The 60,956-nt window shown below is 32.5% G+C and overlaps 6 protein-coding genes across 11 annotated transcripts; 2 read left to right on the top strand and 4 right to left on the bottom strand.

Annotated features, from left to right (window-relative positions):
• Window positions 1–3,323: 3,323 nt before the first annotated feature.
• On the bottom strand, window positions 3,324–8,537 carry LOC133824864 (probable protein S-acyltransferase 1). The gene is made up of 5 exons (XM_062257874.1): window positions 7,969–8,537; window positions 6,070–6,258; window positions 4,928–5,233; window positions 3,662–4,437; window positions 3,324–3,567 (listed from the first exon to the last, which is right to left on the bottom strand). Exons 1-4 carry the CDS (start codon window positions 8,029–8,031, stop codon window positions 3,664–3,666), a joined length of 1,332 nt encoding a protein of 443 aa, XP_062113858.1. The 5' UTR covers window positions 8,032–8,537; the 3' UTR covers window positions 3,324–3,567; window positions 3,662–3,663.
• Window positions 8,538–17,258: 8,721 nt separating this feature from the next.
• On the bottom strand, window positions 17,259–24,315 carry LOC133821719 (probable protein S-acyltransferase 1). Of its 2 annotated transcripts, none has more exons than XM_062253870.1 (5): window positions 24,142–24,315; window positions 23,637–23,942; window positions 22,288–22,509; window positions 20,873–21,348; window positions 17,259–17,613 (listed from the first exon to the last, which is right to left on the bottom strand). In XM_062253870.1, the coding sequence occupies exons 1-4, from the start codon at window positions 24,313–24,315 to the stop codon at window positions 20,902–20,904; spliced, it is 1,149 nt and encodes a 382-aa protein (XP_062109854.1). In that variant the 3' UTR covers window positions 17,259–17,613; window positions 20,873–20,901. The 2 variants fall into 2 exon arrangements, with proteins under 2 accessions (XP_062109854.1, XP_062109853.1); XM_062253869.1 differs by having other exon boundaries at window positions 17,259–17,597.
• A 2,814-nt stretch (window positions 24,316–27,129) lies between these two features.
• Window positions 27,130–32,150, bottom strand: LOC133824863 (histone-lysine N-methyltransferase, H3 lysine-9 specific SUVH1-like). 4 transcript variants are annotated; one of them, XM_062257871.1, is made up of 4 exons: window positions 31,965–32,150; window positions 31,442–31,517; window positions 28,894–31,336; window positions 27,130–27,842 (listed from the first exon to the last, which is right to left on the bottom strand). In XM_062257871.1, the coding sequence occupies exon 3, from the start codon at window positions 31,179–31,181 to the stop codon at window positions 28,950–28,952; it is 2,232 nt and encodes a 743-aa protein (XP_062113855.1). In that variant the 5' UTR covers window positions 31,182–31,336; window positions 31,442–31,517; window positions 31,965–32,150; the 3' UTR covers window positions 27,130–27,842; window positions 28,894–28,949. The 4 variants fall into 4 exon arrangements, with proteins under 4 accessions (XP_062113855.1, XP_062113854.1, XP_062113857.1 ...); XM_062257870.1 differs by having other exon boundaries at window positions 31,442–31,465; XM_062257873.1 differs by having other exon boundaries at window positions 27,130–27,838; window positions 31,442–31,465.
• Window positions 32,151–33,818: 1,668 nt separating this feature from the next.
• LOC133825869 (uncharacterized) lies at window positions 33,819–35,491 on the bottom strand. The gene has a single exon (XM_062258761.1). It carries the CDS (start codon window positions 35,142–35,144, stop codon window positions 33,819–33,821), a length of 1,326 nt encoding a protein of 441 aa, XP_062114745.1. The 5' UTR covers window positions 35,145–35,491.
• Window positions 35,492–35,736: 245 nt separating this feature from the next.
• LOC133821718 (uncharacterized) lies at window positions 35,737–37,023 on the top strand. The gene is made up of 2 exons (XM_062253868.1): window positions 35,737–36,230; window positions 36,313–37,023. The coding sequence occupies exons 1-2, from the start codon at window positions 35,871–35,873 to the stop codon at window positions 37,021–37,023; spliced, it is 1,071 nt and encodes a 356-aa protein (XP_062109852.1). The 5' UTR covers window positions 35,737–35,870.
• A 10,665-nt stretch (window positions 37,024–47,688) lies between these two features.
• LOC133824862 (heavy metal-associated isoprenylated plant protein 45) lies at window positions 47,689–51,928 on the top strand. 2 transcript variants are annotated; one of them, XM_062257869.1, is made up of 3 exons: window positions 47,689–47,992; window positions 48,126–48,201; window positions 51,439–51,928. In XM_062257869.1, exons 2-3 carry the CDS (start codon window positions 48,147–48,149, stop codon window positions 51,759–51,761), a joined length of 378 nt encoding a protein of 125 aa, XP_062113853.1. In that variant the 5' UTR covers window positions 47,689–47,992; window positions 48,126–48,146; the 3' UTR covers window positions 51,762–51,928. The 2 variants fall into 2 exon arrangements, with proteins under 2 accessions (XP_062113853.1, XP_062113852.1); XM_062257868.1 differs by having other exon boundaries at window positions 47,689–47,996; window positions 51,439–51,927.
• Window positions 51,929–60,956: the final 9,028 nt, after the last annotated feature.

Raw genomic sequence — 60,956 nt, 5'->3', positions numbered from 1 at the left:
CGGCGAGTGGAGGAGTAACAGGCTATGGTATTCGCGGTGGTCGGAGAGAAGCGGCGAGGGTCCGATGGAGAGGAGCGGCTACGGTTTCGAGAGGAGAGGAGAGAGGCAAGAGTGAGGCAAATAATATTAGAGTATTTTGCAAGTACGGTTAGAATGGAGATGATGAGGATAAGATATTTCTTGTAGTGTGGTGAGCTTAATGATCTACACAAGAAAAAGATAAGTGGACTACACAAGAAAAAGATAAGACGAATAGTGATGTAGTACCTTCACAAGAAAAGATAAGTGGAATAGTGACGAAGATAAGTGGACTCCACAAGAATAAGATAAGTGGAATAGTGATGTAGCACTTTTGAAAAAGATAAGCGGATTAGTAATTTAGATGTGACAAATGATGGAAGTTGCATAACTTTAACTAATTTATTATTCTCTAACTTTAAAAAAGTTTAATAAATATTAATTATTAATTAGTTGGTATCAATTAGTAATTAATTATTAATTAAATTTTTAACAATTATATCTTTATAATTTATGTGCCAATATTTGTAATGATTGTGGACTAAGATAAAAAAAAAATGTAACTAATGTTGTCCCCGTATCAGAGAGCTTGTGGACTAAAGTAAATTTGGTCATGAAAATTCATATTTAAATCAATCCGAATTTTTGGGTTTCTGGTTCATCGGGTTCGGGTTTTGCGTGTTTCGAGTGGAGAAAAATGGTACCGAAACCAATCCGAATTTTTTCGAATTTCGGGTTTTTTCGGGTTGGGTTCGAGTTGAGCTGGGCCTGCTGGGTTTTGGGCCGAAAATACCATTTTGTCAAAAATACCATTTTTCATATTTTTTTTAAATTTTGGTCAGGTTCGGGTGTCACCCGAACCCGAAATTACTGCATTTTAAACCTGAACCCGACCCGACATATTTCGGGTTTGGGTCGGATTAAGCCCGAAAATGAACGGGTTTTCAAAAAATTCGGGTTCTAGGGATTCGGGTCGGGCGGGTTTTGCGGGTCAAATATTCACCCCCGACATATTATAATGGTGAAGATTTGGCTGGCTGTGCATTAATTCTTCGCCAATGCAGGCATTTTCCTCAAAGAAGCATCCAACAACCATGGTGGCTGCCAAGAAGACATGTAGAGATTATTGGATCCTGACTCATAACCTTGCACAAGCAGTTATGTTAGTTGGAAGGTTTTATTGGTCTTAATAAGGCTCAATATATAGTCTTAGGCTAATGTTTCTTGTATTCCAAGTGTAAAAGCTTTGTACTACAGAGAGGAAGGTGTACTATCTGAGATATTTCAATGACATATATAGTGGAGTGACTAGGGACCTAGCTTGTGGTCTCTGCCTTGGACGTAGGACCTGATTTGGTCTGAACCAAGTAAAACTTCTCTTCTTCTCTTACTCTGTTCTTAAGTTGTTCTTTGCTGACATGTTGGTTTTGGTTTGTGTTTGAGCAGGTTGGTGGTGATTTTTGGCAAAGTAATACTCTCAAGAAGACATTTTGAAGTCTCAAATTGAATATTATATATGCCATGTTTGGCTAATGTTGGAGAGAGTTCATCAGTATATTCATTAATGGGAGCAACTGCCTTAGCATGTACTATTGATCCCCTAGGGTGATTATTCGGATATCAAATCAATGGTTTGTTTTGCATGAGTAAACCTTATAAGGATCTTGATTACCTTATTTATGGAATATTTACAGCATTGGAATGATTACCTTATTTATGAAGAGGACACAACAGTAGTAGTGTCTAAATGAGAAGTTTGTATAAGTGTTCATGATGCTCCCTTATTGGAACAACACTCAAATGGTTTTGTTAAGTAAATCCCCTTATAAGCTCAGTTCATATTACAACAGAAATTACAAGTTTGCCCTTAGGCCAAATATCAGTACAGACTCTTTACAAAGACTCGAACAACTTCAAACAACTTTCAGTTACAAACAAGAATCTACCAAATCAAGAAAGCCTAACCAATTTACAACTCAGCAACTTAAACTTACCCTCCAGTATTTACATCTATATATACTAATGAGATCAAGTCAGAGAAGGACTACCAGATACGAAGCTTCCTTTTTTGTCCATTCCTTGCTGAGCTAGTGAGAGAGTCTAGAGAGAGAAGCTCCAAGAAGCTCAGTTGTTTTGTACATGCAAAAGAAAGAAAAGAAACAGAGTTAGCAAGAGTGAGGAAAAGAAAGAAAAGTCAGAGAGATACAAAGATCAGATTATCAATCAAATACTGTGATTCGAAATCTGAAGCATATACTGTGTAATACCTGTTGTGATTAGTGAAATCTCAAGCACTCTGAGGTAGCTTGATGGAGACGTAGCCCATCGTTCAGGGGTGAACTCCGAGATCAATTTTCTGGTGTATTGGCTCACACTCTCTGTTTGTTTTCTCTGAACTCTAGCCCTAATTTTGCACTACTGTTTGTGTGTGTGTGCCCGTGTTCTTGTGATAAAGGTCTTTTATTGTTTTATGAATGTCTGAGTTGATAACTCAGTATATGTTTTAGCTTGTGAAATCGTTATTGGGCTGGACTGGGCCTTAAACTTTTTCTGTTTTTCAAATTTGCCATTTTTCATGGACGCATGATTTAATTGCAAAAATACCATAAACATAATTTGTGTATTAATTTGTTTCTTGGAGTTGGAAGCTGGAGATTCCCAACAGGTTTAATAGTTTGGTTTATATCCCTGATATTTGGACACCAAAGCCAGAGTTTTCCAAGGGAACCAATGATAGCTTCTCTACCATCATTACCTTATTTCTATGAATCTCCCTCACCAATAGGCTTATATCCAAATCATTATGTTCAATCTATCCAAGCACCTTTTTATCAGCACAACTCAAATCATTGTCATAGAAAATATCAAATTCTTGACAATGGTGGGTTTTGTTATTGGTGAATCTATCATCAAAAACTTGGATTGAATTAGTTCAAGTCCAAGTAGATCTCTTTTACTGTCCACCCTCTTTTTACAGCCTTCTAGCTAGTTAACCTGTTGAATTTTCTAAAAAATCCCCAGTTAAGAAACTAGGCAAACCTAATTAAAAACGCTAACAAATACCAATCACCGTCTACATAACTCGGTTCTTCTGTGTTGTAGATAATGTGATACACTAATGTGCTGCAATAAAAGTGATATTAAGGTCTCTAAAATTTGAACCAAAAGAATGTAGAGCTATCATTTCTGCCTCTTGACCAATTTATACCATCAAATGAAGGCTTCATTTCCTTAAAAATGTCTTGTGAAAGAACAAGACATTTACAACAATCATGAGTCTAATAAACTTTTGTAATGGAAAAATATTATAACAAACAACAAATCTTCTCTTCTTTAATTACCAAAGAAAACATATATATAAAAAAAGTAGTAGTTGTAGTTAACCTGTATTTCATTTTCATGTGAAGTTAATAGCGGACTCAAGCCACCGATCACTGTATATATAAATATATATGGCTACAAAAACATGACAAACTCACAAATCTGCTTCAACACTACCCTCATCATCATCATCATCGTCGAAAGAAACACTGCTATATATAGCAGAACCTGTTTGTGGAAAAAGGAAAATAAAATTGATCATTCATACATATGAGTTATGAAATGTAGAATCACCTTTAAAAGAAAAGGCAAAAATAAATACCTCTAAGCTTGATTATGAGTAACCACTGCTCGACGAGAGTGACTTCTGTTATCGTTTCTCTCCAACGCTCCATCAATAACCATGGCACTATCAAGAGACTCTCGTACTCTTTCTCTTGCAGGAGAATGTTGCACTTGCACATCATCTCCATCTTCTTCACCATCTATTCTCAAATTCCCACCAGAGGATTCTTTCTCTTCGGTTTCAACAGGCAAATACGAGTCCAAACCATGTCTTCGCTCTTCTTCTGGGTTCTTTTCTAGATCGTCATAATTCAAATCTCTCAAAATAACCGGAAGTGGAAAAGCACCGTCCTCAGACTGCCTAGTTCCCATTTCAATATCAATTTTCTCCTTGGAGCTCATAGCACTTTCGCCAAAATCTGGAGTCAGGGATCTCACCATCACGTGCTCATCTTCCTCAAAAAATGATCGAAATTTGTTCAAAGAAGGGGGGATTGTAGACAAGAAAGTCTCTCCACAGTTGCCTGCAACTCCCTTGTTATATGGGTTCTCCTTCTTGTCATATCGGTATCGGAAGTTCTCATAAGTAGTTTGGTTCGTACATATGAGGTAGAGATGGAAAGCTGTAAGACCACCGACGAACCAGACAGCTATAAAGCAGTATGCTATTAGAAAATCTGATAGATAATCAACCTTCATAGCTTCCAAGACTTTGCCGTGTCTCCTAATTATGTGAATCCAAGAAAACGTGAACACATAAATGCATAGGATCGTTGAAGTTGAAATGAATGCGAAGAAGAACCGATAGTTACGCTGCACCATAATCAATTCATGACAAAAGAATCAATGCACCATAATAATTGAACAAAAAAACGAACATTGATTATAATATTCTAATAATTTGTAACAACTCTACAAGTTCTTCTAATGTACATGAACACTGGCAGGTGACATGAAAATGAAGACGAGAAGTGTGCTCACTGATATTACAAAAGACACAAAGCCACTATTTCACAAAATACTTTGGCTGATTAAAACACCAGTAAGTGTCAACCAGAAAGAATAACAAGAATAACAGTACTGCCCTTTCTGTCTATTTCATAATCTGCCCAACTTTGATTTGAAAATATTCTTATTCCATTGACATTTTCCAAGGATGATTTTTTGAGGGAAGTTGATAATTCATAATATTTAAGGTTAATCTTTGGACTAGATATTAGGAGAAGAAATATGGAGCAGAACATAACCAAAATTCAAATTGGTGCGTGTGTGGAAGGAGGGGAAAACAGGTACAATAACTTACTATTCCAATGCATTGACCGACCCAGGGACAATGATGATCAAATCTCAGGACACAGTTGTTGCAAATGGAACAATGAGAAGCACGGGGAGGGCGATACAGCAAACAAGTGTCGCAGTACTTCACTTTTATTGTGTGACCATTCACAAGAACATCTTTCGTTCGAGGTAGTTTCAAATGTGGAGTCCTACCATTAACCCACTCCATGGACGGTGTAGGAACATCAGCTTCATCTGGTTCAAGAGGCCTTGTATTTCTAGGAACAATACCCGGATCTCTACTAGATGTTAGGAAGAGAAATGTCAAATCCTGCAGATTTGTCCATTTGAAAAATTATGTTAAAGTACAATATAAACAAACACAAAGAGCTCCGTGTACTCTCTCACAATTAGGCTCATTCTAAGAAAAAGACAGATACATAAAGCAACTTATTACATTCAGAAGAAAATGAATCATAATTAAGAGGAAATTACACTGGCCACTCTTATCATTGAGTCAATTTTCAAAAGCTAAACTTGCCTTACCTATGTCATAACGCTTTTAAAAATTCTTAGTACTCCAATCCAATATACACCTACAACTCCGAAAAAGGTAAACTTAAGATCCTAGCAATTAAGTCCTATTATAGACTATTATTTGTCCATGTAAACTTAAGATGCTACTGGCTATTTAAAAAAAAATTACCAAATAGACTTCGGCCTATTAAGTAGGGTACGTTAGTTCAAGATCGAAACTGGACCTATTGTGCCAAAAGAAATATGCTTGAAGTGAAAATATTTTTTAAAAGAAAACATTTAATTTATATTACAAATTACATTACTATACTATTAATTATATAAAGTAATTTTTCTATACTACAGCTAATGGATTTCAAATTTATAGTGATAATTTCTATGAAGTTGATCAAAGGATGTTTTAACTCAGTTATACATGAGAAGAATTGTGGAACAAATAACTGAAAGAATTTTTCAAATGGTAAAAGAAATTGGAAAACAGCCTAGGAAGAAGATTGCCATAGTGGCAAAGTATAATGACAAGATGTAGAGTATGATTGAAAGGAAATATATTAAAAAAACATTATAATTACCCAGAAATCTTTCCTCTTAGAAGATATCGATGCTAGAAAGAAGAAATAAAATACTTACCAAAAGAGTAAGAATTGCGCCAACGACCAATACGAGATTCCAGTTACTTTTATAGTAGTACCTCATGTGATCTATTTCATAATACACCTTTACACAAAAGGCAATTGCAGGCCCAGCTATAAGAAATACAGATAGAAGCACAGACGCTGCATCGGGGCCAAAAATGAATCGCCCACCACAGAAAAATTTCTGGCAAGAACAAAGAAAGCTTTATTAATGAAAGTAGGAAAATAACTATCATATCAATGTTAGCTCCATACCCATTCTCAATTAACTCTATGCTTGATAAAATTCAACAAAGATAGCAACTCAAACCAATGGCCAACTATATGTAACAAAGAAAAACGAACTCTGAAAATGACTAAGAACTTAATTAATTGTGATGATTTTTGTAAGACTAAAAATTTGAGTCATAAAAAATTCCTTTCTAAGCATTTTGTGTTTAATAGAAGGAACAAAACGCATCGTTTCATCAATACTAAGAAACAACAAAAACTCTGAACTACTAAGGTTCCATATTTGCACTGTGGCAGAAGTAGAAACTGGTTCTCATCAAAGGTAAAACGTCCAACTAAGAAGAGAAATAACTAGCTTATCATATTGATGACGTGGACCAACAGTTTAACTGTTTAAGTTTTTCTCTTCATAGTTAGTTAGTTAGATTTTTCCTATTAATAGTAGAAGTATAACCTGTGAACCTTTGATTCATTTTTACAGTAATACTTTGTTGAATTGTAGAGAGAATCGTCACGAACTTGATCATCAGAGTCCCTGATCCCTTTTGCAGATACCCCGGGTGTTTCAATCTTAGTTTTAACCCATGAACAATCACGATGAGTGATTACGTCAATAAGGGACATTTACTATGCATTAATTACTTTCATAATTGGATCTTACCACTGATAGGCCACCATTAACTTACGTGTACAATAGGAGGGGGAGGGGCAAATAGAATGACAGGTCAGCAGGTTGTTAGAGGGGACTGAGATACTGTGTAAGGGGGTGTAGAGTAGAAGGGTGAACCCGAGTATTAAGGAGAGAGTAGTGCAATGTTTTCTGTTTGTGCTGTAAGAAGTTATTTGTATTGGAGAGAACCCAGCTCTCGCATTCTGGGTATTTCAATGAAAAGGCAGCCAAGGAATTCACACTTATGAATTCCAGATTTCATTAATTTTGAGTTAATTACATTCAGTTTTCCTACTGTTCTGTACCACCTATGAAAATAATTAATTTTGTCAAATTTTGGATTCAATAACTTTAAAAATGTAAAATTTGTTCTATCCTTAATCACTATTATTTGACTAGATTAGCCATCATGCCAAGAACAGGACTGAGTACAAGGTAATCCACTCAACAAGCAATGTAAAACTATCTAAGATTTCTCTATATTCAGGTCGAAATCATGAAAATTAAAATTGTAATTTGTTTCTCTCCTCCATTGATGTATACATATAAAAACAACTCAATCTCACAGAAGATCAGATCATTAAGAACTGTAGTATAGCAAAATGATGACCAAAATGTCTGTTCCTTCCCTGAACTCCAGAATAAACCAAGTATGAGAAACCACAAACTATGCAATAATAATAATAATCCACCTATGTTTTCTGCTTTAATCAAATTAGTAAGGCTAACTAAACAGCTGCATTATTCAGAGTACTTTTCAGCAGTTTTTCCACTGAAGCTGATCATATAAACATAATCAAAGGCTACAAAAAAACAACCAGAACAACAACCACCTTCCAAACCAATAAACAAAAATCCAAACAAATTGGAGCTCATAACCAATCAAATCATTAGTAAAGACAAGTTATAGGAAACCAAACAAATAAATAAATAAAAGAAAGAAAGAAAACCCAACTGAGAGGGATAAGAAAAGAGAAAGGAAAAAAAACTTACATTGCTTCCCTTCCAAACTTGATAGACCCTATTGGGTGTCTCCTTCTCCTGAGGGGTGGCCATAAAGAAGAACCCTGATTCTGATTTTTTTTTTACAGTTCTCACCCCTGACTTTTTTGTTTTAAATCAAAATCCCATGTCTTCTTCCTCCTCCACGAAATCCATAACCCCAAAAAGAAGAAAAACCCTTTAACAAAACTCAAAAACCCACCTCCAAAAAGTTATCAGAACTCCAAAACTCCAGCTGAGTAGCTACAATTTCGCCAAAAAAAACCTGCTTTTTAATGAGCTGTGTACAGAAGAAGAAGAAGATCTTTCTTCTCTTTCTTCTCCTGACAATGCAAACCAATAAAGGGAAAAAGACCACTAAAGCCCTCCTCCTCAGCTCAGACCAAAATATTTGTTGGGAGTCTTTTCACAGAACAGAGAGATTATAACAAAGACAACTAGATTCTCCTCTTGTCTCTCTCACTCTCTCTCTCTCACACTCTTTCTCTCTCTTAAAAATTCTTTCTTTTGTGATATTATTAATGAAAGTTTCGATCTTTCTCTCTCCAAAACGCTGGCAAATATGAGTTTGGGCGGATGTTTCAATTTGTCGCGGCTTTTACGCACTCAACCAACCTCTATTACTTTATTCTCGTTTCGTTTCGGTTTGTTTAATATTAAAATTCACAATACATATATTATTATTATTATTATTATTATTATTATTAGTGTTTATACATTTTTAGATATATTTTTAGACTGTGTTTTGTCCCATTAATTGTTTAGATTTTAAATTTTAACAAATTATTTTTTGGACTCTTTGTTTTGTAAAATAGCTTAAATAGGCTCCTAAACTTGATTTTGATGAACAAAAAATTGAATATAACAACACAGTTCTTAGGCAGAATAATTGTATTTTTATTCTGAGTTGCTAGTTTGATCAATTATTTATAATTTTAGTTAAAAAAACTTTAATCAAAATCGAGTTTAGAAGTCTATTTGAATTATTTTAGAAAATACAAAGTCCAAAACATAATTTATCAAAATATAGGATCCAAACAAATAATGAAACAAAACACATGTATAAAAAAGTATAAACCTTATTATTATTATTATTATTATTGTTGTTATTATTTTGGGAGAAAATTATTTATTGTGTTATAATTAATAATTAATTTGTGTATTTAATGTTATTATGTTTTTTTCTTTAAATCTATCTAACGTGCTTTCACAACTTATGATTGTGAACTTGTCCACACGCTCTAATTAATATCTTTAATTTTATTTTACTTTTCTAATTTTAGGAATTAGTTTAATTTTATTTAAAATAATAATTGTTATATTTGTGTCATTAAAGGAATATAATTAAGAAGAAAATAGGGATTGTGTGGAGTGTCGCTATTATTTTCGATACTAAAAACAAAGAGAATTACTTATTTTTTAACATTTTATTTACACTATTTTCTTTTTACTTTCTTGTTCGATGAATAAGGAAAATGGCTCATAAATTTTGTGTTGTGTATTTGAGTCAACATTGTGGAAAATAATTTCTCACCTCAATATATATATTATTACGTCTGTCTTAATTTTATTTATAAAATTTTTTAATATTTTATTAAATTTATATCATTATCATATAAACTTTAAATAAATAAATAATATTATATACAAAAGAATGACATAAATATATTGTTGATGCCGTTTTTCGTCAACTTAGATAAGAAAAGTATTAAACACTGACTTAAAAAAACTAATAAAAAACACACGAGATTTTACGTGTTCCAGTAGTTAAAATCTGTCTAGTCCACGAGTCAATATTAGTGAGTGGTGGAACTCTTTCGAAGTTTTCTTGAATGCAATTCTGCAAAGTATTCTCAGTACCAAATCGTTCCCCCTTCTACAAATGAAATTCTCCAGTCTATTTATAGTCTCGTTTACTATCTTCCATTTTATTTCGGGAAGTTACAATTTAAATCTGAAATAAATACAAATAAATGCATTAATCATAAAATATCCCATAATAATCGGGATTAATTATCAGATTACAACAAATCCCTAAGTTATAGGGATTTTCAAATAACAGTCGTGTTCAAACTAGATTACTGACCTCGAATGCATAATTTACACGCCTTCGAGATCAACCAATCATCACGAGCTCGTCATTCTGGTTAACCTCGCCCTTAGCCAGTAACTTTGTCGAGATCATCCCCTTTAGGCTTGCAATGCCCAGGATCAAACCTTCCTGACTAGTGCTCAATCGCCAATAAGAACAAATTAGGAAATTTATACAAGTGTTGAACCATTTGCAATTGATCAGTTGTGGCTTTGAGCTTGACTTGTAACCTCGAAACACCTTCGAGACCGCGTGTAGCTTCGAGCTCACCAATTCTATCGTCATCACTTAGTTCGCGCATATGCTAATGTCACTCGTGGTCCTATCTTTACGAGCCTATTTTTCGAGACCATAATTTTATATTCTTGAAATTTTGGTGTAACACATATTAAATGAAAATTAAAGAAAAACATTGTTTATGATTTTTTCAAATATATATATATAATATGATAATATTTTTAAACATAAAAATGATATTTTATTATATTTAAATATATCTATTAATTATAAGCATTAAATATCTAATCATGTATTAAATATTATAATAATAATATTTAATTTCAAATTAATATAATTAGTAAGAAATTAGGATTAATAATTATTATCATAATAATATTTATAAAATTTAAATTTAGATTAATATAATTATTAAATATCTAGTTTTGTATTATATATTATTACAATCATTATATTTTATAGCATTGGAATTTAAATTGGAATTTATATTAATATAATTATTATATATTTAATTTTATATTAAATATTATTATAATAATACTATTTTATAATATTTTAAATTATATTAATATAATTAATAAATATCTATTTTTACTTAATTTTAAAAGTGTATTCCGTTAAAATTAACAAAACAAAACAATTCCATTATTCACACATTACATGTTTTATATAGAAGAGATATTAGTAGTACTCTTGCATTAAAAGGAAAAAGAACAATTAATATGCTCCATACAACAATAACAAAAAATGGTACTTGATTTGGAACACATATTGAGAAAATCATTGGTTGATTTTTGAAACAATAATTAAGATATGAAAAAAAATTATTATTTTGTATTATTATTATCAATGGTTAAATTTTAATAAGATATAATAATCAATGTTTTACGAGGAATGTTTGTAACATGATCCATTATTATCTGCATGGCTCAAATAGTTACTTATGTTGTTTGTTTTTACAAAATTTGATGTTCCAACTCTTTTTGAGATATTTACATAACAATTTTTATAGCTACTTTGTCTCCAAATATTATAGAATTTGGCAAAGATCCAAATTTAAAAAATAATAATAATTAAAACTTTAACCTAATAACAAGCATCATCAAAGTTTATTAGCTTGAGTAGTAGAAATGGAATACTTATTATGTTCCTAAGTGGGGGTAAGTGTGTAAAATTAGAACCTTTTTATTTGAATGAAAAAAAAGAACAATTAAAAGATAGCTTGTATATAAAGTGTCATGCCGAAAGATATATAAATATATATATATACATACACACGCGGGAATTCTCCAATAGTAAAACTCTTATAGGAAAATTGTCATATATAGAGAACTTTACTTTAAATTTTATTGGTGGAGCTCTTAAGTGTTCTCGACCCATGAACAGTTTTCGGCACGATTTTTTCTATGACTGTATATATTGTAGTTGTATTAGAGTATCCTGCAAATTTTCAGAAAATTCTGAATAGTTTACAGTACCGAAAACTAGATTCGAACATGTTACTTTCCACGCGCATAAAAAAATTAGTCACACGTGCAACAACATGTTTGAACTTAGTTTTTGGTACTGTAAATAATTCAGAATTTTCTGAAAATTTGCAGGATGCTCTAAATAGCTACAATATACACGGTCATAAAAAAAAGTCGCGCCGAAAACTGTTCACGGGTCGAGAAACACTAAGAGTCCTACCGGTAGGGCTTAAAGTAAAACTACTATAGAAGAATTGTTCTATATATATATATATATAAAACAATGGTTTATGTATTTTTTCGATTATCTATTTGGACCCTGTATTTTAAAAAAATTATTTTTGGACCCTAATTTTATAAAATGGTTCAAATAAACTCATAAACTCAATTTTGATAAAGAAAAAAGTATAACAATACAGTTTTTTAAGTAGAATGATTTTATTTTTGTACTGAATTGTTAGTTTAGTGAATTATTTGTGATTTTAGTTGAGAAAACTTTGATCAAAATTGAGTTTAGGGTTCTATTTGAACCATTTTAGAAAACATAAGATTCAAAAAGTAATTCATCAAAACAATTTGAACCATTTTAGAAAACATAGGATTCAAAAAGTAATTCATCAAAACACATAGTCCAAACAAATAATGTCACAAAATATAAGGTGCAAAAAAGTATAACCTCTGTAAACAAAGATTATATATATACACATTATTTATATTTATTTATATGTATGTTTCACAATGCCAAGCCACTCATCATTTGAGTTGAAGAACTGTCCAATAAACCATACTCTATTCTCTATTTTTGTCTGCAAGTTTATTTGTTCCATGTTCAAAAGGCTATTGTTGGAGATTTTGAATGTTGTAATTTTAACAACATTTTTGGTAATATTGAAAGGGAAAAGAGAGATTATGTAAGTAATTGGAGTAAGTAAGGTTGGAATGAATAAATTAAAGTTTTCTTCCAAATATCAAATATGTAACTTAAAAGGTTAGTTAGTAGAATTGTACAAGAAGTGCTATTTTAGTCAGAGAAAATCTCTTTAAAGTTAATATATGTATATATATAGCCGACAAAATAATGTTGTATTGAACAACCAATCCAAAAGTGTAACCAAATTAAAGAAAACCTTTTCTTTTTCTTTTCATAAAATTATACATTATAATCATCAATGAGTGATATCTATTTTTGGTCTTAAATCAATCCAATTCAATGACCCTCTAAAAATAATAAAAACCCTTTTTTTAATCTTATATATACCATATATAACTATAACACCTTTAATATCTCTTATCCCTACATGTTACCCACTAACATAAAAAAACAAAAAAAAAGTACTACAACATATAATTTTGCCCCCTCCAAAAAAAAGAACAAAATTGGTTAAATTTACTTGTATTACAACTTTTCGGTCCAAAAGAAAGAAAAAAAGAAGATGGGGAAAATGGCATAATTAAATTTATGCGTTTATACTTTTTTTGATCATGTGTTTTGTCCTATTACCTGTTTGGACCCTGTGTTTTGACAAATTATTTTTTAAACCCTATGTTTTGTAAAATGGTTAAAATAAAACCCTAAACTCAATTTTGATGAAGAAAAAATTGAATATAACAATACAGTTTTTAAGCAGAATGATTTTATTTTTGTTCTTAATTATTAGTTTGGTAAATTATTTGTGATTTTAGTTGAGAAAATATTGATCAAAATTGGGTTTAAGGTTCTATTTTAACCATTTTACAAAACATAGGGTCCAAAAAGTAATTTGTCAAAATACAGGATCAGATAATGGGACAAAACACAAGATTCAAAAAAGTATAAACTCTAAATTTATAGATATAGGGCATCACTTTGGTGCAGCCAACTTTTTTGCTGCACCACTACAGTCATTTGACTATTTCGGTACTTAAATAATTTTTTTGTGACAGTGTACATTGTTATCATTTAAGACATCCTGCAAATTTTCAAAAAATTACAAATAGTTTATAAAGTCGAAAATAAGGTTCAAACAATTAAATTTTACACGCGCATACAGAAAAATAGACATGCATGCAATAATCTTGTTTTCGGCATTGTAAGTTATTCATAATTTTTTTTTTAAATTTGTAGAATATATTAAATGACTATAATGTTCACCATCATAAAAATAAATTATTTAAGTGTTAAAATACCCTACTGGTTGTACCGGTGCCCCAAAAAAGTGGCCCCACCAAGTGCTCCCCATATATATATATATGATCAATTTTGATTAGAGAATTGGCTTCATATTTCTTGAAAAATGGGATCAAATCAAAAGGGCAGACAACCATTCATTTGAAACAACTGGAAAGGAAGATAGCTCATTGTAATTGGAATATTTGGAGAATAAAATTAATTAAAGTCATAAAATTGATACACTCCATTCATATTTATATATAAAAATTATAATTAAGTCAACAAATGATTAATAACTCAAATAAATGCTAATTATATACTAATAACAATGGATAGTAATGGTCTTCGTGATAATTAAAAGTTTTATATGTAAATAGTAATTACAAATATTATTGATATTATTATTTTTAAACCTAATCTATCATGTGTGTAATATTTTTATATTTAGTTTAAGATCATTTAAGTAATATTGAATTGATCATAATTTCTAATATTACAATTACATAATAGTATTAATAATAAAAAAAACACCTTTATTTGACAATAAATTTTAGAGAAATTTACATCTAGTACAACTTTTTTATTAATAAAAAACTTGTCTTTTTAAAAAAAAAATCATGAAACATAAGACCATCTTCGATGCAAGATGTAAATTCTGTGCCAAATTTAGCATAAAATATGAGTTAATGTTTTATTTGACTCAATATTTATAATTGTGCTCAAATGCGCAAGATGCAAATTAATACAAAAAAGTCAATAATTCATTTAATATTTATTGAGAATATATAAAAAAGTATTTTTTTATTATTTTTTATTATCCAAATTATATTCTAAGAAATTTGACATAAAAAAATAAATAAATAAATGATATATACATTTTTTGGAACACCATTGAATCTTTTTAGTACTCGATACTCTAAACAAATCATAAATTCATAAAAAATAATCAGGAAAATTAGTTCTAGATTTTATTATATAAAATCTACTAATATTTAACAATCCCTAAAAATATCAAGATTATTTCTAGAAATATTAACTGTAATTAATAATTTATATAGCAGTACAAACAAATATAAGCTAAATTAGAAAATTTCCAAGAAAGAAAATCCATTCACAAAAGATTGAACAGATAAAATTGTTTACCTACCATATCTCACATCATACGCATATATAATCAAGTAATTAGTTAATTGGCAATCACATGATTACAATTAATATATTCATTTAAATAATTGAATAATTTCTCAATATAATAATAATTTGAGAGTTGATAGCATCCATATCAATGCCAGAAGAAACTCTGTCTAATCCAATTCATAAATAAGGAAATTTATTTTTATTTTTATTTTCTTAAGAGAAAAGAAATTTCTAGATTTATGTAATAACCCAACAATTTTTCAATATGTATATACATAGATTACGTAATTAATTAAGTTAATTTATTTATATGTACATGGTGAAACCCACGTTGTTGAATGTGTTTAGTCAACGAGACCATTGTTTTTCAAAGAGATAATAAATCAATATTAATTAGACCCACTTGTCTCAAACTTTGCAAAATGTTTGAACTCTTTTGTCTTCTTTAGGTTTTAATTATTATTATTATTTTTTAAAAATAAATGTGGCCATAGTATAGGAAAACATCATTATCATCATATGCCATATCACAATTTGGTTTTTGTGATCATTCACAATAATTATTTATGCCTTTCTTAATTTCTTAAAATTATTACGAGTGTTGTTATTTGACACCTGTTTTACATCACATGAGATGACACTCTATGGTTTGTTAGCGATATCTCATAATATTTATTAAATTTAAATGTGTGAGACTCGATATTAGATTGTACTAATATCGGTACGCCACTTCCTTATAATGTTGGACACCAGCAGTATCCCTTAACAATTCTCAATTATTAATTATGTGTGGTGGTCACCAAATTGAAGTTTTCTTTTGTTAAATTATTACTAGTTAGATATTGTCATTAATGAAATATTATGATCTTAATTGTTGATTGACCAAATGAGTTCATGGGTTTGTAGTTTGGGATCTCAATGCCAAAGAAAAAACAGTCAGAACATTTAGTGGCAATTTTTTAATCACAATAAAGTTTTATTGTAATGTAGCATTTAGTAACAAAGTGTTACAAATATTTTATTATTCACAATATTACATGTATAGATTTCATGCTCTTGTATTTTAGTTAAATATATATTTCGACTTATGTTTAAACTAAATTATATATATACAAAGCTTACATTTGTCAGTGATCAACCTTAAGTTTTGTTATGATTTTATATATATATATATATATAATGACAAATTATATTGTGACTAAAAATAAAAATAAGATTTTTTGTTGTGCCCTCTACAAGTTTATGAATATTATTTTTATTATAGTTTGGGATCCCTCTACCAAAAAAAAGTCAGAACATTCAGTGGCAATTTTAAAATCACAATAAAGTTTTGTTGTAATGTAAAATAGCATTTAGTAACAAAGTGTTACAAATATATTTTTATTCACAATAATATATTATAGAGGCAGACTAGTTCATAATTCACACCTTTGTATTTTTAGTTAAATACAATTTTCGATCCTGTAAAAAAAAAAAAGTTTATACTTTTTTTGACCCTATAATATTTTGTTCTATTATATGTTTGGACATTGTGTTTTGACAAATTATTTTTTAGACCTATGTTTTATAAAATGGTTAAAATAGAACCCTAAACTCAATTTTGATAAAAAAAAAATTGAATATAACAACATAGTTTTTAAGCAGAATGATTTTATTTTTGTTCTGAATTGTTAATTTGGTAAATTATTTGTGATTTTAGTTGAGAAAACATTGACCAAAATCGGGTTTATGGTTCTATTTTAACCATTTTACAAAACATAGGGTCCAAAAAATAATTTGTCAAAATACAGGGTCCAAACAAGTAATGGGACAAAACTCAAGATCCAAAAATGTATAAACTCTACAAAAAATAGCCCTTATTCAAAGCTTACTTTTGTCAAAAATCAACATTAAGTTTTTGTTATGAATTTTTTTATATATAATGGCAAATCATATTGTCACTAAAAATAATATTTTTTGAAGTGCCCTCTAAGAGTTTATGAGAATTATTTTGATCACAAATGGGATTTTTTTATATATATATATATAGTGTTTATATCTCTTAACTATCATTATTTGGTAATAACCCTAGTTAATTTATTGGTAAAGTTCAAATTAGTAAATGCCACTTCCCTAACTAGTTTATAGGAATTATGGGCTGTAAAAAATAGGAGACACTATACATGGAACAAACTTCTCCAAATATATATATATATATATAAAAAGAGTGGAATTCTACAATATTATTTGGTAAAGATGAAAATTAGTTGGCAAAATATTACATGAATCTGTTTATTTCAGCTTTGGCAAAAATTTAATTGACACCAAAAAAAAAAAAAAAGCAACACACAACTAGGACTTGTTCTAGTTTAAAGTAGAAAATAAGAATAAATTTGAAGACAATAATGGAAGACACAATGCTTGTTTATCATTTTCCAACTATTATTTTTATGCACTATGTATAATTACATGAAATCCATCTTCAATTCCTCTAATTTCAGCTCATCAAGCCGTCAAAGCTGTTGTTCAATCTGCCTGACATGGCATTACATGTCCTCTGTGAAGAGCAAAGCCTTTGTTAAAACCATCTATTAATTATCACAAATTATCAACAATTTGATTACACAAACAGTAATGATGATAATCATAGTTAATCAATCTAAGCATCAGAATCAAGCCAGCACAGTCCATTTTACTCCTTTCATTAAGTCTTCATATACTTAAAAACTACATCTAGAAAAAGCTTCATTATATAGTAATGTTTATCTGCATTTTTTTTGTAACAGAAAAGGAGAAGCAAAAGTGTGATTGTTGTTTAAGGATCATATTAGCATAATCTGATGAAAATTCGAGAAAAAAAACATGTATTCTGAAAGCGAAACACAATAAAGAAATATAATCATTCTCAATGCAAATTTGCAGCCACTTGCAAAGGACAAGCGCAACTGCATGAGTCACAAATCTAAGTATCAAAAAACTAAAATTTCATTCATGCCACTATGCAAATAGAACCTGTTTAAGGCTGTTTCATCAACTCTAAGGGGGCTGAATCTCTAAGCCATCTGTTTCTGTTGTGTGATTTGGCTCGGTTGTTATGGTTAAGAGTTTGGAGTGAGTTTGGCTTGAGTTGGTGTTTGCCGGGTTCCTGCTATCAGATGTTATGTTGTAGTTTAGTGGGAGATAAACGTGTGAATAAGCTTTGGCGGTCTACTGGTTTGGCTTGTTTTTGGCCAATTTGGTTAGAGCGAAATAACATAATTTTTTATGGAATAATGATATGTGCACCCAAAATCTGCACCCAAACATTACATATAGAGTGATGTGGCAGTACTTTTTAAAACAATAGGTCCCAGTTTTAATAAATGTGATTGGCTAAACTAGTCTGACACGTCACTGTGTGTAATGTTTAGGTGCATATTTTTGGTACACATATCATTACTCTTTTTTATGATAAGGTATCTTTATGTGCCCACATGTGGGAGAGGGTTAAATTCTGTGTTGCCCCTTGGGTGTATGGTTCTAAAGGTTTTGAGGGGTTATCCTTTTTAGACCTCACTAGGGAGTGGAGTAGATTTTTGATTGTGTAGTTTATTATGTGATGCTTGTTTTTCTTTTTTCTCTGTTGTGTTTGTTTTCGTTTGTCACCACGGTTTTCCTCCGCCAAAAGTGAGGGTTATTTATATATGTGAGAAGAGGTCAGTCTAAGACAAAGGCCACTCTCTCTTTTTTTTTTAAAAAAACTCTAATTTGCATATATTTTGGTATGGCTTTTCTGAAGATGGTAAGAAGATGTATTGGCTTTCTCGAGACGAAATGAGTCATCTTAAGTACAGAAGCAATGAATTTAATAGATATCTCCATTTTCAACCAAGCCCTTCTTGCTAAGCAATGCTAGAGGATTATAAAAAATCTGATTCTCTTATGGGTTCTTAAGGTCAGATATTTTCCCTTGTGGGATTTCTCAGCTGTGAAGTAGGTTAGGTCTTTTATTTGGAGAAGTCTATTGGGGTTGGCAAGAACTAGAAGCTGGTGTATGAATCTATTATTCAAGCTCTTTTACATTGTGACTATGCTACTATGGTTTGGATTTATTGCAGTGTGTTTATTTGTGGAGTATATGGCAAGAAAGAAAAAAAAAAGTTGTGCAAAAAGATAAAGATTGAGATGTTGCTGATGTAACTACCTGGGTTGAGAGGTTTTAGCAAAAACTGAGCTCTGCAGGCCCCAAAGATGCCTAATTCTACTCATTTCTGGTTAAAGCCTAGAGAGGGTGCAGGTATGAAGAGGCTGGTCTGGTCTGGCTTAGATGATTAGGAATCATTTAGGCCATGTCATGGCAGCAGGTATGAAGAGGTTATGTGCTGGTGACAACAATTCTTCGATCGACTAATTTGTATTTTATTTGGGAGGAACTAGGGTTGAACCTTGTTTTGCCACTTAGGACGACTAATTTGTATTTTACCAGTCTGTAAACACTTTTTGGGTTCCTGTGTATAAACTCAATATTTTAATGAAAAATAATTATGACGTTGACCTAAATTTTTAATACCTAACCTTGATTTAGCCTTGTGAAGCAGGTCTCTTTTCCTTGTGCTTAGACTGATTCTTAATGCCATGAGATTCGGCATTGCTACAGCTAGTGAAGCAGGTCTCTTTTCCTTGAGCTTAGACTGATTCTTTGGTAGTAGTTAAGGGAATTTCTTATTGGCTTTAAGAGATTGATGTTAGGATATCAGTAGTTCACTTAGTACTTGTTCTTGTGGTTAAATTTCTTTTGTAAAGAAAAGTCCTTATAGTCAAGGAGTGTTTGATCTGGCTGGATGACAATCCAGACTGGTATTTGTAAAGATTTAACTGTTTCTTCAGATTAATGACATTTCTATTGAATAGTTAAAGACTTTTACATGTTTACAGGAAATTTGCGGCATTAATCCTTATGTAGTTCATTTTGTTGCACTTAAATTCCTATGTAAATTTTTTGGCGGCGAAAATCCCTACCGTTACACATTTGGTGCGGACGTTGGTCTCTCAACGATTAAGTGTGTCAGGTAGTACACGTGGCAGCACCTGATTGGCGGTAAAATTCACTTTTGAGAAATTTGCGGCATTAATACATATGTAGCTCATTTTGTTGCACTTTAATGCCTAAGTAAATTTTTTGTTGCCAAAAATTGAATAAAATAATTTATTCACTTCAAAAAATTACTAAAATCTAATTAACAAATTATTGATTTAAAAAAAATTAAATTCATCTTAAAAATTGATTAAATTATTAGTTTTTTAAGATGATATTTTTATTGTTTTTGTTTAACTAACACTTCAATAAGTTGTTAATTAAAATATAACAATTAAAAAATTACTAAAATCTAATTTTCAAATTATTGAAATGTTAAGTAAAACAAAAACAATAAAAAAATCATCTTAAAAATTTATTAAATTCTTAGTTTAGTTTGGATTAATTGTTTATTGTTTTTGTTTTCCAAGGCAACAAAAAATTTACTTAGGCATTAAAGTGCAACAAAATGAGCTACATAGGTATTAATGCCGCAAATTTCTCAAAAGTGAATTTTACCGCCAATCGGGTGCTGCCACGTGTACTACCTGACACACTTAACGGTTGAGGGACCAACGTCCGCACCAAATGTGTAATAGTAGGGATTTTCGCCGCCAAAAAATTTACATAGGGATTTAAGTGGAACAAAATGAACTATATAAGGATTAATGCTGCAAATTTCCCATATTTACACTACCTCAGATATATTACTCACAAGTATAAGCCTCCATAAAACTAAAGTGCAAATGAGGAAAAAAGATAGCAAGAAAAAACATTACCTTTATTTTCCTTGAAAACCAGCAATATGTTAGCTAATGGAGGCTTCTTTTGTTCTGTAACTATAACTAGTACTACTTCCAACAGCAGAACTCCATTGTGGATGTAGTTCTCGGCCTATAGGAACAGAACCCGAATTCAACTTCTTGTCAAGACCACTGAGATGTAAATTCTTCTTCTTAACATTATCATGAAGAGCACTGTAATCCAAATTCTGCAAAATAAATGGAAGTTCTTTGCCATCACCCCTGTTAAATTTATTTCCCATTTCTATGTCTTTTGAGTCAACAAACTCTCTCTCACTTGCTGAGGAAATGGATTCTGAAAGTGCATCATCCACTTCTGACACCCAAGCTCGGAAATTTATCATTGAAGGTGGGATCTTAGTGCACATGACTTCTTTAAGGTTACCTAATACCCCCTTGTTAAATGGGTTTTTCTTCTTATCATATCGATACCTGAAATTCTCATATGTGGTCTGCAAGAGAATAGTAGCCAAATTAGTACATATCATGTCATTATGAAACAGATAATGTTGATGAAAAGTTATGCTTGAAGATAAAACACAATAATCTTGTGAATCTAAACCTACAATGCAACTGTGCTCAATTGTTTCTCACTAAGTTAGGGGGTGGCAGGCGAGTTTCTCGTCTTTGGCAAACTACTCTGTTGGCAATTTTTTGGGCCTTATGGCTTAGAGAGAAATAACAGACTTTTCGAAGATATTTGCAATCCTATAGAGACTATATGGGATGAGATAAAATTTTGGGTGGCGACTTGGGTGTATAGAAACAAAGGTTTTGAGGAGATTGCCTTCTATGACCTTATTAGAGATTGGGGCAACTTCTGGATTTAATTTTTGGGGGTGGGATTTGTTGTGGGTTTTTTGATTGTTTTGTTTTGTTCTCTTTGTAACCACGGTATTCCTCCGCCACAAGTGAGGTTTTCAACTTTTTGAGTAGAGGTCAGCCTTTTGACCTTTGTCTCTTTCTCAAAACAAAAAAAAAAAAAATCGGCTAAATAGCACCAAATGATAAAAGGCTAAGATGATGGATCCTAATGAGTAGTTAGAAACAAGAGAGGGAAATCATTTGGTGGTACAAAGAGCTGAAATAATCTCCTTGAGATGGATAAAAATGAAAAGCCTTTGCCGCTGTTTGTTGATCCTATGGTGACATCAAGATCGAGTTTTTAGAACAGTCTAGTCTATTGATTTAAACATGAAGAGTTCACTCAAACTTGAGCAGAACAGAAGAATGAAAAAGCTCATTGATTCCCTATTTTTACACTAAAATGTATCTTCAAGCTTAATCAGTCTAGTTGAGTTCATAGAAAACAAATGAACCTGCCAATGAAACTCTCAGACTGAAGAGGCAATTCAACAAAAAATAACCAATAAGGGAAGGAGATGGTTTACCTGATTGGTGCAAATAAGATAGAAATGGAAAACTGTAAGTCCACCAACAAACCAGACGGCAATAAAGCAATATACTATGAGGATAACTGATAGGATATTGCGGGACATGACAATCCAAATGCTGGACCGCTCTCGAAGAATGTTGATCCAGGAAAAGACAAATACATATATGCACAAGATGGTTGATGTTGATATAAACATTATGAAGTATGGATAATTGCGCTGCAATAACAACATGATGGTAAAGAGCATTAGTTTCGTGCGAAAACCGATCAAAGAAAACTCCTTGATATTAAAGTAACTAAATCAAACATAGCAGGCTAGATATCAATTCCACAAAAATACAGGAGTTAGAGAAGAAAGAAAAATATAGATTAGTAACTATTATCCTGGTCTCATTTTGCTGAGTTTAGCAGTTAAATTTCCTCATATGTAGCCAACTTCTAGCTTAAATAAAGTGTCTTTTTCACAAGGAAAAATTGTTTCAATTTAATTAAGCAAACCAATATCTAAGTAGTAACCACATAGAATGTATGGCCATATACATATTTCATTTGTATACTATGAAAGTAACTAAACTGTTCTAATGAATATATTCAAGTGTTACAATGTTCTTCCAAAAAAGTTACAAGAAAAAGGAGAGTTCAGTTCTAAGATATTACTTGAAAATTAGCCTACTAAAGGTAAATATTTAAGTAGTAGGCTAATATTTCAATTATGATGAAAAAAAACACACAAGGAAGTAGAGTTTCTTATCTAATATTGATGTACAAGGTGGTCATTTGACACTGAGGGTTAACAATGAAGAGGTTAAATTCAACATTTATCAAGCACTACAGCAGCATGACAACACGAGCACATGCCGCCGTGTGGATTCTATTGAGGTAGTAGTAGAGGAGACGATGAGAAAAGAATTATGTGCTGATCCTTTACAACATTGCCTTAATTCTAGTATTACTCAAGCTGTTGGAGAAGGTGAATGGTGAGTTTGTGGGTGATGAAGTGGTTGAATGTGTGATGGCTCTTAGTGCTAGTGGTATTAAAGTTGAAGAAACTCTTTGTCAAGCCAAGGAAGGTGAAGTTGAGAAGGAAGTGGTGGAAAAGCAAGATTTGAAACAACTCCCAGATCATTTGCGTTATGAGTATTTAGGAGAGAATTTCACTTGCCCAGTGATCATTTCATCAAAACTCTCAGAATGTGAAACTGAATTAGATATAAAATGACACTAATAAGTGAATCTAAAATTCACTTATCAAATATCTTCCAAGCAACCCCTTTCAGACACCAATCTGACCATTCAAACAGCTAATACATTCTTTAGTTAAAACAGTATATGGGGATAACTTACCAATCCAATGCACTGACCAACCCATGGACAGTGGTGATCAAACTTCTGGACACAGTTGTTGCAAATTGAACAATGAGAAGCCCGTGGTGGACGATATAGCAAACATGTGTCGCAGAATTTCACTTTTACTGTTTGACCATTTACCTTCATATCCTTTATTCGGGGTATTTTCAGATTAGAGACTCTAGCATTCACCCATTCCATTGATGGGGTACTTTCAAATGTCTCCTCTGAATCAGGTGGCTGTGTGTTCCTTGGGATTATTCCTGGATCTCGACCAGATGTTAGGAACAGAAAAGAAAAATCCTGCACAAAACCATTGACAGGTTAGGCCTGTTTCTTACTCCTAGTTTTGCTTCAACATCTTGATCATTCTCCTTATATATGAATAGAATTCTCATGTCACTCTAGCTTATTTTCTTATTCTTTGGATTTTTTTTATGTTTCTTATGGAAGAAAAGATATCAATATTAAATGAAAAGAAGAAGAGTTTTAATTTACCAACCAAAAGAGTGAGGATAATTCCTCCAATTAGTACAGGGTAGACAAAGAATGGATTTTGTCCTTTGCTCGTTACAATCATTCTTATGCAGAATGTTATGGCAGGACCTCCAATTAAGAATGTTGTTAAGAACAATGATCCAGCATCATGACCGAAGACTAATCTTCCACCACACATGAATTTCTGGCCAGAAAAAGAAGCTATGTCAGTTGATTTAATACTGTGAGAACTATCAGTATTAATGTTGGTGTTGAGCACTTGTATTGCCCAAGTCAATTTGAAACATGAAATGAAACTATTTTCAAAGAAGAAACAAAGTCATACCTTTAGAAGATAAATTCAATAAAAAAAAATATGAGAAATTTGCTTATTGTGGTTTAGGATTTGAATCCTTGGGAGGATCTACCTAACAATATACTAGATTTTCCTGCCTAGAGAGAGGACAAGTTAAAAGATAATAATAATAATAAACAATGTACTATGAATTTCTCAATGCTTAGTTCTCAATCCAGGCTTCAATTATTACTATTACACAAAAATAAATAAAAATAAGGGTTTATACTTTTTTGGACCCTGTGTTTTGTTCCATTACTGGGTTTTGACAAATTACTTTTTGAACCTTATGTTTTGTAAAATGGTTCAAATAGAACCTTAAACCCGATTTTGGTCAAATTTTTCTCAATTAAAATCACAAATAATTCACCAAACTAACAATTCATAACAAAAATAAAATCATTCTACTTAAAAACGATGTTGTTAAATTCAATTTTTTCTGCATCAAAAAAATTGAGTTTAGGGATCTATTTGAACCATTTTACAAAATATAGGGTCCAAAAATAAAAATTTTAAAACACAAAGTCGAAACAGTTAATCAGAAAAAATACAAATCCAAAAAAATATAAACCCTCAAAATAATGAACACAATTCAACAATAATGAATATAATGACAAATAAAGAAATAAATCATCAACAACAATAAGATATGACACAAGTTTATGAGAAATGAATGCACTAAGTACATTCCATGATAAATAGAATCAAACCCAATTCATCATTTCCCATCTCATTTCTCAAAAACCAAAAGCAACAAACAATAAAAACCATACAAACAAAGATGAAAAAAGAGATTTTTATATTAAGAACATTACATTGTTACCCTTCCAAACTTGGTAGAGGCGATTGAGATTGGACCTTGGAGGAGCAATAGCCGTATCCATACCATGGGAAGAACAGCTCCAAGCTTGGTCCTTATTAGCTCTCATATTATTTTTGTCTTTATTTATATTGTTCTAATGAATAAATAATCTCCTTTATTCGCCAATACCCACTTGAAATCTGATCAAGAAAACCCCATAAACATAAGATTAAGACTCTTTTGGCCAATGGGTATTGCGAATGAAACAAGATCAAAGGAGGGTTTTTTAATGGTTTTTTTTGTTCTTCTCTGTTTTGGAAAGAAACCCAAATGGGGAGCTGGCTGACCCTGGCCCTGGCGCTTCCCCTGCCCCTGCCCCTGGCTCTGGCTCTGGCTCGTCTCCCTCTCCACAGAGCGATCTTCTTCCTCTGTTTCTTCTTCTTCTTCTTCTTCTTCTCTAACAAACAACCATTTTCTCTGTCATGCTGTCATCCTCTAACCATTTCTAAACCAATGCGCCTTTTTCGCGCCAAAAAGCCAACTATTTGACTTATTTATTATTCATACAAATGCATCAATATATATCTACTAATTATTTCTAAAAGTTTATTTATTTATTTATTCTATTAAATACCCATTCTTTTTTTTTTTTTGACAAAATGCCCAATCTTATTTTAATCCTCAAAGTTCTAACTTTTTTTTATTGAATTTTTTTTTAATTATTTTTACTTAGTATTATATAAAAATATTATATTAACATCAATAACAATAAATAAAGAGCTTATTTTCTTAATTGAACGAGACAAAATAACATTCATAGCTGTAGCTTTAACTCATGACTAGATTTAAGCCTTTGGCTAGTAATTCAGCTCGAAAGACAAAATATATTCTATCGAATCACGATAATAGTACTAAAAACTAATTTTGAATCAAGGACAACATATCCAAGCATTGCATCACCAATAAAGGTAATCTTCCAGACCATTCTTAACGATTCAAAACTAATTAAGAAATTACGAGGAACAGGTATTAATCATATTAATTTAAATTCACTTGTTTATTAAACTTGCCGATAAAATAATAACAAAAAAGTTAGATGTGTAATATGAACTCATCTATTTCGTATTGTTTTTCAAATTACATCATGTCAAAAAAAATTGACTTTTTACACTATGTTTGGTTGGGATGAGAGATGGGTGAATGGAGAGTAGTGGAATGAAAGGTTGAATCATTATGTTCGTCAAAAGGGAGAGGAGAAAATGAGGGAGAATTTCTCCCTCTAAAGCTTAAAAATTCAATCCCTCCATTTTTTAGAGATCTAATAAAAAGACAAAAATAATTAATATTTATATTAAAAAGATAAAATTATAATTATAATTTTAATATATAATTTCTTCTGCATCCTTCTAACTTCACTTCCGATACCAAACAACATAAAAAAAAAAAACAATTATCATCTTCATCCATCATATGTCACATTCATCCTTCGGGAAATTTGACTTTTAACTAACGGCATTCCTACAAAGAAAACTTTCATCTTTGGTTTCTACAAGGCATTAGGCATAGCTAGCAATACCGTTTGCTTGGACATGAAGATGATTGATGGCATTAGGCATGTGATGCCATGAGTGAACTTTCATACATGGGCATGGCTTAGCCTTGAGCCTGAGAGTAGAGTACCTAACCTCTCATATTGATTATTGATAGTTACTTTTCTCCTTTATTATATTAGTCATTCAAGATTAAAAATTTCTGCTTTGGAATTAGATTGATTGATGATTGATTGATTGATGATGGAGCAAGATCATGAGTCTCCTCCAAGTTAAATTATAAATAACCATCTTCAACCAAAGATATAAAAATCCACTTAGGAAATTTGGCCAAGTAATTTTGGACCGGTCCTAAAAGTATGCCATGATCCACATTCAACACAACTAGTAAGAACAAAAAAGAAAAATATAGTGATAATAATAATCCAATTTTAACCATGGAGCCAGCCATTGATTTTCAGAGATGACAAGCATTTTTCTGTGATGGGAAATTTGCAGTCCTTCCATTGTGCTTGTGCCAACAAAAGTTTCTTGCGCACACACACACCAAAAGCAGACTTGTCCATCTCAACTAAATTTGTCAAAAAAATACACAAGGTGCCTTGTGTGCCAAGTAACCACAGTTCTTCTAGAGTGCCTAAGCCTCCAAGGCTCGCACCAAGATCCCTGACTGCCAAGGCTCGTGGCCTCCCTTTTCGTTCTTCGAAAAAACGCAAACACAAATTCAATTAATACAAGTTTCTTATCCCTAGAATTTAGTAGTTCTGCATTGATACAGTAGAGAAACTAAACCGATAACAGGAAAAAGCAAAGCAACCCATTCCTGTAAATTTCATGCTACAACTACATAATGTTAGTACACTGATGAAGGGAAAACACTGTGTCATCAGGGAATCCATATACTACAGTCAGAAATGGCAGTCCTGATATTCATGAAAAAACTTAAAAGCTACATACTTTCAAAAGGTCATGAGCTCCACACACAAGCAGCACCGCCACTGGAGAGCCCTTCTTCCTGGCTGCCAAAGATCAGTATCAGAAAACGAAAAGAGGGACTCGGCTCACAAAACATTAACCAAACACAGTCGATCAGTATAACAAGTTCTTGAGTAGCCAAACTATGGAAGACCAGCAAATTGATAGTCATTGACATTAAGAAAAATTTAAGTACATGTTTTTTTTTGGATATAGTTAGCACACATGGTGCTCTTAAGAAACAAATAACAAAGAGGTCCTGATTCAAACCTGAGACCTCCCCTTTTATCAGATTTCACCCTCACCACTGAACTAGCCAAGAAAAATATAGGCATATTGTATACCTCGACTAGAGCAGTGAAAGTTTTGTAAAACTAAAACAAACTAGCCAAATTAGAGATAGTGTCAAAAGCTTATCTTCTGATTGCATGGTTTCATAATCAATAGCAAAAAAATAATTAGCACTGTTTTTGGGATAGTCCCACAAGGTTTTGGTGAACACATACATTTTTTTAGAAAAAAGAAGCCAAATTCATGTTTTGATGTGGGCAAGCCTATCACAGGTTACAATTGATATGATATGGAGATGAGCCCAATTCAGAGAAAAAGATGAAACTTAGATCTAGATAAGGCTTACCTCAATACCATAAATAATACAGTGTTAATAAATAATTGAAGTTCATATACTGATAAGAGTTAACGGTGCATCACAAATTTTGCTTTTAAAATGAGACAACTAAGTTATTCAAACACACACAATCAACATGGCAACATGCAATATTGATGTCATACAACTTTTTTTCTTTCTTTCACAATCTTTATGGCATGGCACTCCATGCTTCTATACACCTAGCAAAGGAGTAATTTATAATCAAACTATAGATAATAATTAGCATACATATTGATTTGGTGATGGTGAACCCCTTTCTTCAGAATTTAGTAGGAAAATTAATAAGTAGACTACTTCAGAACTCCATCATATGCCCTTTTCACTCCAACTAATTGTAAAAGCACTTAAATCCTAGAGCCATAAAAATAAATAAATAATAAAACACAATGAAAGAAACAAACTAAAAATCCTATATAATCACCAACCTTTTCAAAAAGCAAGAGTATGCAAGGTCCACCATCATGCAAATACCCTTGATAGACTACAGACAATAGAAACCCTTGCACTTTAATGACCCACAGAGACATTTTCTCTTCCTTTGGTCTATTTCATCATCTGGGACCACACCATAATCATATGTCAATTCTGTCATCGGAGCAATGTGTCTGTTCGCATAGAAAGCAACATGAAGATCGGGCTCACTTCTATTTTCACGCGAAACTGGCTGCCAGATTACATTTGGAGAACAGCTGTGGTTCATAAAACGTGCAACATTCCCAGAATATCTTGCACTTATAACAAGAGGAAACGGGAGTTTTGAAGATTCGATGGAATCACCAGGCAGAACTCCAAGTGGTTGAGGAGTACGAGTAGCATCAAAAACGAATTCATCATCTACATCAATCCCGAACTTATCTATCTTAGTAGGATCACCAACGTGCCCAGCGTATTCACAAATAAAGGTTCCAGCACGGATGGGGTCCAGAGACCTTAAACCCCAACCTCTGTTCTTAGTTTTAAAAACTTCCAAATGAATTTTCAGGCCACCTTGAGATGCGCGGTTTCGGCAATTAGAAGCACACTGACAGGAAGGCCCGCACTCTTGTACTAAGGACTTTTGGCTCACAAGAAGCCCATTTGCGGTATATGGGAGAAAGTCTCCATTCTTTTGAATGCAAGGGCAGTTGGAATTAGTAGGTAGACATCCACCAATGCAAAGACATCCAGAAGAAGGAACTGTTACGTTCATTGGACTGGGATACTTGAGAATAGAAATATAAGTGAAGTGGGCAGGACCCTTCTCGCCATCTACATCATTTACCAAAGAAACGGGTACTTTTTCTTCCCCTGAAGTAAGATCTGGCAATACAACTCCAACCCTTGAAGTATCTCCTCCTTTCCATTGTTCAACTGATTTCCATATTCTAAAAGCTTCAGGCTGATCGGGCAGTCTAACAAATTTATACTTAAAAACATTGCAACCGCTTTTCCCTTCTTTCTCCACCCATGATTCTTGTATTTTATATAGACCATCATAGACATATATTTTACCAGTTTGAGTGTTCAGATCCCTCACACCCCGAATAACTCTTACCACATTGCCCCTATGTGTAGATTTCTCCAAAGCAAGATTACCCCTTTCAAGCTTCTGATCCATCATTGCCTTATCTCTCCTGTTAACACCACCCTGACCACTGTAAATAATAACATCAGGATCATCAGCATAATCTTCATATCCACCAGAAGAAACAATACTCACTGCAAGAGGTTCTTCCTCTGAAGAGTTTTTGACAGTCAAATAATCAATTCCAGCCATACTTGGAGCATGTAATCCAACCAAACACAGCTCCATTCGGAAGAAAAAAATATCCCCAATTTCAACACCAGGAACAGATCCAATCCTCTTATTGATATTTGTCCGGATTCCCTTATTCATAAAGAGTGTAGCAGCCCTTAGATCAGGACGCTTATTCCCTCCTGAAACACTAACATCTTCAATTTGTGAAATCCTTCTACGGAACAAATCATAAACCATAGTAAGATATTCAATAGATACCCGGTCACCTTCAGTTTGTCTAAATGCATCACTAAATGATGCTTGAATTTTTTCAACTAACACATCTACGGTTGCATCAGAAGAGGTAACATTTATGTCTTGGGCCTGGCCACTAGTACCACCACTAACCCGCTTCCGGGATTTACGCCTTGGCCTCCCCGACTTTGTAAGTTTTTCTTCAGTTTCAGTTGTTGGCGTAGCGAAAAACTCAGAACTCTCATTTTGGTTGTCAGCATACTCCTCTTCCTCTGCAGCCGAGCTTTGCGGCTGTGTCTGAGCACGGCTTCTGGTCATCCTTTTAGATGACCTAGCATTTCCATTTGCAACCCCTGTAGACTGGTTTCTTCCAGCTGTTGCAGATGATGGGGTCCTGAATGAATTTATTGGAACTGCATTTGATATTGTTGTACTGTTAAAGCCAAAAGGTGGCGGTGCACTCTGATTGGGGACACTGGCCGGGGTATGTTGTTCAGGATGTCTTTGAGAGTCTGATGAATTGAAAAAAGGATAAAACGGAGATACTCCATTGGGGAAAGGTCCAGATGGAGTAGCACAAACAAAGGGAGCAGCAGCACCTTGTGGAGTTGTAAATGTTGAAACATTAGGTGCATTTGGAAAGACCGGAACAAGACATCTTAAAGGCTTTACATCCAAAACCCTTGATTTATCAAACGACCCAGAAACCGGAGTAGAGTCTTCACCAATAGTTTGTTCCATTTAACACTTCCAAGAAGCACATAAACTTTGTTCTTTGTTTCCCTTTTACTTTCTTAACAACAATCCCCTTCTACTATTTCAACAGCACTTCCTTTTCCTCTAATTTCTTGACAACACTAACCTTCTTCTACTGCTTCTCTTTGAAATAACACAACCTACATCAAATCAGACAACAAGAGCAGCAACATTAGGATAAAAGCTTTTGAGCAACAGAATACATTACAGTAAAAGCCCAGTCAATCAATTGAGCTGAAGCATACCAAGTCCAGATGGAAACAGACCACCTGCAACATGAAAACAGCCATGAAAATGAAAGTATTTAAATTTTCACGAACCCTGTAATAAACAACCAAAACATGCTAATTGCAAAGTCTAGCTACTGAAACGAAAAGAGAATCCTCAGCTTTTGAGCTAAGTTGAGGTAACAACTATAGTCATTTCAAAAGCAAAACTAAAAGACCCGAGTCAGCATAAGCCAAAATTCAGTAAATTTCTTCATTTTCCTCAGAGAACAAAAAGTGGGTCAGAGAGATTACTTAACAAATCGAACAAACAACCTCGAAAACTCAATGAAAAGCAACGAATACGAGATCAGAAAGGAAACCCACAAAGCAAAAAACAGTAAAAACCAAAAAGATTTAATTTTTATTGTATTTCTCTAAAGAGAACAAACGAAAAGAGATGGGGTTTTTTCAGATCAAGCAATTGAGTACCAAAAAAGTTAAACGAAGTTGTGAGGAAACTCAATCAAACCCCATGATCCCAACATACATACATACATACCTGAAAAACGACGGCGAGAGATTTAGCAGAGATTTGAGAGGTGTTTTGGGACCTCAATTTTGTCCAAGTAACCAAACCAATGAACAATGTTTTTGGTGTGTTTTTCACAAATTTCAATTCGGGAAGAGAGAAGGATCAAGTGGTTCTCGGACCATAGACTGTTCAATGGAGAACGTGTTGTAATTCTAGCTCTGAACTATTTACTTCGCTTATTTCCCATATGTATTCATTCACATTCATGTACTTTAAACTTTAGAGTATAATCTTTTAAAAATTACTTTATATATATTTATTTTTTGATAAAAAAATGGTTGTATACATTTTTGTAACGGTTATTTGTCTTATTTGGATATTGCATTTTGATAAATTATTTTTTTAGTTTTATAATTTTTAAAATAGTTTAAAATTTTCTGAACTAAAATCACAAATAATTTATTAAACTAACAATTCAGAATAAAAATAAATAAATATTCTGCCTAATAACAGTGTTGTTGTTATGTTCAGTTTTTTCTTCATTTAAATTGAGTTAAGAGGTTTGTCTAAATTATTTTACAAAATACATGATCCAAAAAAGAATTTGTCAAAATACAAAGTCCAAACAGATAATTAGACAAAACACAAAATCGAAAAAAAATATAAAATTTAAAAACATTAGTTGTTAAATTATAAAAGTGACAAAAAGTTCTCATTGTAAACCAAAAAAATTAAATAATTGACATTGGAAGAAGAAACTTCTCCTCTGTGATAAGAGATATACTATATAGTATCATTAATTTTTTAAAATATATATTTTACTTGACTGACAATTCTTCACAACAAACTTCATTTCATTGATATTTTGGTGTGTTTGGTCTTAGTCTATTGATTTTTAAAAAAATTAATATTAAATAAAATTATTTAAAATTTTAATTTAATTTAAAAGAGAAAATTAAAAGTAAAATGTTTAATAAAATGAGAGTAGTTATATTTACACCCCATACATATATATATATATATGAATATATCTCATTTCTAAAAAAAAATATTACATATTTATCATAAAGTATAATAACTAAAATGTACCATTTAAAATTTTTAATTATATTTAGTACACCTCATTTATAATAAAACTAAAACTATAATTTTTTTTATGTGTTTCTAACCTCTAAAATTATATATATGAAAGTGAGTCTATTCTATTTCGTAAATTAATTTTTCATTAATTTATATTTGAGATTGTATTTAATCTTTATTTATTTTATTTAACTATATGTTTTTATTAAGTATAATTCAATTTTTTATTTAAAAATTTTCATTTCTAATTTTTAATAGATAATGTGAATAATTTATTTTATTTTTATTTATTTGTAAAATGAGTATAGAATTCAAAATTTAGTATAGGTAATAAATTATTTATCTGGAAGCTGGACGATAAGTTATTTATTTTTTGTAGTTTGGACGAGAAGCTGGAAGGAAATGATGTCTCTCGCTAATGATGTCTTAGGCCATCTCCAACCCATTACCCTATTATGGTGTTGCACCAACACCAAAACTAAAGAATCTTAACACCATATTTTTTTTCCATTCCAATCACAACACCAAAAATTACACCAAAAAATATATTATTTATTATTATATTATTTTTTAATAAAAATATAATATTCTTTTTATTATTTTATTATTTTATCATTTATTTATTTAATTAATCAATTAAGTAAAAATGTCATTATTAATTACATGAAACTTATTTCATAAATATTAAAACTTGAAAATTATAATAACACATTACATTTTCCTATTTAAATATTACACTACTAAAATAAAATATATTCAATTAACCCTAAAACATAACACACTCTTGAAATATTAATTAAATTAAACTAATTTTCCGATACTATATTCGTCCCACAAGTGTTCAATTAATGCATTTCGAAGTGCAATGTGAGCATCCTTATCTTTGATTTTTCTATGTCGAGCTAGAAATTCTTGAAATCGAGCATCGTCATTACCCACCATCTCAACTTCTGGATCTGGCACTTCGAACCGTTCTTCAATGGGTGCATTAAAGTCACGTTCATCTTCTATTATCATATTATGCATAATAATACATGAAGTCATTATATCATGTAATATCCTCTTATTCCATAGACGCGATGGTCCTGCCACAATGGCAAATCTTGATTGTAATACTCCAAACGCACGTTCTACATCTTTTCTACATGCTTCTTGTTTTCGAGCAAAAAATTGTTTCTTCGGGTCACGTGGCTCACGAATGGTTTGAACGATAGTAGACCATTTTGGATATATACCGTCAGCTAAATAATAACCCATATTATACTCTTTCCCTTTAATGACATAATTAGCGGGTGGAGAAACACCCGCAGCAAGATCAGCAAAAAGATGGGACGCCTCCAACACGTTAATATCATTGTTAGATCCAGGTAGACCAAAATATGCATGCCATATCCAAAGATCATAGTCAGCTACAGCTTCAAGAATAATAGTCGGAGATCCACTACGACCAGCGTATTGTCCTCCCCAAGCCGTAGGACAATTTTTCCATTTCCAATGCATACAATCTAAACTACCCAACATTCCTGGAAAACCTCGACTTTCACCAATGTGTAGTAGCCTTGCAACATCATCAGCGTTAGGTGATCGGAGATAGCGGGCTCCAAAGACCTCGACAACAGCACGACAAAATCGTTTCAAACTTTCCAAAGCAGTAGATTCTCCTATTTTGATGTACTGGTCGGTAGCATCTGCCGGTACACCATATGCCAACATTCGAAATACGGCTGTTACTTTTTGTAGACCCGATAACCCAAGCTTACCGAGTCCATCTCTTCGTTGGACGAAGTAATTGTCATGCCTTTGTACAACATCATAAATATGAAGGAATAAAGCACGACCCATTCGGAATCTTCGGCGAAACATCGAGGCAGAAAATCGAGGGTTCTCTGCAAAATAGTCGTTGAAGAGATTGCGATCAGCATTTTCTCGGTCACGGTTGACTACTATATGACCAGGAATTGAGCCCCTGTGTGACCCTTCGTTATTTTGATGTTGAGCGATGCAAAAATTGTTGTTAGCAGTAATTTGACATACCACTTGTTTTTCTAGATCATCATAATAATCATCATCATCTGAAGAAGAAGAAGACGATGCCAAATAAGATGAACTACCATAATGAGAATTCATCTTTAGTCGTATGTGTAGTTGGTCTACATTAAGCCAATGTTTTATAGTGTAGATATTCACTATCTTCAGATTTCAAATTATTTTGTCTTAAGAAAAGATACTCATAACATTGTATTGTCACATCGTATTTTGTCTTCAGATTTCAAATTATTTTGTCTTAAGAAAAGATACCCGTAGCATTGTATTGTCACATCATATTTTGTCTTCAGATTTCAAATTATTTTGTCTTAAGAAAAGATACCCGTAGCATTGTATTGTCACATCATATTTTGTCTTCAGAAAAGATACCCGTAGCATTGTATTGTCACATCGTATTTTGTCTTCAGATTTCAAATTATTTTGTCTTAAGAAAAGATACCCGTAGCATTGTATTGTCACATCATATTTTGTCTTCAGAAAAGATACCCGTAGCATTGTATTGTCACATCATATTTTGTCTTCAGAAAAGATACCCGTAGCATTGTATTGTCACATCGTATTTTGTCTTCAGATTTCAAATTATTTTGTCTTAAGAAAAGATACCTGTAGCATTGTATTGTCACATCATATTTTGTCTTCAGATTTCAAATTATTTTGTCTTAAGAAAAGATACCCGTAGCATTGTATTGTCACATCATATTTTGTCTTCAGAAAAGATACCCGTAGCATTGTATTGTCACATCGTATTTTGTCTTCAGATTTCAAATTATTTTGTCTTAAGAAATCTACCTTCAACATCCCTATATAATGACATATTTTTCACATAAGATGACCACACCTCTTCAACATAGTTCTAAACCAACTTCTTTCTCTTTCAAAATGACTTCAATTCGAACTTCTTCATACTCAATTGAAGAAGATGTGCACTTGTGTCATGTGTATCTTGACATTTCTCAAAATCCAATCATAGGAATTAACCAATCCAGAGATCAGATGTGGGCAAGAGTTGAATTAGCATATCACTCTGGGCAGTTTAGTAGTCAACCTCGACCGAGAAGATCTTTGCAAACTCGAATGACGACCATTCTTGCGGCAATTTCAAAATTGAGGGGATGCGTCAACCAAATTGAAAATAAAAATCCAAGTGGTGCTTCTCAAGAAGATATTGTGAGTATATATTGTTATAGTTTATTTTTAGTTAGTAACTTATTTTTAATTTTATTGACAATATTTATTTATTATTCAATAGTTAAATCAAGCGAAGATGCTATTAGCACAAGATCCAAAGTACATAAGAGGGTTCAAATTTGCTCATGTGTGGTCTATTCTTAAAGATTGTGAGAAATTTACAAATGACAACACCAATTCACCAGCTAGATTCCAACAACAACGTCGTAGTTTCAATTCCCCCCAATCTTGTTCTTCTGGCTTCGAATCACCGACATCAGCACCCACCGGTATGAGTTCATTTGATCTTAATATGAATGAGGAGGAAGTTCCTATTAATTTATCTAAAAGACCTATCGGTGTGAAAAAAGCAAAAGGAAAACAAAAAAGTGATGAACAATTTAAGAAATTAATGGAACAAAGTCAAAAACTTGTTAACGTTATAGAAAAGGGTAACTTTGAAAGAAATGAACTTCTGAGACAAAAGGTTGATGTGGCTAGAATGAGAGAAGAGAATAAAATTTTATTTATGGATATGAATTCTATATCCGATCCAGAGTTTCGCCAATTTATTCAAAGCGAAAGGAGAAAAATTTATAGATCAAGAGCACAAACATCCGAACATGGAGAACAAGGAGAAGGATCTCAATATCGAGCATCTCAGTTCCAAAGATCTCAATATGAAGAAGAACACAGAGAAGGAGCTGAAGATGAACATCAACGATCTCAAAATCCTTCACAAGATTATAGTCAATATTATGACTATCTTGGCGGAACTGGGAATAATTTTTAAAATTATTAGAAGTATGTCTTAGTTTGTCTTGTGTTCTATATATATATATTTATATTGTTTTCCATTTTATGTTTGGTGTATTTGATTTTAATATTAGAATGTAAGTTTGAAATATTTTAATTATCTTTTGTATATTTAATCAATTTCAATGTTAATTTTATTTTCTTATAGTGTAGAGTAAGAATTTTCACACAAATTAAAATAAATTATATAAAAAATTAATTATGAAATATTTGAAATTTTATTTAAAAAATTAAATTATATGTGTATTTATAATTTAAAAAACCCAACATAAAATATAAACCCAAATAATACTCACATGTTTATATATATAAATATATATATGATATAAATATGTTTATTTTAATAAAAAAAATATATATATATACCGTGTGAACAGTGCACGGCATATATGCCGTGTCACTGTTCATCAACTGGTAAATGCATATACATTTGGAGTTGGGTTGGAGAGAGATTTGTACTCTCCACGTCATATATTGCCGTAATGGAGTGGGATTGGAGATGGCCTTAGCTACTAATGCTTTTATACATATATTAGTGGTGTTCATAAAACCGCCAACACCACATAAACCGCTTACACTGTACCACACCGCACTGCAATTTGCGGTATTAAAACCCTTCGTGGTGCGGTAGCGATTTGTATTTTTGCCAAACCGCGTGGTGCGGTGCAGTTTGCGGTTTAAAATTTTATAAATGCGGTTCAAACCACACCGCACCGCATCATTATATATATATTAACTTTTTTTTTTTTTTTTCAATTTTACTACATTTAAACTTAATGCATGAATATTTGTATAGTATAATATAATATACACAATATCTAAAAGAAATATAATGTTTCATAGGATGCCAACACATATTCTATTTCAATCTAAAGATATTCCTCCTTAATTAAAATAATATTTACTTTTATATTACTTTTTTTTATTTGTTATTAGTTTGTTATATTTTTATTATTTTGCTTAAAGTTTATTAACTTGTTGTATATTTAATTATTTTGTTAAACACTCTATGGTTATAAGATTTATTATGAATCTTTCTTAATTATAATATTTAATTGTTAAATTATTTGGTGATAGGTATAAACCGCCAAAACCGCACCGCACCGTGTCACGGGCCGCCAACTTCGATACTCGAATGGGCGGAACGTGCGGCACTTGTTAGCACTTTTAACTAGCAAGTCAGCCTAGAATTCACACCTGCGGCAAGCAAACTCAATGGTTAGCCACGTTACAAGTCTCACACAAGTAAGGGCAATTAAGAAGCGGGAGCAAACACGAGGCAAGCTATCCAGAGGCAACATCCCACACAACAATCAGAGCAAACAACACATTCAAGTGGCACGCAATGGCCCAACGAAGGTAACAAACAAGCAACACACAGACTATGAAGAATGCATACACAAATGGACATGACAAAGCATCATTTTATTCATATAAGGCATTGATAGGGCAAGGGAGTACACAGCTTAAGCCTCTATCTGCTGGTGGCCATGGTGCTTCCTTAAGTCACCAGGTCACCCCCCCCTAAGGAGCATTCTAAGCAAATGAAGTCTTCCCAGGAACATATATGATTTTTGTCTGGGAGACATATGCATAATTACAAAAGTGTCATTCCCTACCCCTGAGGTTACTTGGTGCAAGACTTGACTAATGATCAAGCACCAAGGCATGCTCATACATACAAAATGGCCCCCTGGAGATGTGCCATGACGCAGCACGTCACACACCGCACCACACCGCATTTTTGCGGTGCGGTTTGAGGTCTATGCGGTGCGGGTTGCAGTTTGGAAAATTGTTCAAACCGCATATACAGTACGATCCAAAAAATTAGAGAAAAACCGCACCACGAACACCCCTAACATATATAGTAGATGAAGTTTTACATTGTTGTTTCTTAGCTTCTCTTCTTTAGATGTTTTGGAGGTACTAAAATTGTATTTTTATGATCTTTTTAGTATCTCAATAATTCCTTGCTATTAGAGGTATGCTTGTTATTTATCTTTCAAAATGTTGCTTTTTGGATTAGCCACTATAAGTACAATAAATAGAGTTCGAGATTATTTGGTTAGAAGAAATTCTACTTGGTATTGAGATTATTGTCTTTTTTAATTCTTTTATATATCAACTTGGTCTCCATTTCAATCAAAAAAAATACATGAGGTATAATTATACATAAATATACTCTTTCTATTAAGGTATAACTAGTTTGGAATGTATTTATTTGTCCACACAAATATAACTCCCCTAAACAAAATATTAATAAATAAAAAATAGGGTTTATACTTTTTTAGACCCTGTGTTTTGTCTCATTATCTGTTTGGACCATGTGTTTTGACAAATTACTTTTTGGACCTTGTGTTTTCTAAAATAGTTCAAATAGACCCCTAAACCCGATTTTGATCAAAGTTTTTTGAACTAAAATCACAAAAAATTCATCAAACTAACAACTCAAAACAAAAATACAGTCATTCTGCCTAAGAATTGTGTTGTTATACTCAATTTTTTGTTCATCAAAATCAGGTTTAGGGGCCTATTTGAACCATTTTACAAAACACAGGGTCCAAAAAATAATTTATCAAAACACATGGTCCAAACAGATAATGAGGCAAAACACAGGGTCTAAAAATGTATAAACCCTAAAAAATAAGAACACCCATCCACCTAGAAATTTTGGTGTCATTACTATTTAATTCTAGAAAGAGATATGAGTTGCTCTTGTTTTTTGGATATTTTCCTTTTATTCAAAGATTTCTTGCACACCTATAAGAAATTTTGGTAATTAAACGTGAAACAGATACTAAGTTAACAATATATGACGGTTACCATGAATCTCCAAATTATTGACCATAGAAAAATATGTCTACTCTTTCTTGGAAAAACGTATACCGTATATAGAATACGAGTAATCATATTTGTACCCAAAATATGCATATATAGTGACGTGTTAGTTTAGTTTTGGCAATCATATTTGTTAAATTTGAGACTCAATATTTGAGTGTATGTTTTTGGTTCACATATCATTACTCGTAGAACATTAGTGACACATGACAAAAATTAGACCATGTTATATTATTTTATATAATATAATGTTTGATTAAATAATGTGACAAAATATGATTTGTCACACTTTGTATCTTATTATTGAGTGTCGCAAAATTAGACACATGTGTGTGCCAAAATTTGACATATTTTGGAGTTACAAAATCAGTTACAAATTTGTAACTCCCAAATATTACCCAATAATATGTAGATTGTATGTTACACATTTGAGATTGGATTTCGCAAAGTCATTATGAAATATGGCTGTTGGAGATATGTTTTTAACTCCCATTAGGTGTTTGGAGGTTACAAAATCATATGGCAAAAAATTTGGGACATCTTGGAACGTTTTTTAAAAATGACATTTTGTACTGAAAATAGCATGTGGTCACGACCACTAACATTCCCTGGCCATGGCTTGGGGGACAGAGGCCAGTGACTGTGGCCACTAATAGTCCTGGGCGCGGCCAGTGAGGTTGACAACCAATTTTTTTTTCTGTTTTTTTCAATTTGAACGGTTCTAACATCCCAAGTAATTCTCAAATCTCTATTTTAATTTCATAAACATCCAATTAAACATTGGTAACAGTCATGGAAGCTGGTGGAATTTGAAATTCAAATGGTATCTCAAAATTCTATAAATAGAAGTCTAATGCTCACTTGTAAAACAACTCTATTTCTATCACTAGAGCACTTGGCTAGAAATACACCAAAAGCTTAATTATTCTAAAGAGTTATTTTCAATATCGAGAGAATCCCTTAGTGCTTGAGATGGAGGGAAATATGCTTGTGGGCAAAGGTTGTAAACCTTGTTCAAGTTGGTGATCCTCAATGATCTTTACTTTGGTTGTGTGAGTGAGAGTGTTTTACTTTTTTGTTCTTGTTATTTCTTCTGCCATTGCTTTTATCTTCTATTCTTCTATTTTATCTTTACATATTTATTTGTATCTTTTGTTTTAGAGTTGTACTCCTTATCATTCTCTTCTTCTATTTCTTTTCTATATCTATTTATATTTTGAGATTGAGTTGTAATCTTATTTAATCAATCATTGTATTTTTGTATTATTTTGCATAGAGTTGTAATAATATTTCTTATTTTCCATTGAGACAATACAAATATTTCTAACATCCAAAAGCTTAACCCTTTTTGTTTCAATGGAAGGTGAGACCATCAAGATCATGAACCAAGACCTAGTGAGGTTGGATAGGTTTGATGGGTCCAATTTCACTAGGTGACAAGGCAAGGTGAAATTCATTTTGACAACACTCAAGATAGCCTACATCATTGAGTCATCCTTGGCACCTCTAGCCAAGCCATTCGACAAAGACACTCCCGAGGTGGTGGAGAAAAGAAGGAAGAGAGAAGAGGACAACTTTCTTTGTAGGGGTCATATCCTTAATGCTTTATCTGATAGGCTATATGACATTTATACCAATACCAAATCCGCGAAGGAGATTTGGGATGCCTTGGAGAGTAAGTACAAGGCCGAGGAAGAAGGTACAAGAAATTTCTTAATTTCTCAATATTTTGAATTTTCTTTCATTGATGAGAAAAATCTATTACCTCAAATTCATGAGTTACAAGTGATTGTGAACAAGTTGAAAGTTCTCAAGATTGAGCTTCCTGAGGCCTTTCAAGTTGGTGCAATAGTAGCAAAATTACCACCAACTTGGAGGAGCTATAGGAAAATAATCATCCATAAGAATGAGGATTACACTTTGGAAGAGATCCAAAAACACATTAGAATTGAAGAGGAGTAAAAAATAAGAGACAAGGATGTGAATGAGTCTAAAGATGAGACTTCCAAGGCCAATGCGGTTTCACACAAGCATCCCAAGGGCAACAACAACAAAAAGGGTAGTGGGAACCCTTTAGGTCCAAAGAAAGATCATAGGCAATTCAAAGATGTGAGAGGTCATTGTTTTGTTTGTGGAAAATCTGGGTACTATGCTAGAGTGTGTAGGTACCATAAGGACCCTTATGAGAATGAGGTAAATGTTATAGAATAGGAAGAAGAGATCCTAACATGATTACCATGTTTATGTGCCTTGTTGGGAAATGATTATTTTTATGTGATAAAGCTTGTACTCTTGAAAGCTATCAATAAAATTAAAGTATTATTATATGATAATTCTTTATTTTGCTATAAGATATTTTTGTGAGATATTAACAAAGTTTCAAAATGAACTTGTTAAAATAATAGGTAAGAGTGTAGACTTATTATTCCATAATGTGATTATATTTGTTTGATAGATTCTCACATTACATTTGTGTTCACGTTTTTATTTTGTGAAATACATAAAAGAAATAAACTATGTGAAAGTTGCTTTGAAAGAAGTGTGTCTTGCTTTAGCAAGTAAATAAATCAAGATAAACATTGAAATTTTTATCTTGATCTATTGAGAGTTTATCATGTGGCTTAGAAGATTCATGATGAATTTTGAGAATTAGAAGTCTAGCTTTATCTTGGAGGATAAAGAACTTAATAGAAATGAAAAGATTTCTATTTTAAAGTGATATTTTATTATTACTATGTGAGAAATGTGGGGATGATGCTCTAGAGTTAATCAATTTGTTTTGTTGATGATAATTGATTAATTTGGTCATCCTATCAAATAGGTGATTTGGAATTTCACATTCTAAATTACATTGGCTATATGTGTATAGAATAGACAAATATAGACATGTTTGGTGTCTAAAGTTATTGTTTTGTAATATTTTGATTCAATAAGGAATCAATTTAAAACATAAAGGAGAATTTTAGAAACAAATAGGTTTCTAGAATTAATATTAAAATGTTTATCTTGGATATTGAACTATAAAATAGTGAGGGTGTTGACTATGGTCAAAATCACTATTTTAAACGAGTAACTATTTTAATCAAACTATGGCTAGCAACAAAGTTTGAATAAAATTATGAGTGTTTAAGTATGCATGCATGAGAAAAGAAATAACTCAAATGGAATCATTTCCACATCTCAAGGGGTGGGACTTAGACTCCCTCAAGAGATTCACGATTAATGGTAACCTATCTTAATACTAGTAACCAAACTAGATTAGGTTCAATAGGTAATAACAAGTCAATCAAGTGAATAGTAGTTATACTCAAATTTTGTCTCATCTGAGATATGAGTACTAGTATGTTACCAAAATGAGGGTTAAAACCAAAAGGTTTTTTAATAGAACTCGATCTTGAAAAGACAAGTATTTTACGTTAACAAAATACTGTAAGAGTTCTACCTATATAGACTTAGGGGTGGTGCCACCCCTCATGAGAATTGGGAGTCACTCTCAAGAAAAGTTTATGAATGGAATGTGCACATAGCCATTAACGGTGCAAAAGCGAGACATTGAGGTCTCAAGTGAACATAGCAAAGGTGTGTGTGTTATTAAGGGATAGTGTTTCAATGGTTCGACAATCGAAAATTCAACAATCTTTGTGACAATTACACTAAGGTAAAATTCAAGTCAAAAGACATTTTACTTTATGCACAAATGCAAAGGATTCTATAGAGAGTGATTATTTAATCAAGTAGGAGAATATTATATTTTAATATAATGTTTGATTGATTAAATAAGTGTTACAAAAAATGATTATATAATCTAGTGGGGGAATGCTATATTATTTCATATAATATAATGCTAGATTAAATAATGTGATAAAATATGATTTGTCACACACATTTGATTTGTTACACCTTGTAACATATTATTGAGAGTCACAAAATTGGACACATGTGTGTGCCAAAATGTGACATATTTTGGAGTTACAAAATTAGTTACAAATTTGTAACTCCCAAATATTATCCAATAATGTGTAAATTGTATGTTACACATTTGATATTGGATTTCACAAAGCCATCATGAAATATGGTTGTTGGAGATATGTTTTTAACTCTCATTAGGTGTTTGGAAGTTACCAAATCATGTGAGAAATGATTTGGGATGTTTTTGAACGTTTTTAAAAAATGACATTTTGTGCTTAAAATAGCCAGTGGCTACGGACACTGACATTCCCTGGCAACAGCTTGGGGGACAGAGGCCAATGGCTGCGGCCACTGATAGTCCTGGTCGCAGCTAGTGAGGCTAACAACCAATTTTTTTTGTTTTGAGTTTTTTCCAATTTGAATGGTTCTCACATCCCAAGTAACTCTCAAATCTCTATTTTAATTCCATATACATCCAATTAAACATTGGTAATAGTCATGGGGGTTGGTGGAATTTGAAATTCAAAGGGTATCTCAAAAATCTATAAATAAAAGCCTAATGCTCAATTGTAAGACAACTCTATTTCTATCCACTAGAGCACTTGGCTAAAAATACACCAAAAACTTGATTATTCTAGAGAGCTATTTCCAATATCGAGAGATTCCCTTAGTGCTTGAGATAGGGGGAAATAATATTTTGGACAAAAGGTTGTAAACCTTGTTCAAGTTAGTAATTTCCAATGCTCTTCACTTTGATTGCGTGAGTGAGAGTGTTTTACTTTTTTGTTCTTGCTTCAAAAACCTTTGTCAAATCTTAAATTGCCAAATATGGATTTTACAGGGACATAAGCCATATGTTGTGCTTGAACCTAGACAACAAATCTTGTGTTTGATGTTTAGTTACAAGTTGAGATTTTTCTTGATACTTGTTTTTGTTCTTTGTGAAGGGATAGAAGTTGGTGTTAATTAGGGAATCCCAACACTAATCATAATGCTAAAGAAAAACTATAAGACTTGGGCTCAACTGACATTCTGCCCAAAGGCTATTTTGAAATTTTTGTGTAGTTTAAAACTAAACATATATAGATAAAATCATTGCAAAAAAAGTAAAGAGTGTTGCTATATTCTATATGATGTCGAATACCATATGATGTCGCATATGGATGAATACATTTTTACATCGAATCTTATATATTTAAAGTTATAATAAAATATATGAGATGCGATATTAAATTATACCCTTCATTGTATGTCGCATCATCGGTGTGTTGCCTTATAACAATATTCAAAAGTAATTTATCATCCGCATAAACAGGTAGGATGTAGCCATAAACTCGAACAAAATGTAATAAGTTTAAATTAGGAGAAATGTTATAGAACATCATAAGGTGCCCAACACCTTACATCTTGTGTCGCTATTTGTGTAAATAATAAATATCAGATATCACATATTTAATTTAAATTAATTGAAATTGAAATACGTTGAACGGCTACAAAATTGTATTGATGGTCATATGTCATGTCCTAGGGTGTTGGGCACATTAGGGTGCCTTAGAGCATGCTCTTAAATTCCTTCACATTTTCCAAACTTCAAACATAGTATCTTAATTAATAATTATCAATCTAACATTAAAAAGGGGATAGATTAAACCTTAAATAATCCACCAAATTAGTTTACATATAACTGAATAATAACATTACAAAAGGCTTAGGTTATTTAGGATTTTTGTCCTGAATTATGACCTATACATTATCGTGCCCCCTGATTTTTTCTGGCTATTGAAAATTTCCCCCGAACTATTGACAGTGTTGTAAAAATGGGACTTTTGTCTAATTTTGTCTAATGTGGCTAACGAAATGTTGATGTTGCTCTTTGGTCGATGATGTGTCAATGCCACATGTAATTTAAAATTTCAAAAAATTCATTTTCTTAATAAAAATTAATAAATAAAACATCAACTAAAGTTTTTAAGATAACAAAGTAATTTTAAGATACATTACATTAAAACTAAATTTTCGTTTATTTATCAAAAAAGTTGTGTTTACATTTTCTTAATAAATTAATTATTTTTTATTAAGAAAATTGGTTTTTTGAACGGCTAAAGAGCCACATCAGCATTCCGTTAGTCACATCAGACAAAATTGGACAGAAGTCTCATTCTATTAGCCCTCGTACTATGAACAATTCGAAGAGAATTTTTAACCGCAAAAAGAAATCAAGGGGTTCAATAATGTACAAGTCTTAGACCGAGATGCAAAAGTCCTAAATAACCAAAGACTTAATTAATAATAATAAAAATGCTTCTTTTTTATAATAAATAAATGGTTTGGTTTGTGGTTGAAGTGAAAAGCTATGGAAGCATATGCCCTCAAAATGGTTCCATTTCCAATAGGGTTCTTACAAAATCATCACATCCAAACATTACATGCTATTGTATATATGCTTTTCCCAAAATATATGTAATATATTCCCTAATTAACAAAACTAGCCCTTCAAAAAATTATTGCACGTGTTGCCACCAATTAATACGAATATAAAGCAAAAAATGAAAAAGAAAAAGAAGAAAATATTCATTGTCCCATATATATCAACAAATGTACTATGGGTAGTAGATATCATGATGGTTTTAAGTGCTAAAGAATATACATTAAATTAACAAACATGATTCAATTCTTTAATACAACACTCAACACTCAATCAAATTACTTCAAAAACATTTCTTAACTTAAAAAGGTGAACAATTGGTATTTGTGTATCTTATAAATCAATTTTTATACTTTGTGTCTTTTATTAAGAACCAACTACATAACAATATCTACTCGAAATATTTTCTACACCATCATCAGTGCCGGAGCCACTTGGAATATTTATTTTTTCTCTTTATTTTTTTATAACTATCATTATATAAATATATATATATATATATATATATATATTTCAATTATATATCCTCTTGTATTTTGCTTAGGCAAATTCTCGGGTGCACTTCTTAAAAGTGGCATACCGTTGCATTTTTTTGTGTTTTTTGCTCGAGAAGTATTTTCAGCAAATTTTTTTTATGACATGGTATATTATAGTTATTTAGAATATTTTGTAAATTTTCATAAAATTCTAAATAATTTACAATGCTGAAAATAAGATTCAAATATATTATCTTTCACACGCATAAAAAAATTAGTCATACGTGCAACAACTTTTTTTTAACCTAGTCTCGGTAAATGCTGAAAATTGCTATAGGATTATATTCTATCTCTCTATATTATTTATTAATTGCTAGGATTTAAAAAAAAATTATCATATTTAGAAGAAGCTATATATATATATAGGGTAAGCTAGAGATAGAACATATAAGTGGCTTGAATTAAAAAAAAAAAACATGCATAGGTCTCGTTCATTTTCATTATGGAATAAGTCATTTTCTTTTGAGAATACTTATATATTTTCTTATTTATTTAAATATTTATTCATTTATTAAGAATATCGAATATCTAAACCATTTTATTTTTAAAGGCGAATACAACCAATTATTATTCGGCAAATATCTAAACTCCATAATATCCATATACATATTTTCTGCCCATTTAAAGTCAAAATTATACATAAAAAAATAAATAAAAATTATTTTGTACATATATATATAATTAATTAATTAAGATTTTATCCAAAAGGAATCGAAACGAGTATAGATTCGTATGACAGCCCAATTATTTTTCAACTTGCAATAAATATTCTCATGTTCTCTGTACACTACTACTCTCATTTTTTTCTCCATATATATGATCAAAATTAATTAGTAATATTATTAAGTACAGAAAATATTATTCGATATGTTGTCGAAATTAATGAAAGTGAGTCTGTCTTATATATATATATATATATATATCACATGCATATATATAGCCTAACTCACACCAAAGTTTTGGTAATTTAACTGAATAATTATACGTGGACCTATATATATATAGAGAGAGAGCCCAAGCTATTGTATATATATAGTTATATATATATATATGTATGTATGTATTAGCTGAAAAGAAAAGAAACAGAAAGATAGATTTTGTGGTTTCTGGACGTAGAGAAAACAAGGAAGAAAGAAGGATTAATATACAGAGAGTTTCAGGTCTTATATATATTGATATATATATATGATCAATATGTTTGGCTTGGGGACTAAGAGGAGAAAAGTGAATAATGCCATGTCTGTGAGTTTCCAATATACATACATATTTATATTATACATAGAGATATATATATATAGTAGTATAGTATTGTATTTGTATACGTATAAGTAATTAATATATTTTTCTGGTACTGGTTTTGTATGGGATCAGATTGTTGAGCTGTTGGTGCATATGGACTGTGAAGGTTGTGAAAAGAGGATACGAAGAGCAATTTCAAAGATTCAAGGCAAGATCATATACATACATATATATATATATATATATAACTTAATCTTCATATATATATATATATATATACATACGAGTGTATATCTGGAAGCAATTTAATATCAAATTCTACATATTTAAATTTAATAAGTACTATAAGATAGCGTTAATTAATTATAAAGTATTATTTCGTGTGATGTTTGATACTTTTAGTTTTTCTAATGATTAAGAAAAGAATAGTTAAATATAGTGAGATTCTTAAATAGTCCTGGTGATCTAAAAATGATATTGTTATTTTTTATTTTGTATATAATATTCATGTAATAATTGGAATTAAAGAATTATATTTAGAACACAATTAAAATATTTAGTGTAAGAATTAAAGAATTATACATGTAAGAATTATATATATTTAGTGTACAAGGAATAAAATATTTCGAACACAATTATAATAATGTCATGATCAAGTTCGTTGGCCAATAAAGTTCCTATAGTTAAAGCATATAAGTTAAAAGCACAAGACATCATATGCATATATATATAAATATGCTAATTAAATAGCTATTTCTTATATATATATATAGATATGTCTATATAAATTTTGCTCTTATGTATTATCATCTTGGATCCTCAGTTTCAAACAACTACAAACAATATTTTTTATTTTATAATAAACTAGTAAAAATAATATCTTAACCTGATAGTGAGTATGACACAGTTTATCTTTAAATTTATTGTTGACGAAATTTGTGTAGAAAATATCATTTTTTTTAACTAATTTACAAAATTATTTATAATTATTTGAAATTTGTGCTTTTCTGAATTTTTTGGCTCGAGAAATATTTTTGACAAATTTTTTTTATGACCGTGTATATTTGTAGTTATTTAAAGTATCTTGTAAATTTTCAGAAAATTTCGAATAATTTGCCGTGCTTAAAACTAGGTTCAAAATAGGTTGTTGTACGCGTGACTAATTTTTTTATGCGCGTGGAAGGTAACATATTTAAACTTTATTTTCGGTACTGTAAATTATTCGAAATTTTCTTAAAATTTGCAAGATGTTCTAAGGTCATAAAAAAGAAATTCACCGAAAATACTTTCCGAGCCAAAAACTAAGGAGTGCAACAGTGTACCTCTTTTAAGGGGTGCAACTGAAAATTTGCCAATGGTATATATATATAAATATTTTAAAATCTAATAGTTTGATGTACTAATTAAAGAAGGGAATTCTATGGTGCACCCCCCAAAAAGGGGAACACTGGTGCACTTTAGGTGTTTTTGACTCATGAAGTATTTTCGGCGAATTTTTTTTATGATTGTGTACATTGTAGTTATTTAGAGCATCCTGCAAATTTTCATAAAATTATGAATAATTTACCATGCCGAAAATTAGGTTCAAAATAAGTTGTTGAACGCAAAACTAATTTTTTTTTATGCGAGTGGAAGGTAAAATGTTTGAACATTATTTTCGGTATCGTAAACTATTCGAAATTTTATGAAAATTTGCAAAATGCTCTAAATACTTACAATATACATAAGGGAAATTTGATAAATCATGCTTACATTACCTTAATATTTAAAATTTGAACCAAAGTTAACCACCATATGATACAAATGCTCATCTTTCATTTAATACCAAAAATACCCTCATACATTTCCTCTCTATTCTCCCTCTTCCTCTCTACCTTTCATTTAATAGCTTAATAATTAAAATTTGAACCAAAGTTAACCACCATTTAGAATGTTGTTTAGATGTTGGATCTGTAGTTTGTTGGTATTTTTTGCTGTTTTTTTAGTGAAAATCGTGTTCTGTAAAAACCTGCGTTTTTTTTGGTTCCTTGAGTTTTTTTCGAAATGCCCGATAGTGTCCGATAGAGGCCCGATTCGGGCACGATAGTTATTGAGTTTCAAGGTTAGGGATAAAGGTCCGATGACAACCCGATGGTTGCCCGATAGTCAAGGTTAGGGATGGTGGTACGACAGTATTACGATAGTGGGTACGATAGTGTGCAATACTGTAGTTATTTCCATAATGGGTACGATGATGGTACGATATTAGCACGATAGGTGTACGATAGAATTTGTTAAGTAGTTACTATAACATCGTAATTTTAGAATTTGTAGTGGGACGATATAGGTACGATGGTAGTACGATAATAGTTAGTTTCAAAATGTTAACTTACTTTGTCAATGGTACGATGATGGTACGACAGTGGGACGATAGTGGGTACGATAGTGTGCAATACTGTAGTTTTTGCCATAAATGTACGATGATGGTACGACATTAGCACGATAGGGCAACTATCGGGTAACCAAAACTATCGAGCAACCATCGGGTTTCCATCGGACCTTCATCCCTAACCTTGAAACTCAACAACTATCGTGCCCGAATCGGGCCTCTATCGGACACTATCGGGCATTTCGAAAAAAACTCAAGGAACCCAAAAAAAACGCAGATTTTCACAGAACACGATTTTCACCCAAAAAACTACAAAAAAATACCAACAAACTACAAATCCAACATCTAAACAGCATTCTAAATAGTGGTTAACTTTTGTTCAAATTTTAATTATTAAGCTATTAAATGAAAGGTAGAGAGAAAGATGGAGAATAGAGAGGAAAGGTATGGGGGTATTTTTGGTATTAAATGAAAGATGAGTATTTGTTTCATATGGTAGTTAACTTTGGTTCAAATTTTAAATATTAAGCTAATGTAAGCATGATTTATCAAATTTCCCATACATAATCATTAAAAAGAAATTTGCTGAAAATACTCCGAGCCAAAAATATTAGGAGTACACTCAAAAATTTACCAATAGTATATATATATAAATATTTTAAAAAGAGATATTTGCGGCATAAGTACCCAATGTTTGGGTTTTGTACGCGGCATAGACCCAAAAGTACCAAAAGTCAGTAAAACTGTAATTCCGTCAGCCTCCTCCGTTAGGTTCCGTTTTGTGATGACTGGACCAACACGTGTCACTTCGTGATTGGTCTAACTCAATAATATTTTTAAAATAATTATGATTTGGACCAATAAAAACGTGACACGTATCTTCCTAACGGATGAGACTGACGGAATTACAGTTTTACTGACTTTTGCCACTAAAAATAAACATTGGGTTTATGCCGCGTACAAAACTCAAACATTGGGTACTTATGCCACAATTATGCCTTTTAAAATCTAATAGTTTGATGAAGTAATTAAAGATAATAATAATAATAATAATAGTTATTATTATATTATATGCAGGAGTTGATAGCTTGGAAATAGACATGGATCAGCAAAAGGTGAGAGTGAGTGGATACGTTGACCAAAGAAAAGTGTTAAAGGTGGTGAGAAGAACAGGAAGAAAGGCTGAGTTTTGGCCATTCCCATACGACAGTGAGTACTATCCCTACGCCTCCCAATACTTGGACGACTCCACATACGCATCGTCGTACAACTACTACAGACATGGCTACAATGAGGGCGTTCGCGGCTACTTTCCCGACCAAGCTTACCAGACCGTCGATGATCACACCGTTCATCTCTTTAGTGATGACAATGTTCATGCTTATTGCACTATTATGTGATTACTTAATTAATAATAACATTTTTGGGATGAAAAAAAATTGTCTCGTATCATGTAAAATATAAGGAGCACTTTTTTTTTATACCTGTTTGGTTTGGATCCTGTGTTTTGATAAGTTCTTTAGACTATGTGTGTTTGAAAAATAGTTCAAATAGATCCCAGAACCCGATTTCGATCAAAAAATTTAGACTAAAATCACAAATAATTTACCAAACTAACATACGTGTTATATTATGATTGGTACACCTCATTATTTTTGAAAAAAATAATATAAATTGATTTTAAAAATAAAAATATTATTTGAATTAATTTTAAAAATAAAAATAATTAATTAAAGACTGATTTGAATAAAAAATATTTAAATTTGAAAATCAATACTCAACAGGAATAATAAACTTTTAAATAAATCATATTAATAATAAAAATCCAACACCAAAAAACAATTCAAACAAAAAACTTCATTACAAAAAGTCTACATCAAATTTGTCGGGAAATGATGGGGACACACACAAATTGCATACATTATTTACACACAATGATGTATAATTAATCTCAGCCACACAATTATGAGTGATGTGGTCCCCACTTTAAAACACGACTTAAATTGTTTACAAATTATTGTGTGTAAATAATGTGTGCAATTTTTGTATGTGTCTAGTATTACTCCAAATTCATCAAGGTTACTAAGAACAAGTCAAGAAAACCAAGACCATATGAATACAAACTTTCAAAAATTTAAAGGGTGTGGAGCAATTTTAAGAGTGTGCTGGTAGAATCAAGAACAAAACCGAAGAAGAAGTGGATGTATATCTTTCACGTCGTCTCCCAACCCCAACTGGAATTGATTTATATATTTAATGGTTTTGATTTGAAATACATTTTTGACAATTTAAATAAATTTTTAATTATTGAATTGTTTTAAATTTAATTTAAATGATCTTTTTTAATTTATGATTTGGAAAAATAAACATGTGACATGTGTCAAATTATAACAATTGTTAAACATTAGGTATATATGCTGCTATTTACCCTAAATAAAATATCATATGTGTTAAATGATGATTTATAAATTATAAACTTTATATTTCTTTCCTTCTAGAAACTTCTCGAGACAAAGTGAATATGAGGATGATGTTAATGATGTAAAGGTTTCTGTTTTGTTTAGTTCTCCTAGCTATATGCTTTGTTATCTTTTATTATGTTTGATTGAGAACATATTAATTCAAACTATATGTTATTTATGTTAGAGAGTATTATATTTCGATCAAATATAATAAAAATCAAGACACAACTCTAACCAAAAAATTACAATGGGACAATTTGATGGATAAATAAAGTTACAACTCTAATACAAAATGTACAAATAAAATAGATATAAAAAAAAGTAGAAGAGAATGAGATTACAAACTCAAGACAAATAAAATAAGAACAAAGAAGAATAAGAGAATAAATTAAGAACAATAGAAGAATATGAAGAACACTCTTACACTTACACAATCGTAAGTGAAGAGTAGTATGTATCACTCACTACGCCAAAAAGGACCTACGGCGTCGCTTGTTAGCGTTGGTTTTTAGTTTAATCCGACGCCATTGATAATCTCAGTTCAATAGCATCGGTTCAAAACCGACTCCACCGTAGGATCAAATGCATCGGTTACTACCCCGACACTAGGGTATAAGCATCAAATGCATCGGTTCAAAATCGGCCCGTTCTAGTGGAACGCAACGTTTCATTTGTGTGTGAAGCATGCGTCAGTGATAAACCAACGCTATTGAACAATAAGACATCGGTTTATCACCGACGCTAACTGTAACGCCCCGGTTACCCCAGGATCGTTACGGTGAACAGTGAACCGGAAATTTAACTCGTTACCCTAGTCCTTTGGTTAAAAACGTGCTTCTAAGTGTTATTAATATGTTAATGTGTAAAACCAATTAAAAGGAAATGATATATTTTAATTAAAACTGTTCATGGGCTCACCAAAACATTTACAAGTTATTTACAACTCAAAATGGTCATTACAGTTTAAATTTACAACCCGCCGACCTAAACGACAAAATTTTTAGGGTAAACATTCTAGTTCCTCTGAGAACTCCTTGGCTGTGGTGGTCAAGCGGCCGCATATGTACACATCGCCACCTAAGCTCTCCACTCAAGGCTGGGTGAGCTTTTCTTTTCCTTTACCTGCACCACATAGCACCCATGAGCCAAAGCCCAGCAAGAAAACACAATACTGCATGTATATAATACCAAATGATGATTATTACAATCATACAGAGCTTATAGCTTTGAACAGATGAGTGATTTAACACTTGAGATTCTGTTAATCATACTGAGGCTTATAGCCTTAATCAAATGAGTGACTGATGAGTAAGTCACTACAAGGCTCGGCACCCATAGCCATGTGACCAAACAGTCACTGGGGCTCGTTGGCCCTGTCTCTAAATGACTAGCCTTTGGCTAGACAAGCACTTTTTAATATTCATCGAACTTTAGGTCGGTCTGGCATTGATGTTCAACTGAGTCATTCAATGCAGATGTCGATTAGATCTAATCTTTGTATGCTTGCATTAAACATGCTAAAACCATCCTTGACTTATGAGTCAATGCCATGTGACCAGTGCTCAGTACTACTGCCGAACTTGACTAATGAGTCACAACTTCACAGTTAATACTGACACCATTGCCAATCCCTGACTAATGAGTCAGTGCCATGGACAAGTAAGCAAGATTTGCTAAGTATTTGATATGCAATCAATGTCCACATTTAATCATTTAACATGCCTTATGAATAACCATGCATGTTACATATGGGGTGCAGTTTTCTTACCTCTGGTTCGAGCGAGAAATAAAACAAGAACGATTCCTGAGAACGATCGACCTTTGATTCCTTAGCGATTACCTAGCCATAACCAATTATAACCTCCATTAATGAAATCAACAATGAAAGGGTCTTGACCTAAACCCCACTCTCGGGACCTCGAATGGTACTCAAACGGTTAGTAGATTCGATCCCGGGCCTTAAGGATTGAAACCCCGAGCCAAAAACCTTTAAAAACACTCAAAACGGGATTCTGGAGGAACAGAGTAGTGCTACAGCGCTATACTCAGAACCAAAAATGCCCATAAAATATCCTGTGTAGCGCTATAGCGCCCTTTGATGGGCACTGTAGCGCTACCCCCAGACTGGTTTTCCTCTGAAACTTCCTTCTTTGACTCCTTCAACTCTAACTCAATTCCAATGCTTCCAAATCTCAAATTTAATGCCAAATGAACCCAAAAACCATCCTCACATACCCCAAGCATCACAACCATAAGAACCCTAGCCAAAACTCCCAACAATACCAAGTATTCAACCTAGAAATCTCAACATCAAACCAGAACTAAAACAGAGCAAACCAGGGAATTTAATGGCTAGAAACTTACCTCAAACTCAGCTTATGATGCTCTTCAATGGTGGAACACACTCCCAAACTCCCAAAGCTTACTTCCCAAGCTTGAATCCTCAAAAATGGCTCAAAAATCACAAAGGAAACTGAAGGAAAATAGGTACGGGGAAGCTCTTGAAGTTACTCTGTTTTTCTCCACCTTTCTACAGCCATAAATGGCTTATATCTATCCTAGGGGTGAAAAGACCAAAATACCCCTAGGTCAAATAAAGATTTCTAAAGGCTCCCAAGGGCAAAATTGACATTTTCCACCTATCTCGTTAATCATAATTAACGCTCTCCAATTCCCGTTATTCTCAAAATTCTCAAACAACAATAATTTATATCCCGTTACCTTTTAATTCCCGGCAACGCTCTAATCATTAAAAATCACCCCGAGACTCACCCCGAGCCCCGAACTTAAACCTGTTATGACTAGACCGCTAATTTGTACTCAAGATCGTGCCGAATGGCTCGAAAAAATCCACATTATGATGTGGCCTTATTAATTAATCATAAACATGCACCCAAAATACACAATCACGCCCTCAACGGGCCAAATTACCAAAATGCCTTTGTTATGAAATGTAGACCCACATGCATGCATTTAATATCATATTATAATATAATTCACATAAACATGCATATAATAGTTTAATGGCATAATAAATCAAGTATGACCATCCTGGCCTACTAATCCATCCATTAAACTCCATTAGGGATTCTGGGCATTACACTAACATTAATATATGTTGAAATTTGGGTTCGTCTCCCTCATTCCCTCCCGATCCCTTAAACGAAAAATTGCATAGGCAACTGCGAACCCAGGCCCTCCTGAGCCCCCAGAGCTCCTCTCAACCTCTGAACTCCCACTCGTGGCTCCGCCCTCCGAGAGCCCCTCCCCCACGGGTAACCACTACCTTGTGCCAATTCCGAGACCTCCTAAAGTAATTTTTTTTCATTAATATATATATATAGGTTTAACATTATATATTTATTTTAGTATAAGTAAATTGATTATAAAATTAGGATTATGAATCTAAATTTGATTGTATAGGAATTATAAAGAAGATAAAATGTAATTTATTTTTAATCTATTTGAATAATTTAGTTTAATTTGGCAATGTAATTATATAATTAGTTTTAATTGTTAATATATTGTAAATTTTTGTTAGGTTTGTGGATATTTTTTTGGGGTTGATTGGATTTGGTGGTGATCACATTTGCGAGTATTCAAGCATTTATCTTGGACGAGGTAATTCACTGAAGCTTTAACAGTATATATATACATTGAAAGATATAGTTATATATATGATAAGTTTACTGGAATTTAGGATTAAAAGTTAGTGAATATAGGTTTTGAGAATGTGTGCTGCGGTGATATAAGGTTGGAATTATGCATGTTGATTGCTTGTTTGATATTTGTGTATTATATGTTGTGTATAAGTACTTTTTTAAATTGGGAAATGTTGTAGAAATAGGAGAAATGCTGCCCAAATTTTTTCAAGATAATAACATTGATATATGCATGTTTGATACTGATTGATACTAGTTATGCATGTTGAGTGATATTGATTGGCTTGTTTGTTTTGTTTCTTAGAAAATTAACAATGGATAGAGATTGGTTATCTTTGGATAGACTATCAGTGAAATATAGGGAAGGTGTTGAGTATTTCTTGTAGTTTTGTGCAAGAAATTTAGAAAATCTGGATTTTGTTCAATGCCTGTGTCTTAAGTGTGGTAACGTTGTGAAGATTAAGCTTATTATAGTGAAGGAACACTTATTTAGGAACGGGATAGACAAGAGTTATAAGGTTTGGTTGTATCATGGAGAAGAAATTAATCTTACGGAGGAAGGAACCTCTAAGAAGGATAAGGATGCTTAGATTATGAAGATGATTACATTGTAGAAATGATTGATGATGCACAATATGAATCCCGTGTGGATCCAAAAAAAATTCAAAACATCTTAGAAGATGTTGATAAACCTTTATACCATAACTGTAAAATGTTCACTAAATTATCAACCCTCGTTAGGTTGTATAATTTGAATGCCAAACATGGAATTTTTAGGAGAATTATTACCTGAATATAATGAGATGCCCTCAAGTTTTTATGGGGCAAATAAGATATTGTGTTCGTTAGGCATGGAATATGAAAAAGAAACATACTTGTCCTAATAATTGCATCTTATATCGAAAGAGATTTGCATATGCAATTGCATGTCCGACATGTGGTGAGTCTAGATGGCAAAAGAAAAAGAATTCAAATGCAGTCAAGAATGATGTCCCTGCCAAGGTGTTATGGTACTTACCACCTATAACTCGTTTGGTTAGGTTCTACCGAAATGTCAAATATGCTAAAATTTTAACTTGGCATGCTGACGAGAGGGTACAAGATTGAAAGATGAGACACCCAACTGACTCACTGGCTTGGAAAACAATTGATGAGAAATGGCCTAGCTTTGGCAATGAACCTAGGAATATACGTTTTGCTCATTCTGCAGACGTGATTAATCCACATACTTCCCTTAGTAGTAAGTATAGTTGCTGGCATGTTATGTTGGTTATGTACAATTTACCGCCTTGGTTGTGTATGAAAAGGAAGTTTACACTGTTGACATTATTGATATCGGGTCCTTCACAACCTGGTAATGATATTGATGTATACCTAGCTCCTCTGGTTGACGATGTAAGTAGATAGTGGTATGAAGGTGTTACTGCTTACGATGGCCACATGAAAGAATCGTTTAATATTAGAGCAATATTGATGTGGACCATTAATGATTTTCCTGCATTGGGGAATTGTAACGACCCGAATTTGCTAATCGGGCTTAGGGCCTTGATTAGTGTGCCTGGAGGGCAATAAGTGGTTTAATATGCTTATATGTGAATTTATGTGTATATATGATTATGATGTATGTTTAATTGAGTTAAATGTGCATGTGGGCCCCGTCTGGTTATTGGGGGGCGTAAATGTGATAAGTGAAATATATGTTGTATATGTGTGATATGTCTGTACAGCACGATCCGAGACAGTCCTGAGGAGCAGTTAGTCAGAGAGTCACAACGGGGTTGAGATTAGGACTCGGGGTGAGTCGAGGGGTAATTCGGGTGTTAGTTAAGTTATGGGATTATCGGGACATAGAAATAAATATTTTGAGATATATTTGAGGATAGAATGCCTAGGCGGGAATATTTGGGGAATTTACCATTTCTGCCCTCGGGGACGTTTTGGTACCCCGAGCCTTGAGGTAACCTTTAGACCTAAGTTATATAAAACAAATAAATGAAAGGAACTGTTTAGAAACTGACCTATACCCTCCTGGAACTGAAGTTAGCTTTTGCTCTCCTTTCTTTTACACTCTCTAAGGTAGAACTCAAGAGGGAACCTAAAGAAATTACCAAGGAATTGAAGGGATTTCAGCTGGGATACTTTGGGAACCTGAAGTCTGGGAATTTGAGGATCATCACAGGAATTAAGCTCAGCAAGATGTAAGCTTTTCATGGAAGTTATGCTTAAGTTCAGCTGTGTTTTTCCAAGCTTTGCATGTGGGTAGAATCTAGGCTATTTTTGGGTGTTCTACTTGTATTTTGGAATAGATTTCTGTTGAGTTTTGGTGTTAATAATGAGCTGGAATGAAGGTATTATAATCTGGGGTTATTAGCTTGGTTTTGGTGGAAATTGGCTTGAAGAAAGGATGGAAAACTGGTGTAGAAATCTGGGTTCGCTATTAGAGCCGCGACCCTAGGAGGGGTGTGCCGCGGCCCGCGTGCGCGCGCAGCCAGGGGAGGTTGAGAGAATTCAGGCGCGCCGCGGCCCGCGTGGGGGTCAGTGGAGAGCTAGCCTCTGTTTTGAGGCTAGCCGCGGCTCTAGAGGGTGGGGCCGCGACCCTTAGTGTCAGTGAGGATTTTAATGATATTTTTGACTTGGGAACTTAAAGGGTAAGGCTCGGGATGGATTTTATCATTCGGCTTGATAGAATTCAAGGTCCCGGAGGTTAGGGTTGCGGTTTGAGATTATTTGTTGGGTTAGAATTTGATGGATGGATATTGTTATGTGTTGTGACTAGGATTTCGGCGAGGCTCGCATTAGTGGACTGTGCTTGGGGCATCGGTGCTCAGGAAGCTCGGAACTCAGGTAAGAAAACCCCTGTTTCCATAGAGCTTGTGTGCAGGGCTGAGCCCAATGTGTTGAATAGAAATGATATGCAGGGCCGAGCCCTATATGCTTGAATTGTAGAGCGTAGCTCTTTATCTGTTTATGCTTGATTATGCATTTGTTATTATATCGTGTATGGTATTGCGTGTGTGACCGGCAAGAGCCGGGAACGGTGTAGACCGGGAACGGCGTGGGGCCGGGAACGGCATCAAGCACGATGAGTGCAAGGCCGAGAACGGCAAGAGGCCGAGAGCAGCGTTGAGCACGTGGGGTGCGAGTTACAAGGGCGAGTCCCTAACAGGATACCTGGGATATCCTTACGGCGTGGTCCGTGAACCCAGGGCTTGGTAAACGCCTGGGTCGGCTAGGCCGTATGTGTTTAGCCATTGGTGGCCTGTTTATATGTTTGTTTTGTGTATTGCATATGTTATCTGTTATGGGTTTTCTTGCTGGGCTTCGGCTCACAGATGCTCTGTGGTGCAGGTAAGGGTAAAGAGAAGATCAACCAACCATGAGCACAGCTGGCGTGAGGCGGCGTGTACATGTCCGGCCAGCCTGGCTGTCACAGCTAAGGGATTTTGGGAGGGCTTGTAAATGATCTTAGATTTTGTCGTTTAGTCGACCCTGATCAGTTTTGTATTGTAAATATTTTCTAAACTATGTTCTGGGATCCCAAGTGTAAACTTTTATGATTAGCTATGAAAAACTACTTTCTTTAATATTTTCTTTTTAATTATGGTCTAGTTTCACGTTTTGAATTAAAACCTCGATTAGCGGGTTGAAAGCACGATTTTAAACACACTTGGTAACGGCTCTAAGGTAGTAGGGCGTTACAGGAATCTTTCTGGATTTAGTGTGAAATGGTATAAGGCATATCCTATCTATGAAGAGAATACTTGTTCTCAATATTTAAAACACTCGAGAAAGGTTTGTTATATGGGACACCGAAGATTTTTTCCACAGAACCATGTCTTCCGAACATGGAAACAAGCATTTAATGGTAAGCAAGAATTAGAAATGGCTCCCCCACCTTTATTTGGAGAACAATTGGTACAAAAGTTGAATAAAGTCCAATTCAAGTTAGGAAAGGTTAGACAGACTAGTAAGAAAAGAAAAGAATGTCGTGGAAAAGATGAGGAGGTTTCAAATCTGCCTACGGGTTGTTGGAAAAAAAAGTCGATCTTTTTTGAGCTTGAGTACTGGGAGCATTTGGTTTCGTGTCATAATTTAGATGTGATGCACATTGAGAAAAATGTTTCAGACAACCTTATTAGTACCTTGTTCAATATTCCTGGACGGAGTAAAGATGGAATAAAAGCTCGACTAGATTTAAAAGATTTAGGGTTACGAACCAATCTGCAACTAGAAGTTGTTGATAAACGAACCTTTTTACCAGCTGCCTGTTATGCCTTAACGAAAGAGGAAAAACAACTTATTTGTTATTCATTGTCTAATGTGAAAGTACGAGAAGGTTATTCATCAAACATTGTAGCATTGGTAGATATGAAGAATCTCACGATCATCATACACTAATTCAACATCGCCTTATTTTACAAAATCTGGATGAGGTTCAACCATACATCGACTAAGTATTTGATTTGTATTT

Source organism: Humulus lupulus, chromosome 3 (assembly GCF_963169125.1).
Source record: "Humulus lupulus chromosome 3, drHumLupu1.1, whole genome shotgun sequence".
NCBI lineage: Eukaryota > Viridiplantae > Streptophyta > Magnoliopsida > Rosales > Cannabaceae > Humulus > Humulus lupulus.
The sequence above is the reverse complement of the archived record's forward strand: the minus strand, read 5'-3'. Positions and strand labels throughout refer to the sequence as shown.

What these genes read in the sequence shown, in the direction of transcription:
- LOC133825869 (XM_062258761.1), bottom strand. Translation starts at nt 35,144, where the DNA reads ATGAATTCTCATTATGGTAGTTCATCTTATTTGGCATCGTCTTCTTCT.
- LOC133824862 (XM_062257868.1), top strand. Translation starts at nt 47,940, where the DNA reads ATGATCAATATGTTTGGCTTGGGGACTAAGAGGAGAAAAGTGAATAAT. An exon ending in AAGTGAATAATGCCATGTCT is followed by an intron (nt 47,997 to 48,125) that starts GTGAGTTTCCAA and finishes GTATGGGATCAG; the next exon opens with ATTGTTGAGCTGTTGGTGCA. An exon ending in AGCAATTTCAAAGATTCAAG is followed by an intron (nt 48,202 to 51,438) that starts GCAAGATCATAT and finishes TATTATATGCAG; the next exon opens with GAGTTGATAGCTTGGAAATA.
- LOC133821718 (XM_062253868.1), top strand. Translation starts at nt 35,871, where the DNA reads ATGACATATTTTTCACATAAGATGACCACACCTCTTCAACATAGTTCT. An exon ending in GTGCTTCTCAAGAAGATATT is followed by an intron (nt 36,231 to 36,312) that starts GTGAGTATATAT and finishes ATTATTCAATAG; the next exon opens with TTAAATCAAGCGAAGATGCT.
- LOC133824863 (XM_062257871.1), bottom strand. Translation starts at nt 31,181, where the DNA reads ATGGAACAAACTATTGGTGAAGACTCTACTCCGGTTTCTGGGTCGTTT.
- LOC133824864 (XM_062257874.1), bottom strand. Translation starts at nt 8,031, where the DNA reads ATGGCCACCCCTCAGGAGAAGGAGACACCCAATAGGGTCTATCAAGTT. An exon ending in AAGTTTGGAAGGGAAGCAAT is followed by an intron (nt 6,259 to 7,968) that starts GTAAGTTTTTTT and finishes TGTTCTTGCCAG; the next exon opens with AAATTTTTCTGTGGTGGGCG. An exon ending in GCGCAATTCTTACTCTTTTG is followed by an intron (nt 5,234 to 6,069) that starts GTAAGTATTTTA and finishes ACAAATCTGCAG; the next exon opens with GATTTGACATTTCTCTTCCT.
- LOC133821719 (XM_062253870.1), bottom strand. Translation starts at nt 24,315, where the DNA reads ATGTGTGGTGGAAGATTAGTCTTCGGTCATGATGCTGGATCATTGTTC. An exon ending in TTGGTCAGTGCATTGGATTG is followed by an intron (nt 22,510 to 23,636) that starts GTAAGTTATCCC and finishes TTGTTATTGCAG; the next exon opens with CGCAATTATCCATACTTCAT. An exon ending in ATCTTATTTGCACCAATCAG is followed by an intron (nt 21,349 to 22,287) that starts GTAAACCATCTC and finishes ATTCTCTTGCAG; the next exon opens with ACCACATATGAGAATTTCAG.